The sequence below is a fragment of the Pinus tabuliformis genome, chromosome 7 (genome assembly GCF_031772625.1).
Source record: "Pinus tabuliformis cultivar Carrire ecotype Pingquan chromosome 7, CPIR1, whole genome shotgun sequence".
In the NCBI taxonomy this organism is placed as follows: Eukaryota; Viridiplantae; Streptophyta; class Pinopsida; order Pinales; family Pinaceae; genus Pinus; species Pinus tabuliformis.
Window position 1 is genome coordinate 505,879,693 of NC_142293.1, and position 72,089 is coordinate 505,951,781.

At 34.9% G+C, this 72,089-nt stretch overlaps 2 protein-coding genes and 1 pseudogene across 2 annotated transcripts; all 3 read right to left on the minus strand.

Moving 5' to 3' along the window:
• Nucleotides 1-11,302: 11,302 nt before the first annotated feature.
• On the minus strand, nucleotides 11,303-14,421 carry LOC149248263 (G2/mitotic-specific cyclin S13-7-like). The gene is made up of 6 exons (XM_089448609.1): nucleotides 14,284-14,421; nucleotides 13,016-13,132; nucleotides 12,298-12,357; nucleotides 12,105-12,203; nucleotides 11,749-11,927; nucleotides 11,303-11,459 (listed from the first exon to the last, which is right to left on the minus strand). The coding sequence occupies exons 1-6, from the start codon at nucleotides 14,419-14,421 to the stop codon at nucleotides 11,303-11,305; spliced, it is 750 nt and encodes a 249-aa protein (XP_089304735.1).
• A 2,557-nt stretch (nucleotides 14,422-16,978) lies between these two features.
• LOC149248264 (DNA polymerase delta catalytic subunit-like) lies at nucleotides 16,979-25,674 on the minus strand (annotated as a pseudogene).
• Nucleotides 25,675-52,405: 26,731 nt separating this feature from the next.
• Nucleotides 52,406-56,053, minus strand: LOC149248265 (mannan endo-1,4-beta-mannosidase 1-like). Its single transcript, XM_089456021.1, has 4 exons — nucleotides 55,259-56,053; nucleotides 53,616-53,933; nucleotides 53,324-53,529; nucleotides 52,406-53,193 (listed from the first exon to the last, which is right to left on the minus strand). The coding sequence occupies exons 1-4, from the start codon at nucleotides 55,601-55,603 to the stop codon at nucleotides 52,824-52,826; spliced, it is 1,239 nt and encodes a 412-aa protein (XP_089312147.1). The 5' UTR covers nucleotides 55,604-56,053; the 3' UTR covers nucleotides 52,406-52,823.
• Between the last annotated feature and the right edge of the window lie 16,036 nt (nucleotides 56,054-72,089).

Sequence of the window (72,089 nt, forward strand, 5' to 3'; positions counted from 1 at the left end):
GAAGCCAACGGCATAGAATAGATGGTGATGGTATGTACTCTTAAGTTACTCGCTGATGTGAAGCCAACCAGTTCAAAACACTGTGGGAAAAAATCCAACCATGTTAACCATTGGTATGGCCAAGGCCCGGTGGGATCCCTCGGTAATTTTGATGGGTTTCTCAAGCCACTTCAAACCTCATGGAGAACTCAAACAACTTAGCAAAAATAAATTATATATAATATTATTATATTTATATTATATTTACTAATGTGTAAATATTGTTAAAAAAATATTCACAAGATTAAGGGTTTCAAGTAAAACAAAGCAATTGAAATAATTTTTTATTTTGTTTATTAGTCTTAAGTTTTTTCTTACTTTTTGTTTTTTCTTTTTCTTTGTGTCTCTTTACACCAATAAAATGATACAAAAATAAAATTTTAATATATCACAAAAAATATAAGTGTTTATTTTCTTAACAATTGCATTAGCAAATAGATAATATTTTACAGTCAAATAATAATTTATGCAAATTCAATGACCAATCAATTGCTATAATCCTCAGGTTCACCCTGGACTAATAATGAGAAGGTTGCCTATATTTGTGAATAGCGCTAATAATCACTATTTAAATTGTTCGATTATTAAGTTATAATAGATTATTCTTAAAATTTATTAATAATTAAAGTAATATAGCCATATTAAGTATGATTGGTAAACATGAATATGTATCAAAAAAACTTATCTTATAATACATTCACATTATAAAAATTATATATATTTATTTTAAATTATTATTATTAATATTAATTATAAAAAGAATTAATGTATAAATTAGATCATGAATTATGAATTATAAAAAACATGTAAATAAGTTTTGTTATAATATTATGGGTCAATATCATGGATCAATAATACCACATTCTTAAAAAAAATCATCTCATATTTATATAATATTTTTTTAATTAATCTATTTGAAAAAAAATAACAAAAAAATTATAATTACTTTTAAGATAAATCTCAATCTTTTATAGATAACTATTACTCAAAATATTTTAGATAATTTGAATTCTTATAATTCACTTATCAATTATCAATAATTAATAATTAAATTAAAATTCTAAAAATCCTATTCCAAATTAAAACAAATATATTCCTTAAACTAAACACATCAAACAATTTAATCCAAAATTTCAAACCAATTTAATTCAGAAAAATAATTAATACACAAAACAAATTTATATTAAAGTAATATATTACCAATTAATTCTGATTTTTCTTAAATAAAAAAAATAAATTAACCATAAATCTCAGTGAATTTTATCTTCAACCATCTTTCAAATTTTAACTCGGGAAAATAGTGAGTACATCCCGTGAACGCACCCATATTTTAAAAACAGATTTATATTAAAGTAATATATTGCCAATTAGTTCTGATTTTTCTTAAATAAACCTAATAAGTTAACCATAAATCTCATGAATTCTATAATCAACCACCTTTCAAAACTCTCCCATCAGATTACGACAGTTTACTTTACGAAACAACGTGAAACAGGCAGGCTCCGAACGTGGGCATCTCAGAGAATAATCGTTTGTAGCATGTCAGCGTACATCTTAGCGTGAATTCAATGTAGATGCCATCGAATATAGGAATTATTCACGATTTTGTCACATCTGACGTCTTTGCAGCCAAAACAGCTTGAATAAAGAAGATTTTGGCCGGCGTTTTTGCATTCTTTTATTAAATTTTATCACTGTTAAATTAATAGTGGAGAAAATTATTATTAGTTGCTATTACTTAATACAGATTGATTCTGTTAATACAGGTTGACTCTTACTGTTATTCAATGAAAAAATCAAGCCACGTATAATTATCTAATTAGTGGTCACACTACTTTTACTCCGGTCAGATGTCTCCGGTTCTCCCATCTTTAACTTACTTTTAACCTGTTTTCTTACCTCAAAATAAAATTAAATCTTGACACTCTTGTCAGATGCTTCTGGCTCTCCCACTTTTAACTTATTTTCTTACCTCAAAACAAATACTAAATCTTAGCTGAACAAAAACAGTTCTATCTGTCCAACCCTTTATCCAACAATTGGAACTCTTTTTGGTTCAAAATTCTGTTCTTGAATATCTAATCATAACGCATATAAAGTTATATAATGGATCCAACTCTGCGAAGTAAATAAACGCAAGAAAAGCGAGGTGAAGTAGGTTGGGCCGCTGGCAAAGCTGTAAATGGAGTTTTTCACTTTTCTTTGACAATGAAGTATACCATATTTTGTCGATGGGATTAAGATTTTCCAATTTACTCGAATAATTGAGTGTCAGTTTTGCTACCCGAGTCAGATTCAGTTAGCCAATTTTCCCAAATTTATGAAAGTCCACCGCACTACACATCCCAGTATTGTCCATCCGCTTCAGCGACACCCATAATGAATTTGTCATCTGGCATTACCACAGTTTCCTTATTGTTTCTCTTTCAAAAATATACTCACATAATGAATTTGACATCTGGCATTACCACCGTTTCCTTATTGTTTCTCTTTCAAAAATATACTCACGGTGCATCAGCAACTTGTCATTAACATGCACAGTGACCATCCAATCTGAGGTGCCTTAAGCAACTCTATATGTGTGTGGGGGAGGGTTAGTATGTGTGTGGGGAAGGGGAGTTGGCTATGAAACACAATTGAAACGTAATTCGCTATGTTTCTTCTTATTGGAGGAGAACGTTCTCGTGAATTTCAAGGTTTGTAATTATGAGATGTTTCAAAGGCACATCATGTTACAATTGGTATTGATTTAAATAAAGTACCTTTTTGTGGAGTGTCTAGTAAGTCTAAATAGACTTTAGGTTGATAAATTATCTTAGTTTTTTGGAAAATCCATAGAAACAAGGTTAAATATGTATAGGCACATCCACTTTAGGTTGATAAATTATCTAGTTTTTTGGAAAATTCATAGAAACAAGGTTAAATATGTATAGGCACATCGTTTTGTTATAATTGGTATTGATTTAAATAAAGTCTTTTTTTGTGAAGTGTTTAGTAAGTCTAAATAGACTTTAGGTTGATAAATTATCTTAGTTTTTGGGAAAATTCATAAAAACAAGGTTAAATATGTATAGAGAATACAAATTGTGTCATTTGGTTGGATATTTGGTAATTTTTTAGAAAACATGTATATGTGAAATTATTTTCTATATATCTTTTAGTATATAGTGATTTTTTTAAGTGAACTTAAAATTAGCTTTGCATGACCCTATGACTATCATGTTACTATAGTACATCAAACTACAATACTTAGGGATATCATTTTTGCATACTACGATATTAATTAGTGTAACTAAGAGTAAGATATATCTTTCATGATTGGTGTTATGAAAATATCGAATACTATTTTGGCACTTCACAATTCTTTGTTACAATGACCCTACAAATCCTTGTCTCTATAAGCAACCAATGGAATTCTTAGATTTTTGCATCCCACAGGAATTGGAATTTTTTCACTATAACAATATTCAATGTGGATTAATAATCCCGCTAGAATTTGAAAAAGAAAATAGAGTTTTTACAACACCATTATGGGATATTTGTCTCAAAAAATTCTTGTGCCATGATTATTGTGTGGGTCCATCTCTCTAGTAGCCCTTTTTATGTGGAACTGACAACAAATTTTCCGTAGCATATCTAAAAGGAATTATTTCAATCCATTGATCATAGTGAGATAAGTTGGGAATAACACTTCAATCGAATCATGGGAAGTCCCATAGTCTATATTCACAACATGAAAACATGAGAAACAAAACTAGGTTCTACTTGCTAAGGACTAATAGCTTGAAGCCAAGGTTTTTGGCAAAGATTATTTGGTTAAAGATATATTTGAAAAGATGAACAACCAAGATTAAGTGTTGGGATTGATATGTAGCCACTAAGGTATCCCTTATTAGATCTACACATTGATCCCACCCAAGAGGAATCTTCCAAAAATGAAGCGCAAGACACTCATATACTCTTTCTGAATACTCATCACCAACCATTTTCAATATAACACTTCATGGACCCACTTTCCAAAGATAGATATGAACAACTTTGTTGGTTCATATCCCTTAGTTTTGGTTACCGAAATGGAACATTTTTCTCTTTCCATGGAATAACTTATGACCTATAGAGATTAAAAGTGGGGATCTTATATGTGGATGAAAAACTTTGGCAATGGTGGAAATGGTGTAAGAAAGCTTATGGAGGCTACATTGCTTGTTCTTAGTGTGTAAATGTCCTTTATCTTGGTTTTTAACATGACACTTACTACCTAAGATGCTTGAAGAATTATTCCAAACAGGCATTGTTATTGACTATATTCAAACCTTTAAGCGATTGGTAATCGACATAAAGTGCCTCACTAATTCATTTTTTAAAGATTGATCCATCAGTGGTCTTAAGGAAGTAATTAGAGCACATGTCATGAAGCAACACTTGAACACATGGTTGGAATCAATCCTATCAAAAAGCTAGAGAAGTTAAGATTGTGAACGATGCTCAAACTAAGAGACCTTTATTCACCACGTGTACTAGTTCTCCATGGTAGCTATCCTTATCCCCTACAACTCTCATATATTAATAGTTCAAAATTTGTCTTCGGAAGGAATTGTAGAATGCCAATACCTCAAACTTTGTTATAATTTTGATGAAGGGTATCTCAAAGGGCATGAATGTTTAAAAAACAAATTTAAAAATCTCAAATGGATATAACCCCACAATGCCATTAAGAAGAAATATTAGTTGACTACATTTATGAACCATACTCAAATGATTCTAACGCTCCCATAGATAAAGAACTGACCTTGCAAGCTCCTTGAAAGAAACCCAACTGTTCTTTCCATGCCTTATCAAGTTTTCAACACTCTAAACCTTTAATTTGATTAGGTACATCAAGCACCAAAAATTGATTATGTTGATTGATAGTGGTAGCATCAACAATTTTATTCATAACAAAGTGATCAAAGAAACTTATTATTATGTCCATCCTATACCTAATTTTAAAATTGTGATATCCAATGGTGCTATGATGAAATGTGGTGGCTAATGTGAAAATGTGGAACTTCTAATGGGAAAGTGTCATCTTAAAACTCACATGTTCGCTTTTGAAATGGATAGTTATGACGTAGTTCTGAAGGAAAAATGGCTAGGCACCTTAGGACCTATCACCATGGATTTCAAGTATTTATATTCATGTTCACCAAAAATTAAAACAAACATACCCTTGAAGGGATTGCATATGGTTCTCCCCAAATTATTACCTCTTATTGCATGGAGAACTTATTGAACAAATCAAGGACACTGAAGAATTATCACAAATTTCAATGACATGCAAGTAATGAACACCACCAACTGCAAGCACCCCCACCCACACCAATCCCCACGCCAGCGCCTCATACACACACATGTGACATTCACCTTGATCCTTTTTCCAGTTGGTCCTCTTTAAACCTAGGATATCCATATAAATCATGGAAGTAGAGACATAAAATTCCAATGGGATCAAAATCTATTCCTAAAAGCCTTCAAATGTTATTTTGGGGGATTTGAAGTTTGAATAATTTGGTCACATTGTTAGTCAAGATGGAGTAAGAGTAAATCTCAATAAATTTGTAGCTATGTAATATTCACATTTCCCTAATATGTTGATGATCCTACATGGGTTGTTATGATTTTAAGGCTAATAGAAGAAGCTATTAAAAATTATGGAAGAATTATGGCTCTTTTAACTTCGTTGGTCAAATAGAATGCCTTTGTAAGGAGTGATGAGTCAAAAAAACCTTATCATCTTTAAAGGATGTCATTTTCATTGCTCTAATATTAGTACTACCAAATTTTACTAAGAATTTTTTCCTAGAATGTAATTCCTTAGGTAGAGGTCTTGGAGTGACTTTGACGCATGAATAGTGCCCTTCGAAATGATAGGTAAGAAGGTGTGTAACTACAATTTGGGTAAATCCATATATAAGAGAAAGATAATGGTCATCCTTCATATGATGGAGACTTGGGATCCATATCTCATAGGGAGGTATTTCCAAATCGTTACCAACCATCATGGTCTAAAGCATTTCCTGAACAAAGGTTATCATCACCAAAGTAACATAAGTTGGTCACTAGGATGTTAGAGTATGATTGTGATTTTTTTTCTATGTGGTTCATGGTCACTTGAGATCAGTGACTCACGGCATTCATGGAATATTGTTCCACATAGATCCACTCAAAGGAATCAATTCTCGTCAACTCAAACATGGAGTTTGACCCCGAAGGTGTTGAGAGAATTCAACTTGTGACTTCCAAATAGAAAAGGTGCTTAAAAATGGGGACTCGACCAATTGAGCAAACCATTGGGGCTTAGAGTATGATTGTGATGTTATGTATAATAAGGATAAATAAAATATGGTGGTTGATTATTTATGCAAGAAATTTCTGGAGGATGGATAGTTCTTTGCCTTTTCTTTAGCCATTGCAAGTTGGCTGAAGGAATTCAATTAAGAATGGTTGGATAATGAAACTATAGTTAAACTCATTAAAATTATTTAGGAAGATTGCAATCCTCTTAAAGTTTATACGTGGTAAAATGATATATTGACCCTATAAAAAACATCACTCAAAGATAAAATTTTACAAAAATTACCACCAAAGTTCTATGGGCCTTACATGATCATCTAGTGCATTGGAAAATTAGATTACAAGATAATTCTTCCAACACATTCCAAGATTCATTTAGTCTTTCATGTTTCTTATCTAAATAACCTCATGGCATCTAAGTTGGTGCAAACCATCTTACAATAACTTAATGAAGGAGGCTTCTTTTGGCTCTAATCAGAAGCAATATTAAATATGAAAGAGAATTAATTTCACTATCAGAAGGTTAAACAAGTACTAATATGGTGGATATATATGTGGCCAAAAGATTCCACATGGGAACTAGTGGTGATTCTACAACAACTCCCTTATCTCTAACATTGAGGACAACATTAGTTTTGAAGGGGGAGGGCATGTTAGCATCTTATCTTAACCTCTCTACTTTAGGTGTCCAAAGAGTAATTTAATTAATGCATATGTCCATCCTCTATGAATAAGACCCATTAAATAGTGGTGGACATTTTTTAAATGTAAAAGGGTCCACTTTACAAGACCCATGAGTATTTGGCCCTTACTAATGATGAGATTACAAGTAGTTAGAGTTTTTCTATTGAGAATCTATTTAAAGAGTATGGGAGGCTATGAAATGTTTTATTAATTATTTTAGTATTTGTGTCTTTTCTCGGTGAAATATCGCCCCACTTTAAGATGAAAGTGAACATTGCTTTCTTTCTTGTGATTATCATAATACAAGAATTTATTCTACATATTTCATTATTTATCTCTTGTATCTAGTTTATTGCATTCATAATCTCTATATATCTAGTTTTTGTTTCAAGTCTAGGGGTTAATAAGCACTAAATTATCTCACCACACCAATATTTTGATAAATGGGAAGATACACATATATAATTGGCCTTCTAGAAGAGAACTCAATTTTGAAATTCTCCATTAATGGTAGGTTCGCAGTAAACCATCATTAAGATAGATGGAGGATATATGTGGTTCATATGGGATTCTAAGGAATGTTCATATCAAGTTACATGTTTCTTGAACTCTAATGTTAAGAGACTGGCCTTTACATCTTTCCTCATAGATTATGGAAATTCAGTTTTGCATCTTTGTCTTTATTTTCTCATAATATTTCTCCAACTCCTACTTGATGTTATATTTAATTTGGAGTACAAGTTTCACTAACTCAAATGTTAACTAACATGGTTCTTTCCATATTTTCTCATAGGCCTTGATCAAGTTCAATGTTTCCTCTTTGTATATATTCTCTCATCATCTCTCTATAACTCCTTCTTTGGTCATGACATATCTCTCTAACTCCTTCTTGAGCCATGGGTTATAGTACAAGCATATCAAACTCAAATTTTAAGAAACGCCACTCTTTCTATCTTCCCTTCTAGACTTTATCTAAGTTCAATGTTGTATCTTTTTACTAAATCAAGCTATGATATACACTTACTTTGAAAGAGTCTAGTCCAACTCTTATATCTAGTCAAATTACAATGTAATTTCTTTAGAAAACTAATCTAACTAATTTTACATTTTTGTATCTACCATTTTATCCTATTTCTCTAACTCCTCACACTATAAACTACAAATTTCTCAAAATCAAATATTAAAAGAAGCCACCACTATTTCTCTCCTCTTCTCTCAAAAATCTAATGCAATTCTTTATATTAAATCAAATTTTGTTGGACCTGCTTCAAAAATATTTCCATATTCCATGTTAAACTTTGTTTAACTCCATTCTTATATTTTTGCATTTAGTTAAGTTATGATGTTGTGATTTCCACTCAGACTTAAAAAACTTCAATTAATTGTGGTTTTTCGGGAGGTTTCTAGTATATTTTGAAATATAAATATCAACCATCAACACCAAATTCTAGCCATTACTCCTAGTCTATGTCCATGCATGCATAAATTTGACCATGGGCATTTCAGAGTTACATTGACAATACCCATGATCAAATGCGATCACTAATTGTGTGGTGACGTACATGTAAAGTGGAAAATATAGATAAAATGATTTTGATACATACTAACGTCCAATTCAAGTGCCCCTTGCATATGTATATATACGTTTAAGAGTTCGGTTTCAAAAATTCAAATTAGAAAATGAATTTGGAGGAGACATGTGCACAAATTACTCACAAATTAATTCATGTATCACTTTCAAAGCCAAAATACAGGCCACATAGATAGTGTTCATGAGATTCAACACATTTTAGATAAGGAAAATATTGTTGAGAAAATATCTCAACAAAACTCCAACAAATAACAACCCAATCCTACCTATATATTAATGTAAGAATTATTTCAAGTCCCCCCTTTAATGCTTAGATTACATCATTACAAAGATTAATACAAAAAATGACAAATTACAATTCACATGTCACTTGTGTTTGACTAGTCTTCTTTGGCACTTATCCTCACTCATGAAGTCTCTTGGACAACACTCTTGTCACCACCATAATGTTCGATCTCACCATTCAATTCATTTAAGACATAACCGCCTTTGACCATCTTTTATGAAATTCGTATAATTGACGCATCTAGATCTCCCGAAGGACAATCTCGATATTAGACTTTATCCAACAGTCAATTATGCAATTGGCCATTCTACACACATGGATCTCATAACATAACTTGTAATTGATGCTCTTGAATCTCGAAGCACAACAAGATACATCAGCGAATAACAAATTCACACAATCAAATTAGCGATACATTTTCTAAGTACCGAATAAAGTTGAAAACCACTAATTTAATTATATTCCTCTAGTTATTAATTGGTTCAACACTTTTACAAACATAATGGAAAACTACAAAAATATCAAAATAACAAAATCAATAATCATTAAACTATGATTTATCATCGAAGCATAGACAAGTGATCAAGTCTCTCCTTGACACAAGTCAAAAATTGTTCATTTGGTTCAATATCTATTTTGAAGTTTTCCCTTTTCATGAGCTAATTCTGAGAAAGATCAATTCTAACAAACTTAAACTCACCTATTGAATTAAACAGACTCGATATGTCCAAAATACAAACTCTTAATTTGAAAATTAAATGCATACCATTTGTTGCCATAAAAATGATGAATAGCTACGATTGATTATGGGGTCTAACTAGTCAAACCACCACGTCCTACAACTTTTGACAAGAAACAACAGCAGAACTTCAAATTGGAGTGTGAAGGGATTGGCGGAGTATAAATGAAATTTTTCAATACCCACGCCAGAAAGAAGATTTGAAGCAAGGAAGAAAACGACCTCTACCAAAAAAGATGTCATTTCCCCACCACTAGACGTCCACCAATTGAACTCGATACACCATTCCATAAGTAGCATATCTAAGAGAATTCTCTTTATAGTATGCTTTCGTTCAAGTACTAGACGTTCAACGTACAATAATTCTTGTGGGATTCAACCTCAGGTCTTAACAGGCATGATCAGTGTTCAATGATTTTGGTATTATAATGTGCCATCTTACACAGTTGCTAACATCCCACTAGAGATGACACACCGCGTGCATCTCGGTCTCCCACTTGTAAGTCAAACTCTGTATCACGTACTTGACCACGGACTCATTGGCAATGCGTCATCCTATCAAAATGTACATATATATCACTTGTTTTTCTCCTCCACACACTACTACATGTAGGGGGGTTTTAAGACAATATTTAAGACAATATATGAGTTAATTGTCTTAACTTAAGACAAAAGAAACTTGTGTATTTTCTTAAATATTGTCTCTAAGTGCATGTCTCAAAATATGATGTCTCAAAAATTTGTCTCTATAAAGACAATATAGAACACATATTATTATTGTCTCTATAAAGACAAGAATTATTGTCTATTAAGAGACAATTTGATTTGTCTCTCTAGAGACAATTTCATTTGTCTCTTTAGAGACAATTACATTTTTGTCTTTTTAGAGACAATTCCATAATTCAAACTATTGTCTTTCTAGAGACAATATAAAATTTTATTTAAAAAAAAAAAAATGTCCATAATTCAAACTATTGTCTCTCTAGAGACAATATAAAAAATTATTTAAAAAGAAATAAATAAAATCATTTTGAATGTTCGTTGGTCATGCCTTCCATTATGTCTATCGATTCGAATAATTTTCTTAGCCTGAATAGAAGATTCTTCAACCACGCTTTTGTATTCTACTCTATAACCACGAGGCCTCTTGTTTTGGCCCCATTGTAGGAGAAGATCTCCTCGTTCTGCAACGCAATGCCTTGAGGGTTGGTTTTCTTGGCTAGTCTTTCTATCTTCACTCTTCTCACGGAACGGTTCCGGAATGGAGTTTACGTATTCGAGAGCTTTCTGGTGGTTCCCATTGTTGCTTGTCGATGACCCTCCTTTCGTCCTTACTGTCTTTCCTTCCAAAATGGTACTGGGATGGATCCCATTTAAAATCCTTTCATTCTCGAGGTTTTCTTCCTTCTTGCATAGTTTCACGTGTGTCTTTTCTGCATTACTCATCGACATAGAATCCGTGCTAGCCCCTTGATATCTGCATAGAGGAATCACAGGCGTAACATAAATTTTTGGCCACAGATTTAGTTTGCAGGTTGAACAGGACAAAATATATGCAACAAAGCTTCATTTTAGAACATATAGGCCACCTTCAATTAGACTCCAAAAGTAAATTTGGTGCACATATTCATCAGTTGTTGGAACTGCAATTGTCTTCAGCAGATAACTTGGCAGGGCTGAAAAAAGCAACATAGCCAAAAAATGGATCTGAATACTTCTTATGAACAGCTTTCAGCTTATTTCCTCCCGCATTTAGGTGAAAATCGACCATGAAATATGCACATTCCCTGGAACAATGCACATAAATGTTATTACCTCAATGTACAGAGTTAACAAAATGTGTGTACGCCTCCAGACACTTAGTATGTGCATTAGTATTAGATAAAGATTCAATTCAGACAGGGTGTTAGTAGCTGAGTTCCAACATATAGTTGATTAAGACACAATGTTCTGGCCGTAGCTGATCAACAATGCCTGCCTGTAATTGATGAAGAAATCTAAAATGTTCAGGAGTAGGATTTCTTTAGAAGGGTAAAATCACTAAAAGCATGATGCTTTAAAAATTTTAAGGCTTACTTCATGTCTACTTCAGAGTAGCCTGTATGAAGGGTAAGTGTTTTGTTCCAACATGGATCCTTCCTCAAAGTGCATTGAGCAGTGTAGACGACAGCAGCAGCAAGCATTGATGGACTGTACTTGCTCATTATGTACTGAAGCAAACACAGTTCAACCAAGAAGAATGCCAGATTTTCCATCTGAATAATAGATAGTACGACTTGTCAGTACAACAGGGTATTATTAGGAATACAATGAAGAAAAGTAATTTAAAACATGAATGCTAGATTTTATGAGGCATTTTCGAAAGTAGATTTGATCAATGCCACACAGGCTGCTTTCAACAATATAAAAAGTGGTGTCATTCAAAACTTTACCACTTTGTTGGAATCAACTGCCTTTAGAAACCTGAGGAGGAATACATATGGAGTGGGAACTGTAAGCTTGAAGTTCAGTTGCTTTAATATCATAGACTCCTGCGAAGAGTTATTATCAATTGATCAGTCAATCTGAATGTTTGGAGACTATGTTGCAATCAATGACAAAGAATTATCAGTTAGAGCTAATTACCATGGCCACTATCTGTTCTGACGTGCATTCATTTGGGAAGATGCGGATGAAGTCATTGACCTGTAGCCAAGTATAAACCAGCTCTTATCAATATTGTGTTACCTATTATAATATAATTTTTGTGATGATTCCAGCATAAAGCGTAATCTTTTGTAGGAGTAGATATTGCTGGTGTATGTACTTTTATACAACCAACAAAGTGTTCTTTTAATTAGATATATACACATCCTTTCTTACAGATGTCAGCAAGTCATCCTACCTGTGGAGGACAGACTTCTTCATATTTGCTAGCTATAAACATTGCAGCAATAGCAAGTAATGGCAAATTCTTCCTTGCAATACTCTAAATAGAAAGGTATCTGTCAATGATGTTCATAGTGAGATTCAACATCTCTGGCATTAATTCCAATTCCAGATGCACCTGAAAATTTTAAGATTTTGATGTCAGGCCTAAGAGATAGACCATATAAATCTCTTTTATATCTAAGTTTGACAGCAAATGGAAGTTGGAACTAGCATAGGAACAAATTTGTACCTCCACCAACCAATCAATCACGACTGCCCTCATCTTTGCATTGATTTTAACTTGGTTTCTCATATAATCTAGAGGTATGCAACTCACGTCCTGGGCATACATGAATGCCAAATTTTAGTTAAGGAAAATAAAACTTTACCTTCACCCTAACAAGAAACTGCAATCATTGACAGAGAAACATACCTCAATTGTCCTGTAGAATTTGTATATATCTTCAACATATTCAACAACTGCCAATTGGTTTTCAATGTTTCCATCATCAATGCTAGGAAGCACCTGATGGGAATCCCTGAATGCATCCTGAAATACATTCATCAAGATTATTAATCATTTTCTGCCGACTTACTACATAAATAAACACAACACTAACTTGAGGCTATCAAGATAACTAATCATTTTCATCCAACTTACAACATGACTAAACACAAAGCTATCTTAAGGGTTATAAAACTTGCTAGTAATTTGGAGTGGAAGGGGTTGGGCCAGAACTGCTACAAGTTCTGCCTCGTACCTGACAACATAAAAGATTGTAAGCCAAAGTTTCAATATTTTAGAAATGGAACAAATTATTTCAATAAAATTTAACAAGAAATAATAAGAAAATAACATTCTACTTACTGCACTAGTTGACAGGACAACTCAAATATTATGGCAGTGGTTTCGGAAGTGATATTAGAAGATTCTACAAAAAAATTGAAATAAAGGAAAACTTTTGAAGATAATTATCACCATGTCTTCTTCAATTACCACTCATCCATATCAGGTCCATAATGTCTTTCAATTTCACCAATTGATCTGAAATAAATTCCCTTCCCTTCATTTGCATCAAAAACATCCTTTCAAGGCAATAACCCCAAACTTCTCAGAAGTTTTATGCATCTGTTGTACCCTTTTCCATACTGAGATGCATCTTGCACTACAGAAGCATTTGACAATGATCGACATCTTAATAACCACTACTGTGTCTTGAACTTTGTAGTGAAATTCTTCCTGCTCAATGAGGATATTGAATTCAGGTACTAAAAATTAATTTAGATCCAATTGCCTAAAGGCTTTCCTATTTGATTTTATATTTCTTCTATGTGCTGAAATTATGTCCAATAAACTTTTAATTGAACTCCATGAAATTACTAAGGGTACTTATTTATGCCATTTTTTCATGGTTGTTAACTCTCTGTAGATGCCTTTTACAGCATCCCTGAAGCCCTTTTCCAACGCTGATATAGCCTACTACAGCCTACCCAACCTCTGTTTCTCACTGTTATTACCTATTACAAATCACCCAGCCTCTGTTTCTCATTGGTTAAGGTCTGTTACAAACTGCTCAACCTTTCTTTCTCCCTACCTGAGACTGTTCTAGGTTATCTGTCTGACTTCTATTTATTGCTAATCAAGGTCGATGACAAACTTCTCAAGCTTGTCATTGAAGAACCTGAATGCATAGTACATACCCATGTTGCTTGAGTGTTTGCAATTAACACCAGGGGCCTGTGGTCCTGTACAACCCTACTCACGCTTGTTGAGAGTTTCCTATTGTTGCCCAAGGCCTGTACAGTCCTTCCGACACCTCTAAAAGAGTTCCCAGACATTTTTTTCCTTATCTGTGAAATGTATGCAATTATTTTTCTTGTATATGACTTGTTACAGCCCTACCCACAACTTTGTATCACTGCCACAACTTCGTATCACTGCAATGAACAACTACCTCAAGAAGCCTGCATGTTGTTAATGTGATGTACACAAGCCCGAGGAAGTGTGTTTATTGTAGTACCTAAGCCCTGGTGCCATGATTGGTGTTGTTGTGGCAATTCTACAGCTCTTACTACACTTCTATAGTGATTTGTGGCTGAATAAATACTAATTTTTCCTAGAAAAATAGTAATAGTAATTTTATGTTGACCCATCAAATATTAAATCACAACATTAACTGACAAATAAAAATTCAAAACTAACTACAAACCAACTTCGGGATGTGATGTCTTCATCTTAGTGTTTGCTTGACTCTTCATTGTTGTACACATGCCAACCAATCCTTTGGTCATGCTACCCTTTCTCCAATATGTTGTAAATGCATAAAACAATCACAGAAAACTAAAAGCATCAACAATGAAACAGGGAATACCTAAAGACGAGACAGATTACCATTTTAAAAATTCATTATATCTATCCAAATCAAAGTGACTCTTCATATTTCCAAGTGACACTTCATATTCCACTAACCTAAGCCTAATCAAAAGCAACTTAAACTAATCTAACTCATTACATAACAACAAAGCTAAGTCACATGGTTTGGGTTCAAGTATGGGTTTGGAAATGATTAGGTTCAGTTCGAATTTGAATTTTTTGATGAGGTTTGGATGAGGTTCGCAATTATATATATATATATGTATATATATATATATATATATATATATATATATATATATATATATATATATGTATGTATGTATATATATGTATATGTATATGTATGTATATATATATATATATATATATATATACATATACATACATATACATATACATATACATATACATATACATATACATATACATATATACATATATACATATATATATATATATATATATATATATATATATATATATATATATATATATATATATATATACATATTAAGTTTAAAATGAAATATAGGATAAAATGTTAAGATATCAACATCAATAAACATACAAAATGCTCTCACAAACATGGAAATTGCAAGGATAGATTACAAGCTCTCATGACGTTATGAGTTTTAATCTATGGACTTGGTCAATGATCATGAGGTTTTATGAGGTTCGCCAAACCTCGAAAAAAATTAAAGTTTGCCAAACCTCAAAAAAAATTAAGGTTCGCCAAAATTCAAACCCCAAGGTTGAAGTTCAATGAATCTTGTGACATAGCAGCAAAGTACCATTGTGGTACCACGTACTTTATAAATGTGCGTGACTAAAGTACACCCTAAAGGCTATATGACCATCATGCAAACTTTATCATCTGTACTGAAAACAATTAGTCTAACCTTTCTTGGTCCACAAAATTCTTTCACCTTAAGGTTAATATAATTATAATTTCACACAACCCTAGTTGATTTATGCATGCCATTATGTAAAAAATGCAACAAGTTTGATTTCTCCTAAAGGTGTTAACCAAAATCCTGCTAATAAATGTGAATAGACAGCTTTGTAAAAGTTAAAATGGCACTATAGGTAAGGCCATGTTCTTGTGCACAAGAAGTTGAAAGTCAGAAAATGTATGCTTCAAGTAGCACACTTCATTAGAAAATGCCCAAAGAAATGAGTGGTAGCATGACTTTTGTTGAGCAGAGCATCACAAGGAACTTTATATCCAATATACCAGCCAGAAAAATATTGATATGCAAATCAATAGATGGTTGGTTCAGTTCTATTCATGATCATTGTGAATCGTGATTGCTAAGGCTGGTCATCTAAGCGTTCTAATTAGTATCATGAAGATGACATACGGGACTCTGAATTTGCTTTGAGGATGGGGAGAAATGTTCCAAGGGCCTTTCTAACATATACCCCTTAATTTTGTGGTATAATTTTCAAATCATCATCGGATTATTCATTTGACGGGTGCAATCATGCAATGACCAGTAAAGTTTTCAAATCAGCATAAATTGTTGAAAGAGGGAGAAATATGATGGCTTCTTTGTGCATAGTGCCTATCCTTTTGCGTCCTTCTCTGGCTCGATTTTGCTCTTGCCAATCTATCTGTGTATCCATCTCTATCTACCTATCCATCCATCCATCCATTCAACTATATGCATGTCTAGATATACATATGTAAGCCTACAGATCTATGTTTTATAGTGTGTGCTCTCCTCAAATTTGGGATATGCATGCACATTACATTTATAGGGTGTGCCTTGGGAAGTATGTATCCATTTTGACTTTTTCTCCATCTCATTTGCAAGGAGAAAAGATATATCGAACTGGTTAACATTAAATAACAAGGACTTGACAATTACTATACAATAAATAAACCATGCTCATCCTGATTCAGGGACCAAATAAATTCCCTGGTCCATTAAATCAGAGAAACATACACCAGAGAAAATTCAGGAAAACAAAAATATTCGATAATACAAAAAATTACAAGCTACACAGGCAGCATCCTCAAAACTGCCAGTGCTCTAGTTGCACCTCTGTTTCAGTTAGGTCTTTCTGAGCTTTCTTCCTACGATAAAATATTGGGCACTCATGACAGCAATAAGGATAGGAGATCAATGTAAGTATAAAAGAGATAGTAATTGTAAAAAAAAATAAAAAAAAAATCCTATTAATTAAAAACAAATACATGATCACACAAATGTTACAAAATACATCCATAATGTAAATTTAAATCATGTTATGAAAATGTAATACTTTAAATATAGCATTCAAAAACCTTGTGCAAAGAACATCTTGGTGCAGAGAGCCTTGGCACCGCTGACATTGTGTCCATAGTTTACCAAAGAGCATTTCTAATTCCCTCACTGACATTGATCAAATATTAATGTCATGTGATAGAAAATCTAGGTGAGAACAATAGACACAAGGCCTACTTTAAATTCTCCAAATAAAGAGTAATGGTATTAGAATACCAGCTTACCATTTGCAACTGTTTTTTGATACAATTTTGCTTCTCTTCGTTTTCAATATGAACAAAGTGTCTGATCTTCTTTGCTGAAATGGCAACATGAAATTAGGTAGCATCATGAATTTCCATATGAACCAACCTAACCAAACATTCTTATTATAAGAAAGCTAGACAATTTCTTACAAGGAAAGCAGGCATGGAATCATGCAACGTCATAGATTTTTCCACATCAAAAAGATGAACCCTAGTAGCTTTCTAAAGCGCCAAACTAAAATAATAGTTACTCTCAATTGTACACTACTATAAGCAAGGAAACCACATGCAGGACACCCTCTACTTGTATTAACTAAATACATGATAGGTGTTTTACAACCAATACAACTGAGTTGTTTCTTGTCAAATTTCATAATTCCACTATTTGAAGGAGTTGATATGGAAACTGCTCGTGTGTGACTACCATGAAGAATTTCCTTACTTGCATTCTTCAAAATGGGCTCAAATATTCTCAACAGCGGCTACAGAGCAAAAACAGGCACTAATAAAAAACACTTAGCTGGAAAGAATTACTATCTATCAAGATATATTTGAAACACTGGTGAAATTTTCAAAAAGAGCATAAACTGCAAGTGATGATGCTTTGGTCTTTCACCTTGCTCAGTTGATTCTCTAGATAATATTGTGGAACAATAGGGATGTTATTCGCCATTACGTAAATTGGATTCTCAGATTTCTCATATGCCTGAGCCCAAGTAAACACATTATTCATTATATCCATAATCCCTCTGTAAATTATGCCTCCAAATAAAAAATAACAAAATAATTAAAATAACCATTTTTTAGTGCAATATCAAGACTTATGCTAAGCACAGAAGGGGTTAATTATTACCTTGGCACCTTTTGCAGCCTTTATGATGACATATGGAATACGATCACCCACAGTTGGAGTAGTTGCAGCATCCCTCTGTAAACCAGGGGCAACTTGGCTTTAAAACACGACATCAATTTAAAAAATCCAACAACAGACTCATTGTCAATAAAAAACAAAATATTACAAGAGTCTTTAGATGCACTGCAGTAATAAAAATAGAGAGATAGGATTGAAATGGAACCAGAAGGCATTGCACCATTTATTATACTTGTTCTGAGAAGTTATTTCCAGTATTTACCTTTCGCATGCGCTCAGCTAGTTCCACGTGTGTTGCCTTGACTGCATAGTCATCTCCAGTCTTTGTCAAACCCTGACTCAACAAAGAGATTGTTAGCACAGGCAAACAACAATGCCCTTAAGAATATGCTGATAGCCTTGATAAAGGATATGACCTGCAAAAATCTGTTTCTGCAACAGCTAAACAGTAATCAATTTTTGTCAGGATGAGATTAGAAATGCAGATATATTATATATTGTCATGTTTTGATTCTCTTCAATTGTATAAGAGCCTCCCTTGACACTTCTTCCTCCCATTGCTAGCAGTAGATATTGACTGAATCCCTTCCAAGTAGAGAATGTAGGCAGAAGAAACATGACAGACTTAAAAAGGAAACTTCCATGGCCTGCCCCAACTAGGTATATAGTATATACTTCTAACACTTGAAACCAGGAATATGTAATAAGTGACTTGCTCGCAATGTAAATCTCCTCTTCCCCCTATCATATTTTCTCCATTTCAAAAGTAACAAATGGTCAAACAAATTTGGTCATAAACATGCAGAAGGGTTCATTGTTCTCACCTTAGTTATCACCAAAAGTGACAAATCCATTATGTTCATTAACAAGTCAGAAATAGTGTTATTGACATACTGCACTACACCAGGTATGTCACAATCAATGAGTATTTTGTGAAGGCACTCTGTAACCAAGTTCTTCACTAGCAGGCAATTGTCCCTTTGCACTGTTTCAATGCCTGTTGATATGGAATATTTAAAAGATCAGGAATATTTAATAATTAAAAAGGCATCAAATAAATTATTTTTCTAAGAGCATTTTGAGCCTTCACAAACACTAAAGCTTGTCTTTGAAACAAAAAGATCAGGTTTTTCACTTTTAGTATCCATTTTGTCATAAGCATCTGGCTTTGTCCACAACAACCCAGCATATCTTTTCTTGCTGATCAACAAGTATGGGTAGTATATTTTTTCAAATTCTAGTTTAATAGGCTGCATAAAAGCATATGTTAAATAATGCACTGATTAGATGCCAAAGGTGCACCAAACAAATGCAGATAAGCCACAGAAAATCATAACTGATCATCTTGTCATGTGCATATTTACAAAGATCTCATGGAAGTGGAATGTCAAAAGAAGATTAGTTTTAAAATTAAAGGTGATATTAAAACATTCATCCCTACAAAAACATCATTAACAACTCTAGAGGCTTCACGGATATTTAAAATTCTTGACACTGTACCTTTGTAAATGTACCACTAATATAATCTGAGGCTTCCCTCCCTAGCGTCATGGCCTCTTCTATATTTGGCACACCAAAATGTATCATAACTGAATCTGTATCTCCATATACAACCTAGATTCAAATATAAAAATATAATATCAAGCTTTACAGTAGAAATCTTGGTTAGGATGAGATCACCCATTATGATTGCAAGAACTTGGACTATCACCAATACAACAAGTGTACTTCCTGTCATTACTGATCCAGTTCAAAGGTTACAAATGCCTTTAGTTGCTAAATAATAGCCTACCTCAGCATTGTATTGTTAACCACCAACTATTGTGAACCTTTCTTCAACCTGCCTCTTTGTATGCTCTAACATTTGACGGCCTGACAGGTGGAAAAAAAATGAGATGATTAATGATATGAAATTTTAAAACAATACGTAAAATCAATATTGTTTGATGGAATAGAGAATGTGTCAAAAGATCAAACTGGACTTGTAATCAAAATATAATAAGAGGGCCTAAGCATACCATCTTAGTTGTACAAGTACACATGACTAATTAATGCAATTCAAGAACTCGATCTTATTTGTACAAGATTGTCAATTACAGTTCATACCCAAAACATTATGCCAGGAGGAAGAAAATAATTACATGGATATAATTGATGCCCAAAAATAATCAATTTGAATGGCTAATACATGCATATATAGAATAAGAGAGGACTGCAAGCATCTCTATCTTGTAAGTAAAAGAGGCACCAATAACATTACAACTAGGAAAAACAAGGGGAGAATCAAGGTGTCCATGGATTTAATGTTTTTTTCCATGGAAGAACTGTGAAATTACCATAGCTCGCCACACTCGACAAAATCTCCAAACATGGAAATTGACCAACAGTGGCACTAGTAAACCCATAAACTGAATTCGCACTGATCTACAAGTGCACACAGTCAAAACTATTTTATGTGTTTCACCAGCATACCTAGTTTTACTTTTATTCCATGTCCAAGCCATAATTAATACAGACTTGAAAAAGCTGTAATTACCTCCAAAGCCAATTGTTGGCCATCCAAGACAGCCTTTTCAAAAGGATCTTTAGCCTCCTAAACAAGATTATAGGAAGTTAAAAACTGAGATGCTAAGTGGAAAAAATACAAGCATGTAACATGAACATAGGAAGCACTTAGTTCACCACCTTTAGGTCTACCTTGGCTCTTTTCCTAGCAGCCAGTAACTCTTCTAGGATCTCTGGTAATATGCCCTAGGTAACAGGAAAAAGAGCATTCAATTTAGCATCATCGAAAATGGTCAGCATATGATGGTTAAAAAGTAAATAATGAAATAAGTATCAGCGATCGTCGTAAAAAGTCATCTATGAAAAATAAGCCCATCCTGATCCAGCTTCAAATAAATGCCAAAGCCTACATAGATTTGTGAGTTATAACAAATCACAAGCAAGGAGAAAGTGTATACCTTCTATAAAGTTGGCTTCACAAAAGTCTCACCCGATGGTGTTTTATTTACACACTCTGGCTGGAGATTAAATTTTGCAATGTCCTCTGACCTCACCAATGTTGAGAAGGATCAAAAGCCATTTTGTAATTGTTTTAGTTGAACGTACGAATATCTCAATCTTCCAATAATATAGCTTATATGGGGATGACTAAGGGGCAGGGCTACTTAACAAATGCCAGGCTTATTGGTCTCTGTATGCATTTCTCTTTTAGACCCAGTATAGATGTACAATTTTACTGACAGCTAAGACAATGAGAACGCTCAAGTGGCCTAATTATCATCATTCACAACTATCATGAAGGAGTAGGATGATAGGTTTTTATTTCATATATCAGATAAAAATTCAACCATCAAATTGGGAAGATCTTACGGAAGGAGTAGGATAAGGGATTTTTGTGAAAATTGGGTAAACATTCCATTTGCATCATGAAATAGCACATATCGAATTCACATGGTAAAGCATAATCCCAATATAGTAGCGTTTTCAAAATTGCATATCAAATTTATCATAATCAAACAAATAATAAAATTTAGGACCTGCAACGGTCTTAGTGATGCCCATAATCTGTAAGTACTCATAAATCCATGAGTACCAAGCACAAGAGGCTACTTTAGCCCAGAAAGGGACTTCTTCAACTTGCACACATGGGTATCCCATCCTAACAAAGATATTATATTTGAACCCAAGCTGAAACAAAACCATGAATCACGCTTCCTGCCACCTACATCTCTAGCCCTGTCAAAATCCACTAAATCATGCAGCAGCTCAAAGCACTATGCCAGTGTGCCCTTTAAGTACCTCGCATACCTCAGACCATCGAGCATATTTGCAGCAACCTCAGCTCAACCATATATTAGCAGCCAAGCTGGACAATAAATTGGTGTCTGAGCCCCCCTTGTTTGTGAGACAAGGGATCTCATGCACACAACAATTTGACTGCTAAATTCTACCAGCTATGTTAGGGAACCTATATACTTTTTGTACGCTAACAAATCAACCAGATTTGAATCTTAATCTACTGATAACTTCAAAATATGTATCATAAAAGTAGCCTACGGTTTATTTTCCATTATCCAAAACTTCTTCAGAATCTCAATTGCTTACTTACCCCTATTCGAGGACCACCTCACCTTAACTCAGCCAAACCTCCAAGACCAAGAAATAACACGAGGTGTATGTCCTTCATGTCAACTTCACTTGCCAGTTTCTTCTTGCACCATGGAATAGAGTTTTTTTAACTAACTTTTAGGACCAGGTCATCTACATACAACATAAATATAAGCATATCAAATTGATCATAATCAAACAAATAATACAAGTTAGGACCTACAACAGTCTTAGTGATGCCCATAATATGTAAGTACTTATCAAAAAAACAAAGTATCTTCAAAATGTTTTGTTGCACACATAATTAGTTTATGTTTGGACCCTCACAACCTAGTGTGCTCCTTAGAAGCTAGAGCGATGCACGTTCAATTTATTATAATTTAACACATATCAATCCTTTTTTTTCTCTTTTTGGGAGGCGCTACATTAATTGTGGGTGTGGAATGCTCATCACATTGAACACCCTCCTCATTATTTCTATCTCCCATTTGCTGAAATTCAACAATGGTTTCCTGCCAAGGTTTAGGAATGACTATTGGATGATTTTGTGCAACAAGCAAATCATCATGTGCTTGTATCTCCTCCCCATGCTCACTCCCAGATGTTTCACCTAATTCCTATACACAACACACTTTAACTTGTTATAATAACATTAAAACCTCCAATTGATTTATTGCATTATTCATATAATATTATAAACAACTAACCTCGAATCCATAGCCAGTAATTATTTTTTCCCCTCGATTTATCATGTGTTGGCGAAGACCTTGGGAACCATGTAATACATCATATTTTAGGTCTTCTTCTGAAGCTTCCTTTTGAAACTGGTGAACCTACATTAACAAAGATAATCATATCTATGAGGCAAAATAACTAATAAGATACAATTAACTCAATGTGACCATGGTTACTTTGCCTAAAATAGAAAATATAATAGATGGAAATATCACTTACCATACCACCACGAATACTATTATATCCACCAGAGCCTAATTTGTGAGATCCAATTTTTGACACCCTAGCTTGGGTTGCTTTTCTTGTATCTCGTAGGCATCTCTTAGCTCCTCGTTGTGCAGATAGTGTATAGTTTGGATTTCTGAGGACTTTCCTCTTAAACTTGGCATCTTTCATAAGTTCATCCCATGTCACTTGGTTTGTGATCCAAGCTCGACGTGGATACATCAAGTTTTTTGTCAACTTTGTCCTTAAATTGAACCTCTTTGAGCGCATGTATTTACTTGCAATCTGTAAAATAAGTTCCTTATCAAATCCAAGATTACCAAATGCTATTACTACATCTTTAAATAGTTCCTATTTTTTGGCATTGGCTTGTTTCCTCCAATCCATTTGGATGGTATTTCCAAATAATTGTTCTGCACGACGAAAAATAAAGTGATAAAATTTCAGCCCTGTTTCATCCTTCAAGACATTTCCTTCTGAAGTGAGCAAGATTGTAACTTCTTGCATTTCTTTTGTGGTCACTGATGATATTGTTGTAGTCTTGGGGATTGAGGAAGGTTTCCTTATAGATACATTAGGCACTGTGTCACTTACTTCCTACATTTACAATGAAATTGTGGAACTATTAAGAACCCAACCAAAATATGAAACTATTTTTCATATCTAAAATAATGATCCTAAACATAACAAATGAAATTATAAAAAAAATAAAATAATTTTACCTATTGATCTCTTGCAGGAGCTACACTCTCCAATAATGACATTTCCCATAACTGAATTTGTTCAATTATTTCTTGTCTGATTTGAACATTTGCAGGAATATCTGGTAGGAGCCTTAACATTCTTGTTTGTGAGTCTATAAGACTCCTCAAAGAAACTTGTTCTGGTCCTGGTGGGAGAATTCTAACTAGACCCACATTTGATGTAGAGGGCATGTTATGGGGTTCTGGTCTAGGTGTAGATGGCATAACATGACCCTCTATACCAACAAATTGTGTAAAGGGCATGTTATGGGGTTCTGGTCTAGGTGTAGATGGCAAAACATGACCCTCTATACCAACAGATTGTATACTTGTTGGAGTCACCCTAGAAACATCCTGCAAGGCACAAATATAAATAATAATATGGAATAACAGATGAATAATGTTGAAATATGTAACTAGCTTCGGTCTTCATAATGACATATCTAATCACAATTCTATGTAATTTATGTAAAAAAAGGAAAAAGAAGATTATTTTTGTTATGACTGAGGCATGGGTTTCATGAACACATGAAGAAGCAAGTCCCATTATAGAATGACAATATCTCAGAAGACTCATTAAAAGAAGGTCTTGAAGGTGGCAAATGATCAATGAAATTTATAGTAAAGTTGCAAATAATCATGGCAACCAAAATACTAATCAGTACAGATAGGTGTCCATGAAGTATGTATAATAATTTTGTTTTAAAGGGTCCATCATAAGATGTAGTAGGGTTGAATTTATAGGTTTATATTTTAAGAAATACCCTAGTATTTAGAAACCTTAATCTTAAGGTATTTGTTCCCTATGATTTGAAATCTAGGGCATGGGATAAACTCTAGAAGGACATAAAGGGAAAAGAGTATTATCTAAGGTTTGAATTTAAGAAACCCTAAAAAGGCCTCTTGATTACATAAAAACCCTAAAAAAGTAACTTGACATCATGTTTTGGAATAACATATTACTTGGGTTACTTGTTAAAATAGTATTGTATGTACAAGAAGAAAAAAACGGATGGGGTGATCCATTTGAAGGCATGATGTAGCTCTTCGTAACACCTCATAAATCATGGAGTCATTGTGAAAAAACTTTATTAAATATATGCCCTAGATTTCTCAACAAATAACATAATCAAACTCACATAAATAAATGGTTGAATCTTACATCTTGCATAACATTAGATGTATATGGGGGCATTAATGATCCCTGCATGCCAACATTGGTTGTATTGAGGGGCATAAATGAATCCTGCATGCCAAAAAAATGCATGCTTAGTAAAAATACAAATATTAATAAATATATATAGTGAAATAAGTTAACTAAATGCACAAAAATATTGATCAAGTTTTACCACTATCATTACCTTAGATGTTTTATAAGGTGTTATAGGGGTTGGAATGACTTTAGCGATTGCCTGCATTCCAGAAACATAAATTAGCATAATATAATAAGGAATATAAGATAATTGAACATATAAAGGACAATATTCAAGCTTACCTCATGCATCATCGACATAGCAGCGTCTTGCCCTCGTGCATTTGTTAACATTTCCATAAAAGTAGTGAATATCATTGAATCCCCCATAGTAGCATTGGTAACACCCATGGGTACATTCTTAAAAAAACACATAATAACATAAAAATAAGAAAACCTTGATCAAAAAACTGATAAGAAAATAGAATCGGTAACACCAAATATGTGTTGAGTGAGCATTGAAGATCTATCCAACACTTTGAGGAAATCTTATCAGAGTGTTCCAACAAGCATTTAAATAGTCACAAACAAACTTTTGAAGTATCATTTTAAAGTTATTTCTAAAAACAAATCCAACCTCTAACTAAATCAACAACATAAATAATACAAATACCAAAAGCAACATAAATACCTGGTCTACCATTTTGTATAGAATAATGTAAAAGAAATTTGTGAAGAAAAGTTTGTGGACACTAGTTAGGATCATTACATAAATAAATGTTGAAATATATGACAACACGTAAAACCATAAAATTATTCTATAATATGTTGGTTTAAACTTCTATGCATGTAATACTAATTTCATTGAGGAGTTCTCTGGATTATATTACAAAGGGTAATGCATTGTCTTAAATTGTTGTCGCATAATGCAAAGTAATCTCTGTAGAATATCTCCTTGCTGCCTATAAACATTACTTCACTATCTCATTGCAGCCACAATCAACCCCAAACTAGACCTTGCTTGCCTCAAAACCCCAGACCATACCTCAAGATGATTTTCTGCCACATAAAAACCTTAGGGGTGATTCGTTGCCACAAACAATCCCTTATAGGTGGTTCGCTGCCACAATTGATACCTCAGGGATGATCTGTTGTCATCAACAGTGCCTCAGAGGTATCTTTCTATCTTAGAATTGCTTCATAGACATATTGCTCCCATAGTGAAGCCTCAGTTCACCAAGTTGATGGACTTGAACCCATTGATTCACCAAGAACAGAGAAAACAGAGGTAACAGAGGTAAATAAAGTATATCCTTAGGCAAATGTCCTAGATTTCCTTTGCCCAGAGACAAACACAGTTTATCCTTAGGCAGAGGTCTTAGCTTTCCTTCGCCCAGAGACAAGGCCAATCGCTAAGCTAGCATTCCTTCTGGTTCTAGGGCCTGTAGCACCCCTTCCTTGATAGGTTGTTCTAAATTCCTCACCTATTTGCCTGGATCCATCCCAAAATATAGTTCCCGTAGTTGTGTTTGATTAATATCGAAATCCTACAGTTTCAAAGTCCCCAGTAGCCAATTGAGTTACAAATCCAATCCCAGACCGAGTTTACCGAGTGAAAGGGAAGAGGTGATAGCAGGAGTAGATTGAGATCTATTTCTTCATGCATCACACCCAGTATCCTTATTGAAATACCCGTTATCTTGCCCAACATCTCCTTGATTTCAATAGCCATAGCCTGCTGCTTTCATTCATGTGGTTCATACTACTAGCCTGTTCATACTTCTTGCACATGCTACCTGTTACAATTTGGGGTATATTAGAAAATGTTCCAACTTTTTGACCAGGGCACATGGAGCACATGGAGCATTTGAAGCATCCCAACCACCATCTCCCATTCCAATTCCAGAAACATATCCAAATACAATACCAGATGCTAGTGATTCATAACACGAACATGCACAAGTGTCTTCTACATCGCAGGTGTCAAGCAACATAGCTCCAGTTGTTATTCTATCGAATTTTCTCCCATTCAGGGTTTCAGCCTCTGTATCAAATAATGTTGTGTGTTTGTCAAGCTTTTCTGGCTCGAAATGATGTTGTTTTCTAAGCATCATTTTGGGCCAATTTCGACTGTTTTCTGGGTATAATTTTGGACCAATTTCGACTGTGTAAAGGTACACTATATAATATGTTAACTTTCATCATAACTTCAGAGAATTTTGATTTTTTGTCTTGTTATGACACTGTTAGATTATGCTATTCTTTTACTGTGCTTGATTATTATTAGTGTTGTGAACTTTCCTCCAAACTTCAGAGCATTTTGAGTTTATATGTCCTGTTATGAGAAGGCTAGAATATGCTATTATTTTACTATGTTTGGTTGTTATTAGTGCTTCAACTGATGATGGCAGGATTGTTGAAGGTGCTTCTTTTCCTCTTCCATCCATCTTTGCTTCTGCAAGCTCGGAGGCTAGGAAAGAATCTGGAACAGGCCATACCCTTTTTCTCTGCACCTGCCTTTGCATAATCAACTTTCATTCAGTATATTGACACATGATCTATATCTCCCAACGACCTATATCACCCAACCACTGGGACTGGTGACTAAGCAACTGGATCAATGGATTCTGGGTCGACAACCGGTTCAACGAATGCAACTCTTAGGTGAACTTCAATGGCATTTCAATGAGTGCTACTTCAATTACTTTGCTACTTCAATTGCTTTAGGTCATTGAATTTGAAGTAATTTAAGTATTTTTTTTTAGGGAATTGAATTTATACATATATATTTGTCTTTTCATGTCCTGAATACATGTAGATTCAATATTTGTGTTTTCTTCTTTAGGTCATTGAATTTGAAGTAATTCAACTATTTTCTTTTTCAGGGAACTGAATTTATAGAAATATATCTATCTTTTCATGTCCTAAATATATAGAAATGTAGATTCAATATTTGTTTTTTTAGGGTATAGAAATATATGATTCAATATTTATAAATTCAAAATTTTTCAAAGCAATTCATATAGATTCAATATCTGTACAAAAATCATGTGCCTCAAATTGATCTGTCCTGTATTTAATTTCATAATTGGAAAGATCGTAGGCAATGAGATAGGTATTATGAATCACTGCTAAAAAAATCCTATACCCTGAATAATATAAACTCTGATAATGAAAAATCATGCCCCTCACAATATGTTGTACTACTAAGAAATTATTGTTCTAAGAAATCTAGTGCCTGAAGCAGTGCTCTTTTTTCTACCATATTCAGAAAGCATCACAGGCAGCAAATACAGTATGCCGTGTTACTGGAAAATCAGATGTCTCAAATAACATGTTGTGTATTGTTGAGAAATCAGGTGTCCAATACAGTGCTCTTTGCTGAAACATTGTCCATTTCTATAAATTTTGTTTATTGATTTATAGCAAATTCAAATCTGTTATACTGAAATTTATTTTTACTAAAGTTTTCTTTACTATATTTGATTAAGAATAATAAGTAACACTCTGTTTGGTAGTAAATATAATTCCAAAAATGGCAACATCTTATTTTGTAGAGCCAACAACATATACTCCATAATATTCATCAATAAATTTATAATTGGAAAGCAAAGAGATTTCTTACTGCTTCTTCCTCAGAAGCAGTATTGTTGTTATACATGGGAGGCCCAAAACTCCACGAGCAACACATGTCAGATCTCTCTGAATTCATCACAACTAAAAATTTCCTACAACTAGTCCAAGTTTTGTTGCCGTGGAAATCACAAGATTGACCCCAATCTGGCTATTAAAGATATTCTCATTATGGCACTATTTAAAATACCCTAACCAAGTTTTTTAATTTTTAATTGTCAAACAATGCATAATTCCATTGGGTTGTTTGGAAACACTAGATCTTTTCATTTACAATACAGTTCAAGCAAGAGGATGGTAGGTATTTCAGAACATTTGGTCAGTGGTTTTTATAATTTCAACTTAGTTAACACTCTCTGAATTGTTTTGCAAAACATGGCATTTCGTACTGCAGGACAGTGGCTCTCATAAAACTCTTGATCATGTCTCATCCACGAAATCCATTGATGGAACCTATGATGCTGCTGGGCAACTTATCTGTATGAATTCTATCTTTGAGAACTCATGTCTGGAATGTCTGGCATAGGTGGTTTGAAGACTAATTATATTTTTTTATTTTTTTGATAGGTTTGTTACAATTATTTTCAGTTATGGAGGTCTTTCATGGGGCAATAGGTAGGTTTTAATGTCTTTAAGAACTCATGTCTGGAATGTCTGGCATAGGTGGTTTGAAGACTAATTATATTTTTTTTATTTTTTTTACAGGTTTGTTACAGTTATTTTCAGTTATGCAGGTCTTTCATGGGGAAATAGGTAGGTTTTAATGTCTTTAACAGCTATTTCCTTTCTCTGATGAATTTAATGAACAGACCAGAAAACACTATCACATGGGAAATCATTAACAACTATTGCCTTTCTCTGATGAATTTAATGAACAGACCAGAAAACACTATCACATGGGAAATCATTAGTCCTTGTTGCATCCAAGAGAATAGGTGGCCCATTATTGGTAACAATAATTCACAATTCATATGACTTAGAGAAAAGCTAGGAAACCCTTTTATGAAAATAGGGTTGGAATATGAGGCTTTGCTTGCCTTTGATACTAATTTTGATGATATCTAAAATCGAAACTTTTTCCTTTTTGGGCAATGCTTTGAGAAACATGCGTGGATTGATTAGTTATGCTATGTGGATGGGTGGATGATAGTGAGGATGGAACCCTGGTGGATAGCTTCTCACTCTATAAACGCCCCACCTTGTCGGTATGTTTGGATATGTTTTCAAAGTGATACAATACACATATACAGAATAGGCCCCCGATTTTTTTTATTGTTGTATGAGAAGTGATAATGTCCATGTCTTTGCAATCGTTGTTGTAGTTTTTGTGAATAAAATCATGCATAGAAGCTTTAACTTCAATAAAATAAAATCACGCACAATATTTTTAACTTCAAAATCAATCTATGCAGTTCTCAACCACCTGCTGAAGGCATTGACTCTGTTCTAGTTCCCATAGTATTAATATTAATGATGTGTTCCCTTTGCTATAATGATTTCAATACTCCATTAAACAAGCCCAACCTTACTGACAGTAATGATGTGTTCCTTGTTCAAGTATGGATGAATCTGTTCTTGAAAAAGCAGTCACAGCTAAGGAGACTATTCAAAATAATCCCAATTCCTACAGCTATACCAATGAATACAGCTACGCAAGGAAAATAATACCAATGCCAACATCTTTGCAAGGGAAATACATCAAATTGAAAGGAAAATACCTGTGGAAAATAAACCCTTTGTTGTCTTCCTTGAAACTTCTAGCTCAGCTTCGAGTTCCTTTGCAAAATAACAGTGAAAGCCCCAGCATATAAAAACTAAAACAATTTAGCGCCAAAAAGATTTTCGGCCTCTACACCAAAAACGTTTCGGTGGTTTCAGCTGTCTTGTTTCCATTTTAAGATGGCCTAGCCCGTTGTTTCCTGCTATTTCCCGCCCATGTCTCCCACTTTTCATAAGAATGAGGGTCTTAATATCTATCTCCCGCCACCCACGAATAAATGAGTATGTACTCTGCTGTCGTTGGGCCTCATGCCCTTAATGCCCATCACAGAAACCCTAGTCTCGTGGCTCTCAAACATTGGTGTTTGTCTCTCCATTTTCTCGACAAACCCTCCATTGCAATGGGGCAAACGAGGAGGAAGTTTTGGTTGATGACGAGGAGGAAGGTTTGGTTGTAGAAGCAAAGGTGTTGGTTCATTGCAGTGTGGAGGAAGGTTTGGTTGATGAATATACTTTTGAATACAAATTGGCAAAACCAAAGTAATTAAGGTATCAAACCAATGAGTCATGATCCTTATATGAAAAAAAAAGAATGGCTCTAGTCTCAAACCAAGTCCACGAGCTAAGCATCAAATCTACGTAACATACCAAATCCTGGTCAACCCCACACGTAGCCCAGAGCTCTAGTTTGTAGCCACACCACAAAGAGAAGAGCCCACAACAAGTACAAGTGTATGTGTGAATTGAAAAGAAACCCTGATTGTTGTTCTCTAGCTCTGAAGAAACCAGAAAATCCGAAATACCACTTTCTTCCAAGGAACTCTTCAAACCACCGTTCCAAGGTTGGCCGATAGAGTAATTCTCCAAAGCTTGAGATTTCGATAGACACGAAACCGCTTGCAAAAATAAAAGCAGCTTTCAAACTGCAGAGCCGCCCAAACCCTAAGCTGCGAATAAGCCATAATCTTGAAAACCGGAAATCCACCGAGATCTTGAAAACCGGAAATCCACCGAGATCATGGGGAGGCCACCTCTTATAGAAGAAAGATTGTGGTCTTAACAAAATGTCTAGCGAGGCCAGGGGCTTGTTTGCCTCATAACCACTTCAGAGGCCAGAAAAGAAATCCAAATGCCTTGACTGTAGGTTTTCCAAAAGTAGCGGGTTTCCAAGTTCAGCGGGAGGAAAGGCTGGTCGGCTCCCACTTTGATTTTTCCTCATGGCTTTTCTTACAGTTCAAAAACCAGGCTTGAAGTGGTTTCTTTGTTGATTGCAAGACTCTCGGTTGTAAGTGGTTTTGGCTTGTCGAGAGCGATGCCACTCAGCTCTCCCCACGTGGCGGTGGTCAGAATCTTCAAACCACCCTTCCCCATGCCTTATTCTCCTTGCATCTTGGTGCTCCGATATCCCTCAGCACCATCCATTTTGATATCCCTCAGCGCCATCCATTTCGGCAGAAGCTTTCGACGGTCAGATCTTGTCGAGCTAGTTTGGCGGGCTAAGAGTGTGTAAAAATATATTTAAATTAAATTTTAAAATTATAAGGAAAGGTTTACATATATATATATATATATATATATATATATATATATATATATATATATATATATATATATATATATATATATATATATATATATATATATATATATATATATATAAAACATGTACTAAGTATGGTATAAAAATGACTCACCAAGTTTTAAGGAATGAGAAGGAATTTATATAATGTGGATTTAGTCATTTAATAAATTAGATAATAGAGCTTAAATTTGTTTAATTATTATTAAAGTATTATGTTTAAATGAGTAATAAAAATTGAATTTTTTTATTTAATATTAAAATATTATGTTGAAATTGATAAGTTGTTATTTTACTTTATTATTTGTTGGAAGTGTGAATATTTATATTATTATTATTATTAATATATTGTGTGTGTGGTATTTTGAGTTAATAAGAAATTTAAGTGTAAATTGATTATCGATAGAGAATTTATTGTCAAACATATTAGGCATACCAAATCATTCATGGATGGTAATGGTGGTAGTGGTTCCAAGCATTTCAAACTATAAACTAAAGATTTAACGAGTGAAAATTAAGGTGGAAGAATCCCTAGTCTAACTTGAAGATGGATGAATCTATGATAAAAGATATCAAGTGGGAACTTGATGAGATAAGACAAGGTTCACAATGAAAATCATGCAAGTGATGGATAAATCACCAGGGGACAACAAGCACATCATTTCAATTGAGGGGACTTGAACCCAAGCTACTCTAGTAAGAACCAAGTATCTTGACCTACTGGGCTACAATGGAAGCATAAAAATGGATTAAGCCTTCATGCAGGTAGATTAAGCATAACCTAAGACTTAAATAAGGATGACCTCATGTATGTGTTCCATTTGGATAAGCACAATATGTATAGTGATCATGGAATTTTAACATGATATTGTTGATTTAAATGATTGTACAAACGATAATATCTTAACATTGAATTTGACTCAAATGTCCTTGGGGAAGGAAGAATATTCGACAAGAGGTTAAGGCTCAAGATGATGAGACTCATTTGAAATTTAATGATGTACTTAGATGAGTATACCTATGATGTAATGGTTAACTTCCTAATAGAAAGAACAAGAAATGTATATTGAAAAAGTAATTGGTACCTTGATGAAAACATGACACTAATAGTACTCATGGGATAACATAATCCTGTTCAGGGTTGGACCACATCCTCACATAGATCCTAGAGGGATGTTGAACTGTTTATACAAGTAAATGAAATTAATTCATGATAAGAATGCTTATAGTGTATTGTTGTTCTATATTTGATAAGTATTGAGATGATTCTCATATTAACGATGTTTCGTGATATGATGGTATGTGGTAAATGTATATAGTTCTATTGAGAGGTTAACGATGTATATGTGGTGCTTATTTAATTATTTGTTATGATAATGATGTTGAATTCTCATGATGGATATGATATGCATAGGGATCATGATGTAAATTGACATGTGGTTCATTTATTATGAGATGTCATGATATATCCTTGATGTTGATATGTTGATGTTATAACTTATGAGAGTATTTTATGATGTGAAACATGGGGTAATTGCATGCAAATTTTATGACACTCAAGAGTATACAGATCTTTACTATTCAAAATGTTGTGATAACAATCACTTTATGTTATCAGGATGAAATGAAAGTGTTGGCATCTGGACTATTTCTCTAATACTATGATTATAACTAATGCATTGATTGCATGTTGAGATGTGGTGATTGACAGGAAATCCACGAATGGGATGAGAGGTCCAATTTATTTGATGATCTCATGGGCGCCCATACCTGCGAGGGAGAATATGTAACACCATATGAACCGAGGACAACCGAAATCAACACTACATATGCTAGTGGTTCTTTTGTATTGTATAGCTCTTGATGGATAGCTCTTGAGGGGCTATGGGACCATCTTGAGGGGCTATGGGGGAATTAGTGCCTGATATTGGCACTAATTGTCATTCCTTCTCATATGAAAAGTCATGAGCCTAGTCAATCTTGATCTAGGGCCAGTCCTATTTTGATTGGAAGAGCTCTAAGGTAAGGCTATGAGCTATGACCTACAAGCTTTGTCGGTACCCTCAAGACTAATCAAAGTACCCAGTAACAAGGCTCCTCAAGTCAAGTCCACTAGCCTGGGGTTGATATATTATTATAGAACAAGCCTATAGGGTTTGTTCAAGTCAGCCTAGTTCCTATCCTAGGCGTCTTCTTCTATCTAACACAGAGTTATATCTATGCACTTGTCCCTTCAATATATCCATAAGACGCCTTGTAAAATACCTTACGATGGACTGTTATTTCCTTTCTAATGATGATGATACCTTATTTTACAAGCTTAATATTTACTATAATATTGTTTGTAGTAGAAGCTTCCAAGGTGCTAAGTCAAGAATCTTTACTCAAGGTGATAGATTGATCCTCTTCTTGAGTTCAGGTCATAGTTATGTAGTTTCTCAACACTTACATATAATTTCTCCTCTTGCAACCTTTAACAATAGGTCAAGTCCCTTGAAATATTTGTAGAATTCTATTGCAAGTTTGTCCCTTTAGGGCTTTCAATAGTCCCAAAAGGATGCGAAATTGATCTTCCTTCAATGTGTCACAATTTGATGGAGTGAGAAGTTTATATTTGGCAAGACTTGTATAAATATAATAATTTTTTAAGATTATTGTGTTCCTTTAGGGTGTTTGAGCTTTGGATCAAACCTTCTAAATAATCCTACTATGCCCCTATATAGTTTGGTCCTAGTATTTTTTAAAATTAGTTTCCTTGCTACCTATTAGGACTATCTATAGTCCAGAAAAGATTAGTTTAACTAGTAACTTGATCACCTTCACAAAATTTCACAAAACCTTATGATTTTCACATATTTTTAATGTGTTACAAGACCTATGAATTTGAGCACATGTCTTAGATCTTTCTCCTAGAATTCTCAACCTCGCGATGATTCAAACTCTCTAGGTTTGAATTTCTTATAAGTTGTATTGAGTTCCTTTTTGAATTTGAAGATGACAAAAATCTTGTGTGTCTATTGCAACAATCAAGCCATCTAGTCTGCTTAATGAAATATCTATGTCTCATTAGTTCAATCTCATTTCTGAGCTGAGTAGCCTATGATTGCAACTCTGTGGTCTTGATCTCAGACAAACATGTCTTTATTCTCCAATCTTGCATATGTTTTTCCAAAGACAATAATAACAAAATGTCATTATTGTGAAATGATTTTTGACCTGGTATCCTCTTACCAATCAAAGGCATTCAATAGATGGTTAAAGTAGTAGTTGGGAGGAGTTCATTGTCAAAAGCATCCAAGGGTTTCCAAACTAGAGAAACAAGGGAATGTGTTTGATTTATGGGCTAACGTTTGAAAATTTTCTACGAGAAGAGAAGTTGGTGGGAGTCCTTATGGCAAGGGCTTGCACCTCTTCCAAGATTGACAATGTTGTTGAGTGGTAGATTAATTGTTTGGATATATTCGAACATGCAAAGTATTTTCAAGAGCTTGATAGTGAGATTCCACATCTCCTTCTCTTAGCTCTATAATTTCTATGAAGAGCCTTGAAGAAATTAGGTTGAAGGAAATTCCTTCACCTGCTTTGTCAGGAAAGAGCTAAGAGACTATTGGCAGCAGGTAGCCAAATCTGACAAGCGGTGAGGGTACATGCAAGATACAAAGCAAGGATTAATGCAAAGGAGTAATGTAGAGGAGTGTACTGACAACATACATATCATCAAACATATTTCATCCCACTTAGGATGCCTTGCATCGTGCCTGGTTAGTCATAAGATCATGTTGGTCACAACCTCAGTAGCTTAAATAAACAAGTGGTAATACTCTTCATCTTCTAAGCTATGTAATAAACAAGTGAAAGGGAGCAAGAAACGTAGATCAAACACATGGAATGACTTTTAGTTCTTGCAACCATGAATGTCATTGAAGACAAAATGATACAACAATGATAAGCAAACTTTTAAGCTACATTAAGAGGTGTATTTCAAAAGACGTGCTTTGTTTTCCATACCTAGCCTCCAAAGGGTTATGCATCAGATGGAGTCTTCATGCAGTCCTAATATTCTATCATACCTTGGGTTTCTTGGTCTGCTTATTTTTCTCCTTAGCTCCTTGAGAGTCATGTATCATGTCATCTTTCTTCATGGCTTGTGAGAGACATAATTGTGTAGTTTCAATGGGGAGTGACTGTTGCGGGATGAGGCCTTGGGAGGACACATTTACACAGTTTTAGGATGTAAGGCACTACTTGGGACGAGGCCCTGGGAGGACACATCTATGAAATTTCAGGATTCAAGGCAGAGTGGGTAGTCAAGGGACAAAACTACACAGTGTTTGGAGATAGTGGGTTCCAGCTGAGGGAAGGACAATAGAGGAAACCACTGCACATTTTTGAATGGTAAGGGAGGTTGGGATTTCTGCACATTGCACGGTTCGAACAAGCAACGGAAAATCTTGAGGGTTACATATGTGAAGTGTGTAGTTCAGGAAATTTGAATGAGGCTAGGTTGCTAAGGAAACTCTGAAATTTAGCTAAGTGTGGGATCAATGGAATTTATGTTAATAGTGATAAAACTTCACTATGATCACACACTTGAAAACTTATCGATACAACATAGACCATCCAGAACATATAACACATACTTCACTTAATGCAACAACCTTTGTGGCAGCTTACGGCAAGTGCGGCTTCGATTATAGACTTTGGGAGGATAAAGGCGACACTTGTCTAGACTGTCTTTTAGATCATGCCAACAACTATCCTTATCTCTACAGTGATTCGACACATAGATGTTGTAGATGATAATGGCTTGCTGATCTGCTTTATTTTCCAGAGTTGTTTTGATCCAGTGTTGATTTATGGTTTCCGAAATACAGTTCCATACACCTTGATTCCAAATTGTTGTTATTCCTCCTGAGGCTCCTCTTGCCTCACTAATGCTTCCTCTATACTGTCTCTGTTGCTCAATGACTTTATTCATTTCCTTGTGGTTTTGTTTTGTTTCTTGTAACATAGTAATTCCTGGCTTCTCAGAAATGATAAGATCCCTTAGGGCTGCTACCTTAGAGGGGTGCCCAAGTCCCCAAATGTTCCAAGATAATATTTTCATCATTGGATATGCGGTATGAAGGGAGGTGCTTGCCTGCCTTGGTCCTTGTTGATTGCTTTTTTGTCATGCTGCCCCAGGATATAAGTTTCTATGGGTGTCTGCGTTCCCATTGCTATGTCCTTTTGTGTGTTTTGATCCCTGTGCTGCTTAACATATTTCTTGCCTGGGCCAGGTTTCTTGGAGGGTTCACTAGAACCCCCGTGATCTTTGGATGAGCTTCTGGTGATTCTGTTGAGGGGAGGATCAAGAAGAGGTTGAGAGGAAATAGTAAGAGGCAATGAGGATTCGATATTGTCTTGGCGTTGGTTTTCAGCGAGAGGGAGCTCTTGGAGATCAGGAGGAGAGTGGGGGAATGAGGGGTCTTCTTCCTCCAAAGATTCAAAGGGGTTTGATGTAGAGGGTAATGGCTGAGTCAAGATGGGAGGGGGGGAGAAGGATGCAACTTGGATTTCTCCGGGAGGCTTTGGTTTTGGGCCAGACTGTTTGGGGTTTTGTTTCTTTTTTTTTGACTTGTTCCCATGTGTCTTCACTGGCTTCAACATTTTCATTCATTTCATTTTCTTTTAGTTTACTACACCTATTAGCAAAATGACCATATTCATGGAATACCTTACATTTGAACGAGATTTGTTCGTAGTCCAGCTGCTGAATATGGGTCCATTGGTCCACTTTGATCTTGATTACTTCTGGAAGGCCCTTTCCTAAGTTGACTTCAACACAGATCCTTGCACATGCATGCATGTTGTCCTTTGGTTCGCATCTGTTGATGTATTTTCCGACAGCGTTCCCAATGGCTTTGACCGATTCATCTCCCCAGCAATGAAGAGGGAGATGGGGCAAGCGAACCCAAACCGAGACTACATTAGGTATATCCATTTCTGGGTCGAAGTCAGGGGACCATCTGTTCAGATAGAGACCTCTCGAATCCATGAAGTAGGGACCATTTCTGAAGATGAGATTTCGGTCTTCTTTGGTTTCAAAGAGGAATGTGTAGTAACCCCTTCCACAGAATCTTATTGCGATTTTTCCTTGGATGTTCGCATTCCAGTTGTGCTCCACCCATTTCTATATAGCTCTAGGAGAGGGCCACAGGCCAGCAAATTGTCCAACCAGGCCTCTCTCTGCTAGAGAAATCGCTGCCTTCCTTAGGAGACTAGGGGGAAGGGAGATTTCTGGGATGTCAGCTAGTTTCTTGACGAACTTTGAAGCTGTGTGTTTGTTTCGGATGGTAGCATTTTCAGAAATGAGAGAGGTGAAGATCTCAGCCTGGTCTTCATTGTCTTGCATCTGGGAGGGGTCGATGCAGCCATGGAAAGGCTAGAAGGGAGCCAGTCGCAGCACTGGTCGGAGGAGGAGGGCAGAACCCGACTGCGGGGGTGCTGAGGAGGAAGACTAGAGGCCCAGTAGCAGGGGCTGCTAGGTGAGAGGCTTGCAGAGGGCTGCAGGAGGCGAGGTTGCAAGGGCGTGGGAGCTCCAGTTCAAAATCTCGCGCGCGATCAAAAGGTCGACATTGGAGCTTGTACATTTTTGCACCTTCTAGTGGTGTGAAATTTCTCCATGTCTCTGTTATCAGGTTATGAAAATCGGGGTGATTCAGCCAAAAGGATTCAAAGTGAAAGGGCTTGTGAACATTGTCTCCCAGTCTTTGCCAGTGAAGCCTAATAGGCCAATGGTCCAAGCCAGAGAGTGGCAATATAGAGGCCAAGAGATCCCCGCCAAGATGTATTGCATTATCAGAGATCAGGAATCTGTCTAACCGAGATGCAATTTGGTGGGCATCTGCACGCTTGTTGTTCCAAGTATAAACGCCATTGTTGAATTCCATATCTATAAGCCTGTTGTTATGAATGTATTTTTTGAAGTGCATGCTTTCACAGTCCAGCTTGATTCGTCCTCCTCTTTTTTCCTCTAATCTTGTAATCATGTTGAAGTCCCCTCCTGTGATCCAAAGTGGGTGGGGTCTTTCTGAGTTGATCTGAGTTAGGGCGTTCAGTGTGTCTACTTTTTTTGTTGCCTCCTGGGGGAAGTAGACATTAGTTAAGTGTCCATGAACATTTGTCCCTGTTAAATGAAACTTGGCCTAAATAAAGTGCTTACTGGAATGTATGTTGGTAAGTGTTATAGCTCTATCATCCCAAACGATGGCTTGCCCTCTTGAGGCTCCCATGGCTTCCACCGCCACTTCTTTGCTTCCTGGCCACGCTTTGGCAAGGATATGATCCAACGTTGTGGAATTACACTTGGTCTCCTGCAAGAAGAGAATTTGAGGCTTTTCCTGTTGTAGCATGTTCTTTATTAATCGTCCCTTCCCCGGGCTGTTGAGCCCTCTAATGTTCCATGAAATGAGCTTCATGATTCATGATTGGGAAGGGGATTATAGTATTTGGTGAGCTTGGAGTATCTTCCAGATTCCACCAGCATCTCCCCTATGCGGATGGTTCTCTGAAGATTGGTTTTCCGTCCTCATTTCTTGTTGTCTTTGAAGATATTTCTTCCATCCCACTGACTACCAGTTTGGACGCCTAATGATCTTTGCCTCTGTGCTCTTGAGAGAATTACTTCTAAGTTCTCTAGCTGTCGCTCAGGAATTTTTTCATATTCCTTTTTCTTACAAGCCTATTCAAGTCCCAGTATATCTAGATCTCTGATGTCGAAGCTCTCTGGTTCCTCTTCCATGTGTTGTACTATTTCCTGCTCTGCCTCTGTATCATCTACAATCGTGAGCTACATCGGAGTGTTGTCTACCTCCACACCTTGAGCAGTCCTATTCTGCATGTTACTAGGAGAGGGCGTTTTGGTGTCCGCAGGTTGCTTAGAAGTGAGGGATTTCTTTGAGCTTGATGGAGCAGAATGGGCAGAAATCTTAGGAATGGCTTTAGGTTGTTTATGATTATCTAAAATATTAACCTTCGGCTGGAGCAAGATTTCAAAGTTGTTGCTTGTTGAAGGCAAGGAGGTGTTGGTGACAGCTTTTTTGACTGAGGTAGAGGGCTTTTTATGGGTCTTTTTGTGATTGGGAACTTTTGTGAACCCATCCGGGTCGGATTTTTCCATTGAAGGGGTGGTCGTGGATTTCATATTGGAGGGACAGTCTTGGAATAAATGGCCTAGGGCGTGGCATTTTCGACAGTGGAATGGTACATGCTCGTAATCCATTGTTTTTAACCATTCATAATCATCATGGTAGAGGCTTACCGCATCCGAGAGAGCTTTGCTGAGGTACATGTATACACAGATCCACGCATAGGAGGTGTATCGCTTCAGCTTTGTCTCCTATACCACTTTGATGAATTCGCCTAAACCATTCCCAATATCTCGCAAAGAGTCTTCGTCCCAATACTCCAGAGGGAGAGAATAAAGGCACAACCACACCAAGGCCCAACTCAGATCTTCTTTGTCTAAGTTAAAGAGTTTGATCCATCCTCTTAGGTACAGCCCTGCTGTGTTGAAGAAATATGGTCCTCCATCCAATACCCTATTTCGGTCCTCCAAACAATTGAAAATGGTAGTAAAGAAGCCCTTAGGTCCTAACTGTAGTGTTATATGCCCTTTTGGCTTCCATTTGGCTGCGATCTAGCCGTCCAAGCTTTCTCTGTTGGCCAAAGGCCTATGAACTTTCCTATCAAAGCATGATCCCTCATAAACTGGATCTAAGTGTTGATGCATTGACTTGGGAGCTCGATTTTGGGTCTGTCAATTGCTACCAGCTTGCAGGTGTTTGACGTCACTTGTGGTTCTTCATTTGTGTTTTTATTCATTGGTGTAATTTCATTCTCTATTGCTGTATCTTCTGGATGGTCCATCCTGACATTTTCAGGCTGTCGCAAGCCATTTTACGTATCAACGGGGGGAGGAATCATGTCCTCCCCCTGAGGGGATTCCATTGCGCGATAGTTGTTCCTTATTTTGCTGTAGCTACCTTATGGCTGAAGTTTAATGGCAGAACGGCGTAGTCTGTGAAGGTCTGATAGTTGCAGAGTAGCGTCAAACCCTAAGTGCTCCACTCTCCATTTTCTTTTTTTTGAAATAAACAGTTAGTTTTTATTTAATATTCGAAAAATCAGCTGTCGAGGACTTTAACACTAAAACCCTGTATTTCCTTGTTACAGTCGGCGGGGAAAGAAGATTTTTCTTTTGAATAGTCCGCTGAATGAGTTACACTGTGAATGCAGATAGAGGCTTGAAAAAGAACTTGATTTGGTTTCAGAATGGTGCCTTGAAATTCCGCTGCTTTTGCTTTCCGTGACGTAGCTCTGCTTCCTAGCTTGCAGAGAGGAGATCCAATGCACCGAAGTGCCAGATCATCCCAAGAATCACTGCATTTTCTTTTTGAAATGTCTGGCAGAGTGTTATATAGTGTTCAAGAATGCCAAGAGTGGTATATTGGCCTTTAAGAGGCCCTCGTGAACTCCCTAGCACCTACCTAGATGCAGTAGTGAGTTCCAACGACAAACAGAGTTCGAAAATTCCACGGTTGCATTCTGAATTTTCCCTTGTGGATGAGTTCGGATTTCCTAACAGTAGCCAGCTCAAAATGGTTTGGTCTCGAAGTCTGGAGAATATGAATAAGTGAAATGCTCAAAGGAACAGAGGCCCAGACAACTCCAAAATTAAGGAATGTTGCAGTCCGATTCAACATCATTTACTAAAAGAGATCTCCTGCTGCTGAGAGAGCCTAGGTTGGCTGCCAAGTCTGCCTATGAGTTTAGCTTCCTCAGAACATGATAGAAGGAGATTTTGTGGAACTTGGGCAACAACAGTCTGATTTTTTTGAGGATGGGGGCTAACTGCACCTACGAAGGGATCTTTTGAGAGTTCATAGCCTATATAATTAGTCTGGAGTCTCCAAATACTGAGATGGAGAGGAGATTCCTCTTGATAGCCAGATTTAGACCCTGCCACAGAGCAAGAGCCTCTGCTCTATTGTTTGTTTCATGCCCCAGACCCCAAGCAAAGCACAGCTCAGTTGAGCCACCTGGGCTTAAGATAACTCCCCCGCCACCCGCCTTTCCTGGGTTACCTTTAGAGGCCCCATCGAAGAATAGGTAGTGATCATCCAAAGCAGATCTCCATTTGATGAATTCCTGTTCTTCCAGACGAATTTCCCAATGAGAAGGGGCTTTAGCAGGAGGAATGGATCTATTCTAATGATTTGGAACAAGCTCTTTTAACCATTGATCTTCCTCACTGTCCAGAATCATGCCATTTCTTATGGTGGGTTTGGTTTCTAAGGCCTACCCCAATAGAGCTTTGATCTTAGTGATAATTCTGACCAGGTTACAACTCTCCTCCCTAAATATTCTGTTGTTCCTCTCCAACCACAGTTTCCAGCATGTGAATTTGGGGATCCACATCCAGCCAGCTTTGAGAAGGCTTTTTTTGGAGAGACGGAATGGGGATAACTTGGCCCAGTTTCTTGGCAGGTCCTGAATATTTCCTGGAAGCTCTATTTTGTCAGGTCCTAACATCAAGACAACCTTCCAAACTTCTTGAGAAAAGGGGCACAACAAGAACAGGTGGTTAGCTGTTTCTTCATCCGATGCACAAAGAGGGCACCTGGAGGGACCTTCCATTCCACGCTTCCTCAGGTTATCTCTAGAGAGGATAATTTTATGCGCCACAGTCCAACAAAAGAAGTCCATTTTGTGGAGAGCAGGAAAAGACCAAATAAATTTCCATTGAGTTGGCTCTAGGGCGATGCTAGGGACAACCATCATACATTTGTAACCTTCTGTTGTTGAGTAAGAGCCTGAAAGAGAACCCCACCCTCTTTTCTCCTTAGAAGAGGCCTTTAAGGGAGATTTTCCTTGGAGCAAATCCAATAATAAATTGGCTTCACCATCCAGCCAATGAGGGACCTCCCCCAAATTCCAACCATCCCATAGACTTTCTACATCATTTGTCCAATTCGAGATGTCCCAAAGGGTTTCCAGATTGCTGGCCTGAAGCCAAGCTCTGATATTTTCCAGTTCTGCCATCTGATTCAAGGGTTGATCTCCAAGAATCGAATCTTCCCAAATTTTTATTTTTTTCCCATTACCTGGGATCCAATAAAGCTTATAACTGAAAAGTTTCAAAGCTCTGAGACAAAGTTTGAAAACTGGTGATCCTTTGGAAATTCTAGGAGGTTGGTCCAAGCACCTCAAACACTGCCCATGAAAATATTTTTCTACAGAACTCTCTTGCTCCAACTAGGATTCCGAGAAACAATGTTCCAAAGGTGCTTGGAGCCCAGAGCAACATTTTGGGCTGCCATATCCCACATGTGGAGACCTCCTTCCAAGAATGGCTTCTTAATAGTGTCCCAATTAACTAAATGGAGCCTTCTTTCATTATTTTTCCCTCCCTCCCACAGAAATCTTCTCAGGAGACCATCCACTTTACTAATAAAGGTTTTAGGGGCTAGTAGAATGGAGTTCTGATAAACTGGGAGACTTATGAGAACATATTTCATAAGGATTACCTTCCCAGCATTATTCAACCATGAGGCTCCCCAAGCTTGTATTTTGAGTTTTAGCTTGTCTAGCAGGGGCATCCAGTGAGCTACCTTAGGATTTGATTTGAAGATTGGGATCCCAAGATACTTAAATGACTCCCAGGTCAGGGTTATTTCCATTTCTAATAGCCCTGCTATGTCTGTCAAATCTTTGAGCGAGAAATTCTAGCCATAGATTGTGCTTTTTAGATAGTTAATCTTGCTTCCCGAAACCTCCCTATAAATGTCCAGCTCCTTCTTGAAGGTTCTAGCAGAATTTATGCTAGCTCCTCCAAGCAATAATGTATCATCAGCAATCTGGGCATGATTTATGTCTTTAACATTATGAGCCATTCTCAGGCCTGGCAGAGTTTGGATCTGTTGACAATAGTCTAGCTGGAAGCTGAGCACTGAAGCTTGAATGGCGTAAAGAAGTGGGGACAAAGGGCAACCTTGTCTTAGCCCCCTCGAGGCTTGGAAAAATTTCGTTGAACGACCATTAACCAGAGGCACTATCCCAGAGGAGGCAATGCAGGCTTTCACCCAAGTTATGAGAACTTTTGAGAAGCCAAATTTCTCCATCACAGAAAATAGGAAATCATGTCTCACCCTGTCAAAGGCATTTGTCAAATCTAGCTTAATCACCATGCCTTTCTCTTTTCGATGACAGCTTGAATGAATTGCTTCTTGCACCAGCACAATATTGTCAAGAATCTTTCTCCCTTTTATGAATCCTCCTTGGTTTTCAGGGATGATGACCGGCATAATTTTCTTAATATGGTTGGCTATTATTTTTGTAATCAGTTTATAACTTGTATTACACAAAGAGATGGGCCTGAATCTACTAAAATCGGTGGTGCCTTTTTCTTTCGGAATCAAGGCAAGGAAGGCCGAGTTGGTACTGCCTCCAATCTTGTTGCAGGTCTGAGATTTATGGATCATTCTCAGAAGGTCTTTTTTAATTGTAGGCCAGAAAGTCAGGTAGAACCTTGTAGTGAACTCATCAGGGCCCGGGGCTTTATCCGGAACCATGCAATCCAAAGATTCTTTAATCTCATTCATACTGATCGGAGCAGTAAGCATAATATTGTCAGAATCTTGAACACAGTGAGGAATAAGATCAATCAGATAGGCTTGAGAATCGATAGGAGGGTCTTCCGGGGCAGAGTGAAGATCTTTGAAGAAGGAGTGGGTTGCTCGCTTTATGCCTTCAGAATCTTTAACCACAGTGTTTTGATAGTGAATTTCATTTACTGTTTTGAAGTGCTTGTGTGCTTCAGCTTGCTTATGGAAGTAGATTGTATTTTTGTCTCTGGCTTGTAACCAAAGATTTTTGGACTTCTGTCTCCAGAACTCTTCTTCATCCCTACTTGCTCTATGGAGATATTTTTGCAACTCTACTTCTTTTTGAAGAAGGATTTGAGTTACATCGGAATTCTTCATTGTTAATTGATGGCTTGCTAAACTGTCATGCATCTCCTTTCTTTTGGTGGTGGGCGTTTTCAACCTTTTAGCCCACTACTTGAGCTCCCTTTTAAGTGTCCTCATTTTTTCTTCCCACACAAAGAAAGGGGATCCTTCATGAACTTGCCAGTTCTAGGCCTCGGAGACCACCTCCGGGAATCCTTCTTGATGAATCCATAGAGAACTGAATCTAAATGGAATGGGGCCAAGATTTCCATCCAAGGAGAGCTCAAGCAGAATGGGTTTATGGTCAGAGGTGTAGTTCGACAGAATTTTAGAGGTGACCATTAGACCACAAGTCAAGAAGGAGGATTGGACTAGAAATCTGTCCAGACGAGCAGCAATGTGGCTGGGGCCTATCCTTTTGTTTGACCAGGTGAATTTCCTAGATGTGGGCTTGATATCCTCCAATTCCCAATCTAAAATGAGGTCTTCAACCCATTCTCTAGCTGGGTTCTTGACCAGTGAGCCCCACATTTTCTCTTCTGCAGCTAGCGTAACATTCAGATCACCTGCAATAATAATAATTTCTGGGTTGTACAAGAAAATATGGGACTGGAGCGAGTCCCAATTTTTTTTTTCTCAGATGGTAAGACCAGAGCATAAAGATTGAACATACTTACTTGGTGGCCAAATTCTTTATGGAGGAGCTTAGTGAGTAGCCAATGGGGGAAACATTATTCGTGAATCAGATCATATTTGGAGCTGTCCCAAAAGGAGGCAATCCCTCCAGAGGCACCTCTAGCACTGACTGCTCTCCCTTGGCCTTTATGCCAGAATGCTTTGCTTGCTTGGAGGAGTAGAAGGTCCTCCAGTTTTGTCTCCTGGATGAGAAGGATTTCAGGTGAGTACATCCTTACAATGTCTTTCAGAGCTTCTTCTTTCAACCTGTTGCCTAACCCTCTGCAATTCCAGGAGACGTATTTCATTATTCACTGGCTTGGAAGGTTGTGGCTCCTTTTGGAGCCTGACCATGCTTGCGCCTAGATATGGTATTCATCATTCCTTTGAGAGTTTTCTGAGAGCCTTGGAGAACATCCAGATAAGTTTGTTCCTCTCTCTGTTTCTTCTTGGACTTTCGACCCCTGGCCAACTTGATAGGAGTGACTTGCGAGCTGTCTGAATCTGAGACTCCATCTTCTGAATCTCGCTCAGAATCAAAGCCCAGACTAATGTGCTCCTAGTTTTCTTCTTTTCCTCCTTGTTCATCGTCTGATGGAGGAAGAGTTGACTTCGCCTCTGCTTCTTTCACTTTCTTCGATGGGTCTTCTGGTTCCTCTTGGGTTCCAATGGCATCTGTCTTTACTCCAGAGGAAGAACCCTCTTTTGGAACTTCTTTGGCTTTTGGTTTAGGCCGGGGCTTCACCAATGGCCCTAAATTTTTCTTCTCGATTGGTTTTGGGACTGCCTTGCCCTTTTTGATTTCTTTCCATCCTTCTTCATCCACTTTGTCCCCAGTTGGAGCTTTTGGGCAATTTCGTTGGAAGTGTCCATGTTCGTGATAGGTTCTGCATTTGAAAGGCAGTTGCTCGTAATCCAATTTTTGATAGTGATTCCATTCTCTGACTGTAATTTTTACCGCTTCAGGCAGTCCGGCTTACAGATCGACTTCCACACAGATTCTTACGCAGCTATATTGGCCCTTGTTATCTGCTTTGTTAATGAAACGGCCTAGGCCATTTCCAATCTTCTGCAAGGTGTGATAGCTCCAGCAATGGATTGGAAGATTGGGAAGTCGAACCCAGACTGGGACCTCTTTAGGGGTATCGATTTAGGGATCGAAGTCGGGGGTCCACTTATTAATATACAGACCCTGATTTCCCATAAAATACGGATTGTTTCTGAAAACCAAATCTCGATCTTCTTTGGAGGTGAACTAGAAAATGAAATACCCTCTTCTGAATACATAGCAGATCACATTGTTTTCCAGCTGGGGCCTCCAGTTGCATTGGATCTAGTCATCTGTTGTTTTTGTAGAGGGCCAGCGTCCCATAAATTGTCCTACAAACCCTCTGTCAGCTAGGGATAGGGCGATTTTTATTCATTGGTCTTCTGGCAGGGCGATCTCAGGAATTTCCTCCAGTTTTTTGATGAATTTCAGGACTTCTGGAATCAAATGTTTCTTCCCTTTCTATGAGAGAAATCTTCTGAATGCTTCTTCTGAAGAGATTGGTGGGGTGGGAGAAGGCTCCCCACCCCCAAGCGCACTCATGGTGGTGGCTATGCTCCTCTGCGATCGCAAAACCCAGACGTGGACGTTGTGCCAGCAGCAGCACTGGCCGGAGGAGGGAGGCAGAGCCCGATTGCGGGGATGTCAGGAAGGATTGAGAGCCCAGCAGCAGGGGCTGCCAGGCAGGGGGCCTACGGAGGGCTGCAAGGGCCGAGGAAGCAGGGGCGTAGGAGCTCCAGTTCAGAACGCACGCACAGATCACCCTGAAACTCAACGTTGCCCTCCATTTTCATTTGAAGTGAAATATCATATTAAACATAGGTTTGATCTAAAGTGGTAATTGTATTAAATATAAAGTTTTGTCTTAAAATATTTTTGTCTCAAAATGCTTTTTTCTTAAATATAAAGTTTTTTCTTAAAATAATTTTGTCTTAAATTGTTTTTGTCTTAAAATAATTTTGTCTTAAACTATTTTTTTCTTAAATATAAAGTTTTGTCTTTAAATTTTTGTCTCAAACTACTTTTGTCTTAAATATAAAGTTTTGTCTCAAAATATTTTCTTCTTAAATTATTTTTGTCTTAAATATAAAGTTTTGTCTTAAAATATTTTTGTTTCAAACTACTTTTGTCTTAAAATATTTTTGTCTTAAACTATTTTTGTCTTAAATATAAAGTTTTGTCTTAAAATATTTTTGTTTCAAACTACTTTTGTCTTAAAATATTTTTGTCTTAAACTATTTTTGTCTTGAATATAAAGTTGTCTTAAAATATTTTTGTCTCAACCTATTGTTGTCTTAAAGTCTATATTTAAGACAAATCAATTGATATTAATTTTTAATGTAAAATAAATAAAATAAAAAAAGAGTTTTTGAGACAAAAGATTTCTTTTGTCTTAAAAAAATGTCTCAAAAGTTCCCTTTGTGTAGTAGTGACAGCGGCTGGAAGCTTCCATATATAGCGAGTATATGTCAATTCCCTATGGAAGAACAATTGAATGCACCTAGTTATGGTGGTGTCGAATGTTGATCGACGCGTTGGTGTGTCACTGCGAGGTAGGCAAGACTGTCAGTCTGATTTCAAAAGCTAGCTAAACTGTCCTAGATGATTCTCCTCTGCATCGCATCAGCAGTAGAAATCACACATTGAAAACTTAACACACAGTCACACGTACAAACAAACCTACACTAATTTATATCCAGAGAATCAATCCTCATATTTCTTCTATCTTTCTAGGCCCTCCGTTAAGGGAATCGGGAATCAGGCCATATAGTGGTTGATATCAAAGAGGAATTTGGAGTAGAATTGTGCATAAGTTACTCACAAATCAATTTGTATATTATTTTTAAAGATAAATTACAAGCTACATAAATAGTGCTCATGAGATCCAAGAGATTCCAGACAAGAAAAATATTGTTGAGAAAATCTTTCAACAAAACTCCAACAACCCAATCTTACCTATATACTAATATGAACATTATTCCAAATATTAAAGCTTAGGTTGTTACTCCTAATCTATGTACATACATGCAAAACTTTGATCATAAGAATTGAGAGTTACATTGATGTTATCCATCTTCCGTATTAATTTAACACCATTCTTATATCTTTGCATTGAGCCAAGTTATGATGTTATGATTTGTACTCAAACTTAAAGGATTCCATTATTCATTTAATTGGATTTTTTTGGTATGTTTCTTGTTTTGAAATACAAATATCAACCATAAACACCAAATTCTAACATATTTATTTACATCTTACTTGAATATCTCTTTTCTTATGTAAACACTTGTTTAAATTATCGTGGGAAGGCCTTGACTATGAGAGGTCACAAGGTCAATTCTCCTAGACACCATGGGGTTAGGCTCCAAAATGAGCAAGTAGGATTGATCCCTTGGGACCGTTTCAGATCGAAAGAAAAAAAAAAAAAAAATAGAGTGGGAAGTAATTGATGGTAAATGTGTTATTTACTTGAAAAATAGAGTGGGAAGTAATTAATGGTAAATGTGTTATTTACTTAAAAAAATAGAGTGGGAAGTAATTGACCATAAATGTGTTATTTACTTAAAAGAAAAATAGAGTGGGAAGTAATTGATGGTAAATGTGTTATTTACTTAAGTATAAACTATTTTCAAAGATTTTATTTTGTATCCTACAAAGCTTAAGAATAAAATATCTACAAATCATGCATAAATATTGTAAGCATGTCCATAAATTATGACATAAAATATATATAGCAACTATTCACATGACATTATATTGTGTAAAATTTACAATAAAACATCCAAATTATAATCCGATTAAATATTTGAAAATTAATTTTTTAATAATATTAAAAAATAAATATATATTTTTTAAAATTAACCATAATTAATTAATATATATTAAAAAATACTCGCATGACAACTAATATTATAAACATAACCAAAATAAATCAAAATATATATTCAAAGATGTTTCAAACAAGAAAAAGCGCCCATCATATAACGAAGCAACCATACTCAAAGATGTTTTAACCAAGAAAAACGCCCACCATGTAAGGAATCAACCATACTCACCCGAAGTGGCAAGACAACACCAAACAAACCAAGAGAACAAACCAGAAAACTGACCCCACAGCCAATTAATAAATAAATGTCTCAACTAATTCATCGCCTACAAAACATAGTCACAAGACAACAAATCAAAGTATTCACCTCACACATCAAGGAAAGACCCACAAGGTATAAACAAATCAAAATTGCATTGCTCAAGTGACAGGTATCTGCAGTATGAGCACTCAAACTTTGAATAGTTCATTCCAGTTTCCATCGCATACTGTCACTAATGAGATTTCCTTCCCAAAAAGGACTATTTCATCTGGATGTATAGCTCAACCATCGAAATCCAAGATAGGTTTCTCTCGGTTTTTTTCTGAAACTAAGATGAACATGCTATAGATACCTGTAATTGTATATTTATTGGCTCAGTCATATAAATTAAATGACTAACAAAGAACCAAAACTATAAATCTAATAAATGATGGCTGTTATTTCTTATCAGTTTTGCGGAAGGAGTTGGCACATTCTTTCTCCACGGTGAAACGGCCAGGCACTAAACATTTACATCTCGAGAAATAAGCGCTTGTGGCATTTTAGCGTGAATTCAATGTGGAAGCCATCTAATTATTCATGAGTTTGGCACATTCTGGTGGCGGCACAGCAGTAACATCTCCAGTAAAGCAGATTCCCAGTAAAGTCGGCGGGGTTCAATGTTCTTTAACTCTGGCTTTGTATTAACTCTCAACAACTCTAACCAGAAACACGATAATCTCGTTTTGTTGTCATATTGCTTAGTGGGAACGCGATTATTCACGCACAATTAAAGTCTAGAAACAGATCTGGGTCTACGAAGTCAATGCGCGCGAGAAAAGTATGGTGGACTAAAACGAAAAACAAGGGAGCAGGTTGGCCGGTTGTGATGGAAGTTAGCATGAGGTTTGATAACGGTTCTACTTAAACTCCACGAACTAGACGTCCCAAAAAAGTGGGCTGGGATTGAAAACTCTGAGAGCAAACCTTAGGTTGGTTCTCTGCTCACTGCTTCTCTTCGGAGAAACACAGTGAACACAACCGCATTTAGGGTTTTGTTACAACCGGATTTGTGGGTAGTTATTCGATGGGGAAAAGTTAGTTGGAGTGAGTTTTTCTCCTTTTTGAAAGTTTCCAACTAAACCTTGAAGTGAGCAATTGAGTTTATTTTGAAAGTGATCAATCGACTCTCTTTCTTTTTTTTCCTTGAATTCCAACTAAACATTGTACTGATCGATTTCTAACTCGAAAGTTTGTGAGCTTGGATTATTCTTTATTAAAAAATTGTATGTTTGTGTTTTCTTTTTCTTTTAATATTATAACAAAATATTACTTATTGTCAATTGAAATTACGGGAAGTTTAGCTTTTCATTTTGTTCAATTTCTAACTAGAAGTTTGTGAGCTTGGATTATTCTTTATTAAAAAAATTGTATGTTTGTGTTTTCTTTTTCTTTTAATATTATAACAAAATATTACTTATTGTCCATTGAAATTACGGGAAGTTTAGCTTTTGATTTTGTTGAAATCAACATTGGATTATCTAAATTATTATTAAATTTGATTAATACAAAATAATATAAACTTTTGTTTTCTGGTATATATTTAAACGAGTTTAGTTTAGAGGTAATCCGATAAGTATTGGTGCATTTATTTGTACAGTTTGAATATAATATAAATATGTATGTTTTTTTTAATATCATTAAAGTAAAAATATTGTAAATTATTATAAAAGTATTAATCATTACACTACTCTCTACCTGTCTTATATTATCACTGACAAGAATGAAATTAAATTAATAACAATCAAAAGTATCAGTGAAATAAATTTGAGCTAATATGTTTAATTTTTTAATAAATTGTTTTAAAAAATTATGTTTTTGAATGAAAAGAATTTAATTTGAATAGTTTGATGAATAATTAGTTTTTTTAATTTACATTCATTTGAAGAGATACGTAATTAACTAACTATATATATTACATGAGAAAATATATTCATAATGTTAATATTGTTAACCTTGGTCATTTCACTTGTAAAAATTGAACTTAAATAGAGAACATTTTATTAATTCTTCCCAACCACCCTAAATTACCCCCCACATATATATATATATATATAATTCTTCACAAAATTACTTCCACCCTCACACATATATATATTCACAAAATTACTTCCACCACATTTTTCATATTATTATGCAATCATCTTAACATATAATAGATACTTATTGGTCATGATCTATTCTAAAAATCCATGGGTATATACTCAAATTTCAGTGCGCCAAAAGCTTTGATTTGAACACTATTCGAGATCAAAAAAATCAAATATCTTTTCTATTTTCTGGAATAGATGGCCTGCTTTTGAAACTTGTATACAAGTCTGGATGGCACGGGATATAATATCATGGTTTTGAGTCTAACTTCATTAGCATATTCAGAAAACACAAAGAATTCATATTCTGATTACAGAAGTTATTGACAGTCCGTTCGGTGTGTCATGATAATTATATTCAAAAGCATGTTTGAGTTGGCTTATTGGGTGATTCATTTAAAATGCAACAGGGTGAAAGGCCAAACCAAGCAGTAGTTGACTGAAAACAAAATGGTTTGAAAGGGAAGGTACTCGCTATTTATAAGAGCATGTTTCTTGACGAACTGGTTAGGAGGATGATATACAGATATATTTATCATTTTGGTGATAAATTTTTCAGATGCTCCTATGAGTTATGACCGTTGGTTATTGGTCCATACTCCTTTCTTACCTAAACATGGTAGTATTTAGGACAGACATTCGATGGGATTGAGAAGAGACAATAGCTGCTATGGATGGATTTTGGGACAAGACAATATCATACCCATCTGCAAAGGAACCCATTCCTTCTGCCATCAACTGCCAGAATAAGCCTCCTCCCCCTGCTTTTCCACTGCTCGCAGCGCTGTAAATGTTGTTATATACAGTATTATAAAACCTGTCCCTCTGAGCCGTGCTATAACCTGGATCTTTATATGACTTCCCGAATTCAGCAAACAGTAATGGTTTTTTCAGGACCCTTGCCGCATCTTCCAAATGGATTTGCATCCATTTGTTCAAGAAGGCAAGCTGTGCATTTTCATCTGATCCAGCCAGCCTGTTGGACCAAGAGAGTAATGGACCATGTTACGGTTTCAATAAGGGTTTGGATTTTAAAAGATCAATTAGAGAATAAGATTATTTATTTACGCATATATATATATGTACAATATGAGAAGGCTCAGTACCAAGTATCTGGATAGGAGTGAACAGTGGCAAAATCAATCCCTGGAATTCGATTGTTGGTGATGAAGTCGGTTCCGAATTCATAACTGCCTGGATTGTATTGCTTTCTTTTAGGGGTTGAGTCGCCATAGAATCCTTCCATTCCTACTTGAAGAAGGTGGTTGCTATCAATTGATTTCACGTAAGCAGCCATTTCCTTTATCCATTCCTGCAATCATACAGTTAAGATTATGGTGGGAAACTCTGATGACTTCATTCAATGAATGTATCTCAAATAAAAAGCTATATTTGGACCTGCAAAGTCCTTCCGGAAGGATCAATTTGGCAGCGGGGTTCATTGATGAGCTCCCATGAAAATATTGTTGGATCGTCCTTGTAAGGAATTCTATTGATACTATTCACTCTCGTTATTACAGTCTTGACATGGTTCTTGTAATAACCTTTCACTGTGGGATTAGTGTAGAAATCGTCATCAGAATTTACTTTTTGCCCTGCATCGCGTCCCCATTGAACGTATTGTGCCCTTCCCCCATAATCTTTGTAGTTGTTCACGAAGCTTAGTATAAGTCTAATACCATAGTTTTTGGCGTGGGCGACTACGAAGTCCAAGCCCTGCAATTTACATCCTGAAAAAATTAAAATAAGAGGAGAGAGGGAAGGAGTATCCTAGTCTCAGAAGTTATGGTGATGTAAGTCAGGATACTAACTTAAAAACCAGTTATTTGAAAGGCTGTTATTTTAAAGGCTACAAGATATGTATACTGCAGAATTAATTGTTTTTTAATAAACACCTTATAAAAATACGTTGGAGAGTTTTCACAGAGCAGTTAATGTTTTTGATAAGCAGTTCCTATAAATATTTTAGAAAAAGAGAAATATATATTTATTCAATAATTAATGATAAAATATATTCATTGTTTTTTCATTAATGATTAATAATAAAATATATTCATTGCTTTTCATTAATGAAAAACAAGGGTAAGCAATGAAATATAGTTCAAGACTTATTCACTTAGCACCTATTTAATAAGAAGACATACAGGACATGTAGGCTAAGTAAGAAGGGATACTATGAAAAAAAAAAATTCAAAAAATAACCATATAAATCTATAACGCAAACCTATTCACTTAATTAGTACAACAATCCAACATATCGAATGACAATTACAATCATTAATCCAAATATCAATCAAACTTACTGATTCACAATTATAATCATTACTCCAAATATACCATGTATCACTATAATAGTACAAGAACAGCTCAATTGTTCATTCCTCTAGTTTAAAAAAAAAACACTTCTAATTAAATCATAAACATTTTAACTTTATAATAAAATTTCATAATAAATAAAATTTCATAATAAATCAACGATAGTTTCTAAGTAAAGCAAAGCAATCAATTATATGCATTCCACATGGTAACTATGTTCACCAAATAGATAAGGGAAAGTAAGGATACTCACTTAATTGATACCAGCGAACATAGTCCACAAAATAAACATACTCGTTCACAATTAAGATCATTGATCCAAATATATATTCATTCAAAAAAAATTCGCCCCCACCATTATTCAACCAATAATATTACAATATATCCCAACTAATATTACAAATATATCCAAATAAGTCAAAATATATATTCAAACCTAATGTTTCTAACACTAAGCAAAACTAATGGTTCTAACGCTAAGCAAACAAACCAAAAGAAATACTTAACTTATAACCAATCAACCATGCTGACCCTGTATCCCAAAAGACCAATTGAACAAACCAGAAAACTGACCCACAATCCATTAATAAATAAATGTTTCAACTATTTCATCACCTAGAAAGTATACTCACAAAACAACCGGTCAACAAATCAACATATTTGACCCCAGCCATCGACTAATTGCAGTGTTCAACAAAGAGGTATATGCGTATGAGCATACAGACCTTGAATACTTGTTCATCGTATATACCAGGAGAAGTCTGTAATGCTCTGTATGTGTTGCCATCGTTGAAAGCCCAAGTACGAGCTACAGTCAGACCACGAGCTGCAGCTTGTTCAAAAGCTGAGGTAACCTTCTCTCTATCTTTTGGGTCTGTTGCTACGACCATCAACCAATATGAGTTGAATCCATTCACGTACAGAGGACGTCCATCCAAGACAAAATTTTTGCCTCTAGTCTCAACAAAACCAGTAAATGCAGTCACGGATCCCCATTGGCCAAGGACAATTAGAGTTGAAAAGAGAAAAACTGAAGAAACGGAGAGGAACTTTTTCCTTCCTGTTTCCATCGCAGACTTGGTGACTAAGATGGATAAGCTGCAAATATTTCTATCAGTGTATGTATAACTAGAGCAACTATATATTAAATGACGGATAAATATAAATATAAATATATGAATGTTATTTGTTAATCAAATTTTGCCAAAAGATTAGGCACATTCATTCTACATGGTGAAACGGCCTGCCAAAACATGCACATCTCAAGAAATAAGCAATTGTGGCATTTTAGCGTGAACTCAATATAAAGGCCATCTAATTATTCATGACTTCGGCACATTTTGGTGCCGTTGCAGCAATGACATCTCGAATAAAGCAGATTCCCGGAGAAGTCGGCCGGGTTCAACGTTCTTTAACTCTGGCTTTATATTAACTTTCAGCAGCAATAACCAGAAACACGATAATCTTGTTTTGTTGTCATATTTCTTAGTGGGAACGCGATCAGTCACGCACAATTAAAGTCTATAGGTGGATCTGGGTCTACGAAGTTAACGAGCGCGAGAAAAGTATGGTGGACTAACACGAGAAACAAGGGAGCAGGTTGGGCAGTTTGCCCAGGTGTAATGGAAATTACCAGGTTTGATAACGCTTCTACTTAAAAGTCCACGAACGACACGTCCCTAAAAATGGTTTGGAATTGAAAGCTCTGAGAGCAAACCTAACTTAGGTGGTTCCGTGCCCACTGATTTTCCTCGGACACATCCAGCGAACACAACTGCACATAGGGTTTGTTACAACCACATTTAGGGTTTGTTACTCGATGGGGAAAGGCTAATTGGAACGAGTTTATCCTTGTAGAAAATTTCCAACTAAACATTGAAGTGAACAATATTTAACTCGAAACTTTACGAGTTTAGTAAAAATTGATCATTCTTTATTAGAAAATTGGTATGTTCGGTAAAAGTTAGTGCAGTGATTATGTTAGCTTTTTTGTTTGTAAATATGATTGATTGTCTATTGACATTAGGGGTAACACAGCCTTCGATTTTGTTGAAACCAGTGTTTGGTTATCAAATTATTAATAAATTGGGTTAATATAATATATAAATTAGAATTTTTGTTTTGTTTTTGCAAGTGTATTTTTAATGAATATTTGTTTAAAATTTGTCAAAAAATTAAAGTAGATTGAAATGGCAAACAAATAATAAAATCATAATATTTTTGCTAGCTACTATCATTCTTTAAAGTAGAGTTTATATAAATGTAAATTTTAAGGCCAATTTTACATCATTATACCTATTTTCACTTGGCATTGTTCTTTAATTATCATTTCAATGAAATATTTGTGGCGCCAATGAAGTTTCGTCCTATATTCATAATCTAATTCAAGAACTCATTATCCATTGTCTATGTGGCAGTGATTCTCTTCTTTTCTCAGATTAGATTCTCAATTTTTTTTACTTCTTTCACTATAAATAGAAATTTCCTATGGTATCTATTTGTTAGCGTGCCATTGCTTCCTATTGAACTAGGTTCACTTCCACTATGGTCTCTTCTCCCTCAAGTTCCTACATACTTAGGCCCTCTTCGCCTTACACCAATACTCCTACCTATACTTTTAACTTCCTCTTTCTTTCCCTCCATTTTTGTAGCTCAACACCCTACAACTCAGTGCCCAACAATGAACTATCACTAGAAACAACTAACACTCCCAAACAATGAACTATCACTAGAAACAACTAACACTCTCAGTGCCCAACAACGAACTATCACTAACAATAGCCAACAATAAACTAATTAGAATTCTCCCCAAAGGTGATGGCAAATGTTCCCCTAACAAATAGTTGGCACACTCAATTACACCTAAGGATAACGTTTATGTGAATCACAAAGGACACTAACTACACGAACCCAAATATTACTTTGGGAGTAGAATATTACTTTTCATTTCTCTTCATGAAATTTAATTACATCTAACCTAGTACTTCTTCTCACCAACTACCACAGTGCCAACATATATTTTTGTAACAATGTCTCATTCATTTTCAACATTCTTCCTATGTATGAACTAACACAACCACATTAACAAATGTGGTTGATATAGTATCTCAATAAGCATCAATTTCCATCTTTTACAATTAATGAAACAAATGTCATTTGTTATTTTCTATAAGATGTCATTTGTGCTTTAATAATTTACATGATAAGTTCATAATTATATAAAGTAAATGTAAAAAAGGTAAATATGAATATAGATATATAAAGTAGTTAATATTTGAAATTTCATCTATTAATATAAAAGAGACAATTAACAAACACCACCATCTCTCTTTTATAACCATAAAATAAAAAATTATATTAAAACACTAATTATTCTACCAACATTCAACCACAAAATTGAAAAAAAAAAAAGAAAAAGTGACCACAAAATTAACACAAAAACAAAATAATAAATTAATGAAAAATTGAAATACCAGACATCCTTTATCTCTCCAAGACGCGTAAGTATTATAAAATTTAAATATCACTTCTTCTTTTACTAAAGATATAATTATTTGCATGAATCACCTCCCTAAAACTTACTACAAAATTATATAAATATATTCATTTAATATTAACAGAATTTAAGACTTAATACACAGTTATATAAAATATATTTATTTAATATTAACAAAATTTTAAAAATAATATATAGGTTAAAAATGCAACATGAGAAGGAAACTAAAAGGTGATATATGATAGCACAAGCGAGTAACAGGTGGTGCTCTTCCAATTAAAAGGAAACATTTTGTCATTAATTCCTGAGTCGGTTAATCCTCCTGATAAGGATAGGAGGCGCCCAAACCGTCCATGGGTCACCCACTTATATCGAATCCTAAATTAGTTGTTTATTATATTTGCGAAAGGTGGATTATATTGTTTTTTGTTTTGGTTTAAAAAAATTTGACCTCCTATTTTTAAACTGATTCTATAAAGTTTATTAAAATTTTGAAAAAAAAAATTGTAATTATTTAAAAAAAAAACTAAAAAAACTAAAAAAAACTAAAATTGTTAATTGTTCTATTAGATTTAGGGTGTTTAGTGTATTTATATTAAGTTGGTAATATTCATTTAAAATAATAATTGAAATATTGAGATGATAAAGGTTTAGTGAGATATGATTTACCACTTATTTTATTAATGAAAGATTTAAAACCATTATGAAAAACATTAAATTTCTAGCATATGCAATTAAACTATAAATACACAATACTTTTGCTTCATTAGAAGAATCTTACTACAAGTTGACATAGGTTCTTTTATAGTGTATCGCATATGCATGTGTGGAGTAACTCAGAAACAATAGTGTCTCATCTCTAGGGAATCCTATAGTTTGTCTATATATATCACACAGGTCATGGGTCATATTCACACTTTTCTTAGCAATGAAAAATGAGGTCTTCTTGTCATCTAAAAAATAAAATGTTATAATGGATTCCATTTTGCTTTTATTTTTCAGTGAGAAAAATACAACATATATTAGTTAAAAAAGAGTTTAATAATAGCAAAATAAAAATGAGAGTTGTGGCACTCTAAAGTTCTTATTTCAAATATCCAAGTCAATTATTCATTTCAGCTATCAAAGTGTTCCACATGATAAGGGCAAATGAGAGTATTAAAGGTCACATATATCCATAAACATGTTACTTTTAAATAAATGTTTTTTAAAGTAATTTGAGCAAATTAAATAACAGAAAATTGCAGTTCTGAAATTAAAAATTTGGTAGATTCCTTAATGTTATATTGATTGAAACAACTTTATAATGTAATTTTACTTATCAAAATTTAAGATTTCAACATTGAATTAAATTATTTTAAAGTAATTTAACCAAATTGTAGTAAAAAAATGTACTTTTGAAATCAAAATTTGATAACTTCCCAATATTAAATTCATTAAAACAATTCAATAATATAATTTTAACTATCAATATTTATAATTCCAAAACAGCATAAACTTTTTCCAAAAAAAATTATTACACTAATACCCTGTTCAACTATCTATATGTATTAATTACTTGTTCAACCGCTATATGTAAAACATATAGTGTCATGCAGATCAAGATTCACTGCTTTCACAGAAGACGTCAATGAAAATATCAAATTTAAGTTTTGAAATTGTTTGTACTCTGCATCAAATTATTTTAAGGTAATTTGACCAAATTGTGGCAGAAGATGTTTGCTGCCCTAGATGCATCTACATCTTGATGAAAACGAAGTCTGGGATGTCTCCGTTTTCAGTATTTTTACAAGCCCGATCCTGGGACCTGTGGATTATGGGCCCACGAAGCCCCATTCTGAGACTTCTCTCCGCCAAGCCATCGCCTTTCCTTCGAGAATTTTCCAATGCATCACTACTTACGAGATCCTTAGCTTTCAGATCTTCTCCCGCAACATCATCGGCTTGCATTCTCGGCAAGCTCATCCAACGTGAAAGTTTCCAGTCCCGGATCATCTTCCAAGAGTCGACGAACACCTTCACAGGTCAAAGAATCAGATTGTTTCTTGAAGTAGGATGACCGAGAGCGCACAGCTTCAGTGATGACCGCATCCATCTGAGAATCCTAGCTAGCCATGCCTTTCGCTTTTCTCTTTGCTACTTTCAATGCCCACTCCAACTGTGTTCTGTCTGCTAGCCTCTTCCGCTCGTCCAGTACCATGACGATGGGGCTGGGGTGGCGTCGCAGCCATGGTAGTGGGGCTGTCGAGCATCACTGCCACCTCCTTTTCAGGGCTGCCTGCAACTTCTTCCTCGGCCGAATGCTCAAAATCAGAAAACAAGGTATCTTCGCCAAAAATTTACTCAGCAGCCATCCTTTTCTGGAACCGAGACTGCGTTCCTTTCCTGAACTGATTTCACGCACGTTGACTGTCAGGCTAAGAATAACATAGTGGCAAGAACATCCTTGACACACAAACTCGTATTCATAGTCTGCCTCAATAAAATCAAAATCATCCTCACCGACATGCCTATTCGGTGGCAATAACATTTTCATTTTCAACTGAAAAGAAAAACCAAAATAAAACACACAAAGACACAATTTCACAAAGATGAATTTTCATTATTTTACAAACTCATTTTACAGTTTTAAGGCATTTCAGCCTTAATCCAGATTTCTTTGGCAATCACATTTTGCCCTCTCTCACACGCGTAGGGTGTTTTCTTTCTTTTTCTCCTTGATTTACTCAAGAATCCTTCAGTTCTTATTACACCTACATTCAGTTTTAACTATTTTTTTAACTAAAATTAGTTTCTTGAACAGAATTCAGTTGTGGTTGGCCTGGCTCTCTATGTGTTTGTCCACCTGTCCTCTTTCTCTAATTTTCTTTCATTGAGGTGTCCGGATGCTCCTGCATCAGACTCCCGAGGTACAAAAATTATGACCTCCTGGTCATATGCTCCCGAGGTACAAAATTATGACCTCCTGGTCATATGCGTTTCCTTCCCAATTCGCAACTCTATCCACTGTTTCACTTCGTCAGTGGGACTGCCTTCTGTGAGCTGCAACCAAACCTCTGCAATAGCAAGTCTTCCTTGCTACCAGATGCCCTACCAAGCTTCGCTCCTGAGCTTAGTCCTCTCGGCATCTCCGCGGTTCTCTCCTCTCGAACCCATTGAGCACTCCTGCTCTAGGTTTGCTGCAATCTTCTCACTTTCATAAAATAAATTAAAAAGAATAAAAATTGTACCTCTTGTTTCCTTCGTACCTTCTTTCTTCCTCTCCGCAGGAAATCTTTCCCGCTCTGATACCACTTGATGAAAACGAAGTCTGGGATGTCTCCGTTTTCAGTATTTTTACAAGCCCGATCCTGGGACCTGTGGATTATGGGCCCATGAAGCCCCATTCTGAGACTTCTCTCCACCAAGCCATCGCCTTTCCTTCGAGAATTTTCCAATGCATCACTGCTTACGAGATCCTTAGCTTTCAGATCTTCTCCCGCAACATCATCGGCTTGCATTCTCGGCAAGCTCATCCAACGTGAAAGTTTCCAGTCCCGGATCATCTTCCAAGAGTCGACGAACACCTTCACAGGTCAAAGAATCAGATTGTTTCTTGAAGTAGGATGACCGAGAGCGCACAGCTTCAGTGATGACCGCATCCATTTGAGAATCCTAGCTAGCCATGCCTTTCGCTTTTCTGTTTGCTGCTTTCAATGCCCACTCCAACTGTGTTCTGTCTGCTAGCCTCTTCCGCTCGTCCAGTACCATGACGATGGCGCTGGGGTGGCGTCGCAGCCGTGGTAGTGGGGCTGTCGAGCACCACTGCCGCCTCCTTTTCAGGGCTGCCTGCAACTTCTTCCTCGGCTGAATGCTCAAAATCAGAAAACAAGGTATCTTCGCCAAAAATTTACTCAGCAGCCATCCTTTTCTGGAACCGAGACTGCGTTCCTTTCCTGAACTGATTTCACGCACGTTGACTGTCAGGCTAAGAATAACATAGTGGCAAGAACATCCTTGACACACAAACTCGTATTCATAGTCTGCCTCAATAAAATCAAAATCATCCTCACCGACATGCCTATTCGGTGGCAATAACATTTTCATTTTCAACTGAAAAGAAAAACCAAAATAAAACACACAAAGACACAATTTCACAAAGATGGATTTTCATTATTTTACAAACTCATTTTACAGTTTTAAGGCATTTCAGCCTTAATCCAGATTTCTTTGGCAATCACATTTTGCCCTCTCTCACACGCGCAGGGTGTTTTCTTTCTTTTTCTCCTTGATTTACTCAAGAATCCTTCAGTTCTTATTACACCTACATTCAGTTTTAACTGTTTTTTTAACTAAAATTAGTTTCTTGAACAGAATTCAGTTGTGGTTGGCCTGGCTCTCTATGTGTTTGTCCACCTGTCCTCTTTCTCTAATTTTCTTTCATTGAGGTGTCCGGATGCTCCTGCATCACATCTTCTTTGTTGTGGGCTATAACATTATTGGAATCGAACACAGAAATTCTAGAGAAAGTCAGAGAAGAATCAGGCTCGATTTTTATGTGCCCATTTCTCCAACCAGATGTCACTGATAGTGAGTTTATACGGTGCACAGACGTTATGGGTAGAAGAAAATGTGACGTGAACCGATTCAAAAAGAAACATTTATACACATAATTAAAATTTATTAAAATTTTGAAAAAATTAAAAATTAATTTTTAATTTTTTTAAATGTAAATTGTTTTTTTTTCATCAATATGGCTATTTTATGGGCCTTGCGGTAAATTTGCCAGAGGCTAAAAATTTAACAATTTTTTAAAAAATATGTTATTTGAATTGTGTTTTTTTAAGGTGGAAATAAATTAAGCACCATCAAAAACTTATTGGACACCCAAAATTTATGCCTGTGGTTTTAAGTTGAATTATAAGATATAAAAATTATATTAATAAATAAATCTAATACAAAAATTTTATTCGCCAAATATCGTAGTTAATGTCATGTGAGTAATTTCCCACCATAATTTAAGCAAGTATTTACATAAAAAACAATTGACAGCTATAAACATAGCATTATGTTATACTAATTATTAATATATTTAATTTCAAATTTAATAAATATACAAATAACATATAAATTTAATCTCAAACTTAACCCAAATCACTTTAACTACTTACTAATTCACAACACTATTACATTTATAACATTTCCACAACTCTTTAATAAATCCTTGCACAATTAAAACTCTCAGACAGAAAAATCATCTTGCACAATTAAAACTCTAACCACCATAAAATTATCATAATTCTGAGATGTACCTTGCAAAATCTCAAAAATGGGACTCTCAATTTTAGTTTATGTGGTTTTTAAATTTTTGAAATTATACATACATATTTATTATCTTTTACTTTCAATTTTTTATTATGCAATTTTTTTTTTAAATATAAAACTTGTGCTATTTTTCATTGTATAATTGGAACTTTAGCCACCATAATCAGATGTCCCTTGCAAAATCTCAAAAATGTTACTCTCATTTTTGGCTTTTATAATTTTTAAATCATTATACAAATACATATTTATCATCTTTTAATTTTCAATTATATGTTTTTTTTATATATAAAAGTTGTGGGGTGTTAACTTTTCACTTTAGATAGGAATGGTATCAAAAAGTAAGACAGGGAAATTGTGAAATAAGCTAAAAGTATTATTAAAATTTATTATAATTTGTTTTTCAATTTTTTATTTAAAAAAAAATAAAAAAAATCTAGCCAAATTATATGAAATTCATCAACTATCATAAATATTATTTTACAATATTTATATAATAAGTAAAATTAAACAATATATCAATTACATTTATATACAAATAACATGAAATTTAAATAAATACACTAATCAACGGGTTGTTACTATCCACCATTATTTATATTTTTTTCAAAACTTTAATAAGTAGAAGTAAAAATGTATATGTGCTGACTTAATTGTATAATTTTACTTAATATCAATAAAAAATATTAATAATAAATTAAAATCATTATGAATTCAAACATCAAATAACTATGTAAATAAAGTAACTTCATTTTTAATATTTATATTTTTTATTATGGAAAGCATTTGTCTATATGTAATTTTAGTTCTTTATTGTTTTTACTTTAACTAGATTGATTGTGAAATACTTTTTGGATAAGCAGGTACTAAGCTTGCATATTACACTTGTTTTAAGATTTGACTAGTTTTGAAAATAAAATGAAGAGATTTTTTTTTTAAATGAATGGATTTATAATTGTTGAAATTAAATATATTTCTATAATTTTTATGTAAGAGGTTATAATGATAATTTAATTTGAAGGTTCTAGTTAAGTTAGATATCAAATTGATAGACATCAATTCAGTATATGAGACCCTTTTGTTTATGGGGTAAATGAACCACTTTACATAGCTATTTAACTAAGTCTAAGAAGAAATATATACTCTACCCTTTTAAATTTAAAGTTGTGATTTTTTAGGGAAAAACACATGCCCTTAACCATTAAACTCACTCTTAATAATAATTCAATATTAATTTCATTATTTAAAATAATAAAATATATAAATTTAATTTTTATAATATTAAATTTAATTTTTAAAAATATAAAGTAGAGTGAGAAAATATTTAAAGTAAATATATTTGAATCACGTTTAAATTTATTATTTAAATTTTATCAAATCCCAAGTATGGAAGTATGCTATAGTTGGGTTAATGCATGTTGACTCTCAATATTTTCCCAAGTTTATTGCAATTTTAACCAAAGTTTGAAGAAAAAGTTTAATATTTCTATTTTCCTGGTAATTTTAAATTTTAATTTTATAATTCAAAAATAATTTTATAATTTCTTGGTAACCTTATTTCTAATTTTCGATTGGTTGAGAGAGCTATGATGGGACATAATTCTCTTTATGGAAGGTGTTTTATTTTTTCTATTTGTCAATTCATGACAAATAATTTTAAAATAAGAAAAGGGATAATTTTGTGAGTGGTTGTTCTATAGGTGACTGCTCTGACCCTAACATTGACACTGACAATGTTATGTTATTGCACTACCCAATAATGTTAGAACTGAGGCGGTTGCAGGTCCCATACAAAGACAATGAGGGAGGGTTAGACAAATCTCCAATTCACTGTGCGAAGGAAGCTTTCATTGTGTTGAGTAATCTACCTTCAGTGTTTTCCTTGACATAAATAATAGAGAAGGTTAAACGAATCTCCAATTCAATGTGTGAAAGAAGCTTTCATTGTGTGGAGAAATCTTCCTTCACACAACAGTTAGATTCGCTCAGAATTGTAATCATTCGAGTGAATATAATGCTTTGAAAGTTCTATAATGTCCCATTTGGATTTGTCATGAGCGCTTTCAGTCCTACAATATGCGCATTCAAAGAAAGAGGCTATTGTTTGGATTGCATGCGATTTTCCCTGGATAGCTCTCATACTTGTATTATCCATCAGCTCCATCAACTACAAATCCCAAATATCAAACTTGGGACCGGCTTGCGAAATGCATTCTAATGATATATATGAATTTTTAAGCAATTAAAATTGACCAAACTCCGCATATTTTTATTTTAATCAATTTTTATGTTCCTTGAAAATTCTTAAATACTTCTTTTTTGGGGCAATTTTTCATTGAACTTCCACTAAATCAAATTTGACATTGTGAAAGATTTTTCCATGTCATAAAATAAAACTCACTTGGACCAAGCCAGAAATAGGTTTATCTCTTTATTGTAGTTCCACTAAATTCAAACTCGGCATCTCAAGATCTCATCCAATTGGTCATATATTTTAATTTAGGTCTCGAATCCATCATCATAACCCAAACTCAGGACCCGTGATTTTGCCACTCTAATTGCACCATAATCACAATCATCCTTTGAAAGAATTAATGCACTATCTTATGACCAGTCTTGTAGGTAATTGTAAACGACACGCAAGAAGGGGCTGGAAAATCATTTTGGAGCCAGAAGGAGAATTGAAGTGCTCACGCCACCCATAGACCATTCATGTGCTTCTCTAGGAAATATTCCTTAATCTTCTCACAATAAACTTCCATACTAGTTTAAAATTAAATTATTATTATTGTTTATTTTGAAGTTAATTGTGCGGAAGTTCAGTTCAATATGCAAAACCACCTCACAATAAACTTCCGCACAACACTAATTTCAGAAACTTTGTAGTGTGTTAAAATTGAAGTTCATTACCAAAACCTCTTACTATCAAAAAACTTTCACAACCAAAAATTTTGTAGCATGTTAAGGCTAATATACATTTGTCTGAAACTCTGCAGTGTGTTAACGCTAATATCTATTTGTTTGAAAATCTAAGATCTGTCTTTTTCCTCACATCTTCTGGCGGGAAGCTCGAGGCAGCTACAATACCCCACGAGTCACTGTGTCGTCTAGTGGGAACCTTGGGGTAACTATAGTGCCCCCATGAATCTTGGCATGTGCAGAGAAACAAATACAGGTTTAATTGTTGACAATATTGTGATTTTGTTTCTAAGGCCCAACAAATAGCTCGTTGAATTCAACACCACTGACTCACCCATTAATGTCAATGAACTTAGTACCTTGTCTACCCAGTCGAGAATTGTCAAATCATGTCTTGAAAATCATTATTATTATGATCAATGAATTACGACCACCGAGAATAGTTCTTTTGTGTAATATTCTATACTAATTTTATGAGACTCAAAGTCACAAGTCTATGTCACTTTATGATAATATTTCCTTTATGTACCTGTACATTTTTCATGTTAAATAAAAGAAAGCACAACAATATCACCTTTTAATTTAGCTTTCTCTCACAAAATTTTCCAAAACAAATTTTTATGTTTGTTCTTAATGATATGTATCTCTTTTTGTTTTATAATTTAGTTAATTTAATAAGAAAATCACATAACTAAAAATATGAAATCCAAGGAAAAAATTAGTTTCAATATAACGTTATCATATTTGCCATATTTGCTTTGACAAACTCAATTCCATAATATAACGTTATCATATTTGCGATACTTGCTTTGACAAACTCAATTCCAACAAAATATACAGAACGTTATCATATTTGCGATACTTGCTTTGACAAACTCAATTCCAACAAAATATACAGAACAATTTGGAAGTAATGTCGATCCAGACAGAAGCTACTCTATCTCTTTATTGTAACTCCACTAAATTCCAACTCGACGTCTCAATATCTCAACCAATTGGTCATATATTTTAATTTAGGTCTCGAATCCAACATCGTAACCCAAACTCAGGACCCGCGATTTTTCCACTCCGATTACACCACAATCACAATCATCCTCTGAAAGAATTAATGCACTATCCTATGACTGGTCCTGTAGCTAATCGTAAACCGACACGTAAGAAGGGGTCGGAAAATCATTTTGGAGCTGGAAGGAGCATTGAAGCCCTCACGCCGCCCATGGCTAATGCATGTGCTTCCCGAGGAAATATTCCTTAATCATAATGAAATTAGTGTTGTGTTGAAGTTTAGTGTGTTGAACCTATTGTGCGTAGGTTCAGTAAATTGAACTTCTAGACAATAAAATTTTGCAAAACTCTAGTTTAAAATTACATTATTATTATTATTTATGTTAAAATTAATTGTGTGGAATTTCATTGTAAGGAGGTTTAATGTAGGGAGCCTCTGCACAATGAGCTTCCACACAACACTAATTTCAAAAACTTTGTACGGTGTTAAAGCTTATGTTCATTACCAAAACGCTTATTATCAAAAAACTTTCACAACCAGAAACTTTGTAGCATGTTACGGCTAATATAGATATGTTTGAAACTCTACAGTTTGTTAAGGTTAATATCTATTTGTTTGAAAATATATGATTTTTCCATTGTCCTCACATCTTCTAGTGGGAAAATAAAGGTAGCTACAATGCCCTCACGAGTCATCTTGTCATCTAGTAAGAAGGTTCAGGTAGCTACAGTTTCCTTGTGAATCATGGCCTGTGAAGAGCAATAAATGCATGTTTAATTGTTGACAATATTGTGATTTTTTTCTAAGCCCAAACTAATAGATCGGAAAATTCAACACAACTAACTTTCTCATTAATGTCATCGAACTCAGTAACTTCTCTGCCCAGTCGAGCAATTTCCAAATGATGCCCCGAAAATCATGATTATTCTGATCGGTGAATTACGACCACTGAGAATAGTTCTTTTGTGTAATTACTATAGCAGTTTTACAAGATTCAAAGTCACAAGTCTATGTAACTTTATAATAATATTTCCTTTGTGTACTTGTACATTTTTCATATTAAACAAAAGAAAGCACAACAATATCACTTTTTAATTAAGCTTTCTCTCACAAAAATTTCCAAAACAAATATTTATGTTTGTTCTTAATGATGTGTATCTCTTTTTGTTTTCTAGTATCTGTATTTCAATTATAATTTAGTTAATTTAACAAGAAAATCACCTAACTCAAAAACTGAAATCCAAGGAAAAAATTAGTTTCAATATAGCGTTATCATATTTGCGATATTTGCTTTGACGAACTTGATTCCAATGAAATATACACGACAATTTGCAATAAATGTCGATCGAAGGTCGGTTTCTCTTCCCCATAATTCAAGATTCATGATTCAAGGATCATCAAACCAAACGACGAAAATATGCTTGTTTGTGTTGGTGGAGGCTCAAGGGTATGTCACGGTGATGAAGACATTACAAATATCTAGTTTGCGCCCCCATTTTTCTGCAAATCCACCAATGGGCTTTGCATAGGCATTGAACAGTATGATGTAATTCTTCATTGTAATTTCATAACAATGTAAACTTTGAAACGGGAACTATAAACTCAAAGCGAGAACTCTGGCAATAAAAAATCTCAAAAAAACATGAAAAACAGTGCTAAAAACGAAAAGTGTGTATACTGGAACAATGGTTTTTCTTTTAGGGTCAATTTTCAACATTTTTAAAAAGTGGCAGTGAAACCGAACTTTTTTGTGCAAAAAACAGTTGTTTTTGAGAAATAACACACTAATGTTTTTGGTAGAATGGCATTTTTCTTTCCTAAGTGTAATTTCAATATTTTTTAGTAATGGCGATAATGATAAAATAATGGGATATGAAACATATTAAAATTCTATCAGTTTTCATCCATGTTGTTAAACATATAATAACATAACACTAAAGATCGCTAAAATTCTAATTGTTTTCAATCATAACATTAAAGATACAAAAGAAATTGGAATTTTTTCAACCATAAAATTAAAAAACCATGAGATTATGAACAAATTACATGACTAAATTAATCAAAATGTCATTACTTGTAGATTGAATGAAACATATATTATATCTCTAATTTATTGTTGCATTGTAGATATTCTAAACAATAAAAATCATCATAATTAAAACATATAATCCAACAAACATAAAAATGACTCATGACTTCATTTAACACCATATGGAAATCAAAATTTTTATTTCAAGATATGATGCAAACATCATTTATATAAACTATCTTAGACAATTATTCGAAATCACTCATATTTTCTTGCACACCATCAAAATTCACATTTTCATATGCATGACTGAAAGCAAATGAAGATGTTCCATATTCTTCTCTTTCATCAAATAGTGTCCCATCTGAGTTCACATGCATGCCCACCATTTCAAGTTTCAAAATTCTTCTGGATCTACGACTAGTTTCAACAAACTCCCATCTCAACACTATTCCTTCTGGTAACAACCTCTTCATAATCTCTATCATCTTCAAGCAAAGAGTTCCTCTCTTTGTTAAATTGAAGTCATAAACAAGTATGTCAACATCCTCCAATTTTAAGAGGTCTGTGCAGTGACGATTTATATTTATACCCTTTATTTTTCTTTTTCACCAATTTTTTTATCAACTACCATCTCTGGCTTATACACACCATTGAATGGATGTGTATTTGTGGCATACCAATGTACTTCAACACCTGCAACATCTTCATTTTCAGTGATGACCTTTATAACGTTAGCAACCCAGAATGGATAGCCATTGGGATCTCCATTAGCTAGCACTGCGATCATGCAACCCTCCTTAATATCCTGTACTGAACCCCTGTAAAGGTCTTCCATGGCTTCACGTTATGCATGAGATCTTCTGGAACCAATATACATTTCTCTTTCCTCTACCTGTGAAGAATTAATAATACCTTGAGATTGTTGATGTTTAATAATGTTTCTTCCCTCATGTTCATTTGACACATTTTGTGGCCAAGTAAATGGATTTTTCAAAGGTATATCTTCATTTGTTGTTCTTGAAATGATATCACTTTGATTATTGAAAAAATACTCCCACCAAACTAAATCAGCAATATCAAAGTACTCATATGTATATCTAATACATCTTTTAATTTCTTCTGAGAAATCAGAATAATTTATATCTCTATTATGTCTGCATGCATTATGAACTTCAACCACTGATTATAATAACAATATATTTGATGAAAATATTGGATGATTTAGTGGACTTAAAAAATGCCAAACCTGATGACGATGCCCATTCTACAATAGTTGAATACTTATTGCCCCATATTAGTGTTTTCCCATCAATTTTTTTTTATACGAAATTGATGTTGCAAGCTAATGTCATTAAGTTGTTCAATGCATTTCTCCTCACCATGCGATCCTAGAATAAACCTTCGCATGTCAATAGTTTCTTCCAACACATCAAAAGTAGGCTCTCGCATGCATGATTTCTTAATACATTCAATTAATGATGGCAACCTCCCAACTTCCTTCCTCCTCAATGTGACTGAATAACGACTAAACATCTGATCAATATGGTCATGAGTGTGCCCAACAATAAGGAAACCAACCTTTACCTTTTGAAAAATTCTCAATATATCAAAAAACAATTTGATTTGTGTTTTCACGACAAGTGTTGTCCAATTGTAGATACAAAACTTCAGGAATATTACCAAACCAATGAGAAAGCACATCATGAATTATGGTTACTGTCAGATTTGCATGATTATGAATATTTGGAGTTGTGAAGTATACCCTTGGCAACATTTTCCGATTGAAAACCATACAACCGACCAAGTGATACTAAATAAAATTTTCCTCCTATAAATTTTTGAGTGTGCGAACAAAATGTGGTAGAAGTGTTTTCTTCTGGTCCATACCATCAATTATCAAACCCAAATATTTATTTGGATTATCATAACACTTCTTTCGATGCTTGTACAACATTTTCCTTTCACTTGTTTGTTGTTCACGATGCTCTTGAAGTGATTTGACAATGGAATCTACACAACATAAAAGAAAGTCATTAAGAAATACATTTTCATAGTTGATGACTATAAAATTTTAAAAGTTAAAGTTATAAATGCTTACCTCTTTTTGACCCTTCACATTTATCCCTTTTTTATTTAAGCAAAGAACATGTACTGCAAATCCACATCCTTGTCTTCTTAGGAATATGGACATTGTTGAATTCTTTCTTCCATATCTTCACAAAATATTGATATGCAATAAATCGACCATGTCCCTCAGCATCTTCTACATATTCTTTGTATAAGTTGTAGATTTCTCGTCTTGAGAAATATCTGGAATATGTATTGTATATCTATTTGGCATACACTCTCCATGCTTGGAAAATAAATATTTCATCCATGACATTGCAGTATTTGATAATGTCCCAAACTATTATTTATGACGTACTTCTGAATAAAATGTGGGATCTTTTTCCAAATTTTCTTGGATTCTTGACAGATGAAAATTACCCATTGAATGAAACATTTTGAAATCTTTTCTACAGATAAATAAAGACCCAATATGATAATCATAACTTGATAATGTAGATTGCATGCACCCAACTAAATATGAATTTCACATGCTTTTATTCATTGAAAAATATCTCTTCCTTTTCTCTAATGCAAACTTGAAATCCATATGTTTCAAGCAATATTTTTGAAAACATTCACTTGAAATGAGAGTGCTAATAGAACTTCTTCTCGTCATATATTCTACTCTACCCTTTGTATAACTAAAACATCTTAGATTGATATGAAAAGGTCTTCTCCTACTCCTCGATACAA

Bases quoted from the DNA above. Each gene is read 5' to 3' on its own strand.
- LOC149248265 (XM_089456021.1), bottom strand. From the start codon at position 55,603: ATGGAAACAGGAAGGAAAAAGTTCCTCTCCGTTTCTTCAGTTTTTCTC. The intron at 53,530-53,615 runs GTCCAAATATAG...GTATGATTGCAG, and splicing joins CTTCCGGAAGGACTTTGCAG to GAATGGATAAAGGAAATGGC. The intron at 53,194-53,323 runs GTACTGAGCCTT...TTGGTCCAACAG, and splicing joins CACTCCTATCCAGATACTTG to GCTGGCTGGATCAGATGAAA.
- LOC149248263 (XM_089448609.1), bottom strand. From the start codon at position 14,421: ATGTCTGGGAACTCTTTTAGAGGTGTCGGAAGGACTGTACAGGCCTTG. The intron at 12,358-13,015 runs GTATGTTTCTCT...ACTTGGCTACAG, and splicing joins AATTCTACAGGACAATTGAG to GTCAATGACTTCATCCGCAT. The intron at 12,204-12,297 runs GTAATTAGCTCT...AACTCTTCGCAG, and splicing joins CAGAACAGATAGTGGCCATG to GAGTCTATGATATTAAAGCA.